We start from the raw sequence: 72,089 nt of genomic DNA on the forward strand, positions 1-72,089 counted from the left end.
CGATATGGTGCAGCACCGCCCTAGAGTGAAGCCTAGGTTGCCCGGAACGTAGAAATGACCATAACTTTTACACTGGTAGCAATTATTCGTTTTATACAATGGAAAATATGTTCTATTTATTTTGTATTTTATCCTTCGGGCGTTGACTTCTTTGGCCCTAACAATTCGATCTAGTGTAGCAACGCCCTAGAGTGAAGCCTAGGTTGCCCGGAACGTAGAAGTGACCATAACTTTCACACTGGTTGCTATCATTCGTTTTATATGATGGAAAAACTGTTGTATTTATATTGTATTTTATGGTTCTGGCGTTGACTTCATAGGCCGTAACTATTCGATCTGGTGGAGCAACGCCCTGGAGTGAAACCTAGGTTGCCCGGAACGTAGAAATGACCATAACTTTCACATAGGTAGCAATTATTCGTTTTATACGATGGAAAAACTGTTCTACTTATTTTGTACTTTATGCTTCGGGCGTTGACTTCTAAGGCCCTAACTATTCGATCTGGTGGAGCAACGCATTAGAGTGAAGCCTAGATTGTCCGGTACGTAGAAATGACCATCACTATCAAACTGGTTACAATTATTTGTTTTATACGATGGAAAAGCTGTTGTATTTATATCGTATTTTATGCTTCTGGCGTTGACTTCTTAGGCCCTAACTATTCCATCTGGTGGAACAACGCCCTAGGGTGAAGCCTAGGTTCCCCGGAACGTAGAAATGACCATAACTTTTACACTGGCAGCAATTATTCGTTTTATACAATGGAAAAACCGTTCTATTTATTTTGTATTTTATGCTTCGGGCGTTGACTTCTAAGGCGCTAACTGTTTGATCTGGTGGAGCATCGCCGTAGAGTGAAGCCTATGTTGCACGGAACGTAGAAATGACCATAACTTTCACACTGGTTGCTATTATTCGTTTTATACGATGGAAAAACTGTTCTATTTATTTTGTACTTTATGCTTCGGGCGTTGACTTCTAAGGCCCTAACTATTCGATCTGGTGGAGCAACGCCCTAGAGTGAAGCCTAGGTTGCTCGGAAAGTAGAAATGACCATTACTTTCACACTGTTTGCAATTATTCCTTTTATACGATGGAAAAGCTGTTGTATTTATATTGTATTTTATGCTTCTGGCGTTCACTTCTTAGGCCCTAACTATTCGATCTGGTTGAACAACGCCCTAGGGTGAAGCCAAGGTTGCCCGGAACGTAGAAATGACCATCACTTTCAAACTGGTTGCAATTAATCCTGTTATACGATGGAAAAACTGTTGTATTTTTATTGCATTTTATGCTTCGGGCGCTGACTTCTAAGGCCCTAACTATTCAATCTGTTGGAGCAACGCCCTAGAGTGAAGCCTAGGTTGCTCGGAATGTAGAAATGACCATAACTTTCTCAGTGGTTGCAATTATTCGTTTTATACGATGGAAAAACTGTTGTATTTATATTGTATTTTATGCTTCTGGCGTTCACTTCTTAGGCCCTAACTACTCAATCTGGTGGAACAACGGCCTAGGGTGAAGCCTAGGTTGCGCGGAACGTAGAAATGACCATAACCTTTACACTGGTAGCAATTATTCGTTTTATACAATGGAAAAGCTGTTGTATTTATATTGTATTTTATGCTTGTGGCGTACACTTCTTAGGCCCTAACTGTTTGATCTGGTGGAGCAACGCCCTAGAGTGAAGCCTAGGTTGCCCGGAACGTAGAAATGACCATTACTTTCACACTGTTTGCAATTATTCCTTTTATAGGATGGAAAAGCTGTTGTATTTATATTGTATTTCATGCTTCTGGCGTTCACTTCTTAGGCCCTAACTATTCGATCTGGTGGAACAACGCCCTAGGGTGAAGCCAAGGTTGCCCGGAACGTAGAAATGACCATCACTTTCAAACTGGTTGCAATTAATCCATTTATACGATGGAAAAACTATTGTATTTTTATTGCATTTTATGCTTCGGGCGCTGACTTCTAGGGCCCTAGCTATGCAATCTGTTGGAGCAACGCCCTAGGGGGAAGCCTAGGTTGCCCGGAACGTAGAAATGACCACTACTATCACACTGGTTGCAAATTATTCCTGCTATACGATGGAAAAACCGTTGTATTTTTATTGTATTTTATGCTTCCGGCGTGGACTTCTGAGGCCGTAGCTATTCGATGTGGTGGAAGAACGCCATACAGTGAAGCCTAGGTTGCCCGGAACGTAGAAATGACCACTACTTTCACACTGTTTGCAATTATTCATTTAATACGATGGAAATGCTGTTGTATTTATATCGTATTTTATGCTTCGGGCGTTGACTTCTTAGGCCCTAACATTTCGATCTGGTGGAGCAACGCCCGACAGTGAAGCCTAGGTTGCCCGGAACGTAGAAATGACCATTACTTTCACACTGTTTGCAATTATTCCTTTTATACGATGGAAAAGCTGTTGTAATTATATCGTATTTTATGCTTCTGCCGTTGACTTCTTCGGCCCTAACTATTCGATCTGGTAGAACAACGCCGTAGAATGAAGCCTAGGTTGCCCGGAACGTAGAAGTGACCATTACTTTCACACTGTTTGCAATTATTCCTTTTATACGATGGAAAAGCTGTTGTATTTATATCGTATTTTATGCTTCTGGCGTTGACTTCTAAGGCCCTAGCTATTCGATCTAGTGGAGCAACGCCCTAGAGTGAAGCCTAGGTTGCCCGGACCGTAGAAATGACCTTCACTATCAAACTGGTTGCAATTAATCCTGTTATACGATGGAAAAACTGTTGTATTTTTATTGTATTTAATGCTTCTGGCGTTCACTTCTTAGGCCCTAACTATGCGAGCTGGTGGAACAACGCCCTAGAGTGAAGCCTAGGTTGCTCGGAATGTAGAAATAACCATAACTTTCACACTGGTTGCAATTATTCGTTTTATACGATGGAAAAACTGTTGTATTTATATTGTATTTTATGCTCCTGGCGTTCACTTCTTAGGCCCTAACTATTCGATCTGGTGGAACAACGCCCAAGGGTGAAGCCTAGGTTGCCCGGAACGTAGAAATGACCATAACTTTTACACTGGTAGCAATTATTCGTTTTATACAATGGAAAAACTGTTCTATTTATTTTGTATTTTATGCTTCGGGCGTTGACTTCTAAGGCCCTAACTGTTTAATCTGGTGGAGCAACGCCCTAGGGTGAAGCCTAGGTTGCCCGGAACGTAGAAATGACCATTACTTTCACACTGTTTGCAATTATTCCTTTTATACGATTGAAAAGGTGTTGTATTTATATCGTATTTTATGCTTCTGGCGTTGACTTCTTAGGCCCTAACTATTCGATCTGGTGGAGCAATGCCTCAGAGTTAAGTCTAGGATGCCCGAAACGCCCAAATGATCATTACCGTCACGCTTGATGCAATTATTCCTGTTATACGATGAAAAGACCGTTGTATTCTTATTGTAATTTAATCTTCAGGCGTAGGCTTCTAAGGCCGTAGCTATTCGATATGGTGCAGCACCGCCCTAGAGTGAAGCCTAGGTTGCCCGGAACGTAGAAATGACCATAACTTTTACACTGGTAGCAATTATTCGTTTTATACAATGGAAAAAATGTTCTATTTATTTTGTATTTTATCCTTCGGGCGTTGACTTCTTTGGCCCTAACAATTCGATCTAGTGTAGCAACGCCCTAGAGTGAAGCCTAGGTTGCCCGGAACGTAGAAGTGACCATAACTTTCACACTGGTTGCTATCATTCGTTTTATATGATGGAAAAACTGTTGTATTTATATTGTATTTTATGGTTCTGGCGTTGACTTCATAGGCCGTAACTATTCGATCTGGTGGAGCAACGCCCTGGAGTGAAACCTAGGTTGCCCGGAACGTAGAAATGACCATAACTTTCACATAGGTAGCAATTATTCGTTTTATACGATGGAAAAACTGTTCTACTTATTTTGTACTTTATGCTTCGGGCGTTGACTTCTAAGGCCCTAACTATTCGATCTGGTGGAGCAACGCATTAGAGTGAAGCCTAGATTGTCCGGTACGTAGAAATGACCATCACTATCAAACTGGTTACAATTATTTGTTTTATACGATGGAAAAGCTGTTGTATTTATATCGTATTTTATGCTTCTGGCGTTGACTTCTTAGGCCCTAACTATTCCATCTGGTGGAACAACGCCCTAGGGTGAAGCCTAGGTTCCCCGGAACGTAGAAATGACCATAACTTTTACACTGGCAGCAATTATTCGTTTTATACAATGGAAAAACCGTTCTACTTATTTTGTATTTTATGCTTCGGGCGTTGACTTCTAAGGCGCTAACTGTTTGATCTGGTGGAGCATCGCCGTAGAGTGAAGCCTATGTTGCACGGAACGTACAAATGACCATAACTTTCACACTGGTTGCTATTATTCGTTTTATACGATGGAAAAACTGTTCTATTTATTTTGTACTTTATGCTTCGGGCGTTGACTTCTAAGGCCCTAACTATTCGATCTGGTGGAGCAACGCCCTAGAGTGAAGCCTAGGTTGCTCGGAAAGTAGAAATGACCATTACTTTCACACTGTTTGCAATTATTCCTTTTATACGATGGAAAAGCTGTTGTATTTATATTGTATTTTATGCTTCTGGCGTTCACTTCTTAGGCCCTAACTATTCGATCTGGTTGAACAACGCCCTAGGGTGAAGCCAAGGTTGCCCGGAACGTAGAAATGACCATCACTTTCAAACTGGTTGCAATTAATCCTGTTATACGATGGAAAAACTGTTGTATTTTTATTGCATTTTATGCTTCGGGCGCTGACTTCTAAGGCCCTAACTATTCAATCTGTTGGAGCAACGCCCTAGAGTGAAGCCTAGGTTGCTCGGAATGTAGAAATGACCATAACTTTCTCAGTGGTTGCAATTATTCGTTTTATACGATGGAAAAACTGTTGTATTTATATTGTATTTTATGCTTCTGGCGTTCACTTCTTAGGCCCTAACTACTCAATCTGGTGGAACAACGGCCTAGGGTGAAGCCTAGGTTGCGCGGAACGTAGAAATGACCATAACCTTTACACTGGTAGCAATTATTCGTTTTATACAATGGAAAAGCTGTTGTATTTATATTGTATTTTATGCTTGTGGCGTACACTTCTTAGGCCCTAACTGTTTGATCTGGTGGAGCAACGCCCTAGAGTGAAGCCTAGGTTGCCCGGAACGTAGAAATGACCATTACTTTCACACTGTTTGCAATTATTCCTTTTATAGGATGGAAAAGCTGTTGTATTTATATTGTATTTCATGCTTCTGGCGTTCACTTCTTAGGCCCTAACTATTCGATCTGGTGGAACAACGCCTTAGGGTGAAGCCAAGGTTGCCCGGAACGTAGAAATGACCATCACTTTCAAACTGGTTGCAATTAATCCTGTTATACGATGGAAAAACTATTGTATTTTTATTGCATTTTATGCTTCGGGCGCTGACTTCTAGGGCCCTAACTATTCAATCTGTTGGAGCAACGCCCCAGAGTGACGCCTAGGATACCCGGAACGTAGAAATGACCATCACTTTCAAACTGGTTGCAATTATTCGTTTTACACGATGGAAAAACTGTTGTATTTATATTGTATTTTATGCTTCTGGCGTTGACTTCTAAGGACCTAACTATTCGATCTGGTGGTGCAACGCCCTACAGTGATGCCTAGGCTGCCCGGAACGTAGAAATGACCATAACTTTCACACTGGTTGCAAATATTCGTTTTATACGATGGAAAAGCTGTTGTATTTATATCGTATTTTATGCTTCTGGCGTTGACTTCTTAGGCCCTAACTATTCCATCTGGTGGAACAACGCCCTAGGGTGAAGTCTAGGTTGCCCGGAAAGTAGAAATGACCATAACTTTCACACTGGTAGCAATTATTCGTTTTATACGATGGAAAAACTGTTCTATTTATTTTATACTTTATGCCTCGGGCGTTGACTTCTAAGGCCCTAACTATTCGATCTGGTGGAGCAACGCCCTAGAGTGATGCCTAGGTTGCGCGGTACGTAGAAATGACCATCACTATCAAACTGGTTGCAATTATTTGTTTTATACGATGGAAAAGCTGTTGTATTTATATTGTATTTTATGCTTCTGGCGTTCACCTCTTAGGCCCTAACTATTCGATCTGGTTGAACAACGCCCTAGGGTGAAGTCAAGGTTGCCCGGAACGTAGAAATGACCATCACTTTCAAACTGATTGCAATTAATCCTGTTATACGATGGAAAAACTGTTGTATTTTTATTGCATTTTATGCTTCGGGCGCTGACTTCTAAGGCCCTAACTATTCAATCTGTTGGAGCAACGCCCTAGAGTGAAGCCTAGGTTGCTCGGAATGTAGAAATGACCATAACTTTCTCAGTGGTTGCAATTATTCGTTTTATACGATGGAAAAACTGTTGTATTTATATTGTATTTTATGCTTCTGGCGTTCACTTCTTAGGCCCTAACTACTCAATCTGGTGTAACAACGGCCTAGGGTGAAGCCAAGGTTGCCCGGAACGTAGAAATGACCATAACCTATACACTGGTAGCAATTATTCGTTTTATACAATGGAAAAGCTGTTGTATTTATATTGTATTTTATGCTTCTGGCGTACACTTCTTAGGCCCTAACTGTTTGATCTGGTGGAGCAACGCCCTAGAGTGAAGCCTAGGTTACCCGGAACGTAGAAATGACCATTACTTTCACACTGTTTGCAATTATTCCTTTTATAGGATGGAAAAGCTGTTGTATTTATATTGTATTTCATGCTTCTGGCGTTCACTTCTTAGGCCCTAACTATTCGATCTGGTGGAACAACGCCCTAAGGTGAAGCCAAGGTTGCCCGGAACGTAGAAATGACCATCACCTTCAAACTGGTTGCAATTAATCCTGTTATACGATGGAAAAACTATTGTATATTTATTGCATTTTATGCTTCGGGCGCTGACTTCTAAGGCCTTAACTATTCAATCTGTTGGAGCAACGCCCCAGAGTGAAGCCTAGGTTACCCGGAACGTAGAAATGACCATCACTTTCAAACTGGTTGCAATTATTCGTTTTACACGATGGAAAAACTGTTGTATTTATATTGTATTTTATGCTTCTGGCGTTGACTTCTAAGGACCTAACTATTCGATCTGGTGGTGCAACGACCTACAGTGATGCCTAGGTTGCCCGGAACGTATATATGACCATAACCTTCACACTGGTTGCAAATTATTCCTGCTATACGATGGAAAAACTGTTGTATTTTTATTGCATTTTATGCTTCGGGCATTGACTTCTAAGGCCCTAGCTATGCAATCTGTTGAAGCAACGCCCTAGGGGGAAGCCTAGGTTGCCCGGAACGTAGAAATGACCATAACTTTCACACTGGTTGCAATTATTCGTTTTATAAGATGGAAAAGCTGTTGTATTTATATCGTATTTTATGCTCCTGGCGTTGACTTCTTAGGCCCTAACTATTCCATCTGGTGGAACAACGCCCTGGGGTGAAGTCTATGTTGCCCGGAAAGTAGAAATGACCGTAACTTTCACACTGGTAGCAATTATTCGTTTTATACGATGGAAAAACTGTTCTATTTATTTTATACTTTATGCCTCGGGCGTTGACTTCTAAGGCCCTAACTATTCGATCTGGTGGAGCAACGCCCTAGAGTGATGCCTAGGTTGCGCGGTACGTAGAAATGACCATCACTATCAAACTGGTTGCAATTATTTGTTTTATACGATGGAAAAGCTGTTGTATTTATACCGTATTTCATGCTTCTGGCGTTGACTTCTTAGGCCCTAACTACTCCATCTGGTGGAACAACGCCCTAGGGTGAAGCCTAGGTTGCCCGGAACGCAGAAATGACCATAACTTTCATACTGGTTGCAATTATTCGTTTTATATGGTGGAAAAACTGAAGCATTTATGTTGTATTTTATGCTTCTGGCGTTGACTTCTAAGGCCCTAACTATTCGATCAGGTGGAGCAACGCCCTAGAGTGAAGCCTAGGTTGCTCGAAATGTAGAAAGGACCATAACTTTCACACTGGTTGCAATTATCCGTTTTATAAGATGGAAAAGCTGTTGTATTTATATCGCATTTTATGCTTCTGGCGTTGACTTCTTAGGCCCTAACTATTCCATCTGGTGGAAAAACGCGCTCGGGTAAAGCCAAGATTGCGCGGAACGTAGAAATGACCGTAACTTTCACACTGGTTGCTATCATTCGTTTTATATGATGGAAAAACTGTTGTATTTATATTGTATTTTATGCTTCTGGCGTTGACTTCATAGGCCGTAACTATTCGCTCTGGTGGAGCAACGCCCTGGAGTGAAACCTAGGGTGCCCGGAGCGTAGAAATCACCATAACTTTCACACTGGTAGCAATTATTCGTTTTATACGATGGAAAAACTGTTCTATTTATTTTGTACTTTATGCTTCGGGCGTTGACTTCTAAGGCCCTAACTATTCGATCTGGTGGAGCAACGCCCTAGAGTGAAGCCTAGGTTGTCCGGTACGTAGAAATGACCATCACTATCAAACTGGTTGCAATTATTTGTTTTATACGATGGAAAAGCTGTTGTATTTATATCGTATTTTATGCTTCTGGCGTTGACTTCTTAGGCCCTAACTATTCCATCTGGTGGAACAACGCCCTAGGGTGAAGCCTAGGTTCCCCGGAACGTAGAAATGACCATAACTTTTACACTGGGAGCAATTTTTCGTTTTATACGATGGAAAAACTGTTTTATTCATTTTGTATTTAATGCTTCGGGCGTTGACTTCTAAGGCCCTAACTATTTGATCTGGTGGAGCAACGCCCTAGAGTGCAGCCTAGGTTGCCCGGAACGTAGAAATGACCATAACTTTCACACTGGTTGCTATCATTCGTTTTATATGATGGAAAAGCTGTTGTATTTATATCGTATTTTATGCTTCTGGCGTTGACTTCATAGGCCGTAACTATTCGATCTGGAGGAGCAACGCCCTGGAGTGAAACCTAGGTTGCCCGGAACGTAGAAATGACCATAACTTTCACACAGGTAGCAATTATTCGTTTCATACGATGGAAAAACTGTTCTATTTATTTTGTACTTTATGCTTCGGGCGTTGACATCTAAGGCCCTAACTATTCGATCTGGTGGAGCAACGCACTAGAGTGAAGCCTAGGTTGTCCGCTACGTAGAAGTGACCATCACTATCAAACTGGTTGCAATTATTTGTTTTATACGATGGAAAAGCTGTTGTATTTGTATCGTATTTTATGCCTCTGGCGTTGACTTCTTAGGCCCTAACTATTCCATCTGGTGGAACAACGCCCTACGGTGAATCCTAGGTTCCCCGGAACGTAGAAATGACCATAGCTTTCACACTGGTAGCAATTATTCGTTTTATACGATGGAAAAACTGTTGTATTTTTATTGCATTTTATGCTTCGGTCGCTGACTTCTAAGGCCCTAACTATTCAATCTGTTGGAGCAACGCCCAAGAGTGAAGCCTAGGTTGCTCGGAATGTAGAAATGACCATAACTTTCACAGTGGTTGCAATTATTCGTTTTATACGATGGAAAAACTGTTGTATTTATATTGTATTTTATGCTTCTGGCGTTCACTTCTTAGGCCCTAACTATTCAATCTGGTGGAACAACGCCCTATGGTGAAGCCTAGGTTGCCCGGAACGTAGAAATGACCATAACCTTTACACTGGTAGCAATTATTCGTTTTATAGAATGGAAAAGCTGTTGTATTTATATTGTATTTTATGCTTCTGGCGTTCACTTCTTAGGCCCTAACTGTTTGATCTGGTGGAGCAACGCCCTAGAGTGAAGCCTATGTTGCCCGGAACGTAGAAATGACCATAACTTTCACACTGGTTGCTATTATTCTTTTTATACGATGGAAAAACTGTTCTATTTATTTTGTACTTTATGCTTCGGGCGTTGACTTCTAAGGCCCTAACTATTCGATCTGGTGGAGCAACGCCCTAGAGTGAAGCCTAGGTTGCTCGGAAAGTAGAAATGACCATAACTTTCACACTGGTTGCTATTATTCGTTTTATACGATGGAAAAACTGTTCTATTTATTTTGTACTTTATGCTTCGGGCGTTGACTTCTAAGGCCCTAACTATTCCATCTGGTGGAACAACGCCCTAGGGTAAAGCCAAGATTGCGCGGAACGTAGAAATGACCATAACTTTCACACTGGTTGCTATCATTCGTTTTATATGATGGAAAAACTGTTGTATTTATATTGTATTTTATGGTTCTGGCGTTGACTTCATAGGCCGTAACTATTCGATCTGGAGGAGCAACGCCCTGGAGTGAAACCTAGGTTGCCCGGAACGTAGAAATGACCATAACTTTCACACAGGTAGCAATTATTCGTTTTATACGATGGAAAAACTGTTCTATTTATTTTGTACTTTATGCTTCGGGCGTTGACTTCTAAGGCCCTAACTATTCGATCTGGTGGAGCAACGCACTAGAGTGAAGCCTAGGTTGTCCGGTACGTAGAAGTGACCATCACTATCAAACTGATTGCAATTATTTGTTTTATACGATGGAAAAGCTGTTGTATTTGTATCGTATTTTATGCTTCTGGCGTTGACTTCTTAGGCCCTAACTATTCCATCTGGTGGAACAACGCCCTAGGGTGAATCCTAGGTTCCCCGGAACGTAGAAATGACCATAACTTTCACACTGGTAGCAATTATTCGTTTTATACGATGGAAAAACTGTTGTATTTTTATTGCATTTTATGTTTCGGTCGTTGACTTCTAAGGCCCTATCTATTCAATCTGTTGGAGCAACGCCCAAGAGTGAAGCCTAGGTTGCTCGGAATGTAGAAATGACCATAACTTTCACAGTGGTTGCAATTATTCGTTTTATACGATGGAAAGACTGTTGTATTTATATTGTATTTTATGCTTCTGGCGTTCACTTCTTAGGCCCTAACTATTCAATCTGGTGGAACAACGCCCTAGGGTGAAGCCTAGGTTGCCCGGAACGTAGAAATGACCATAACCTTTACACTGGTAGCAATTATTCGTTTTATAGAATGGAAAAGCTGTTGTATTTATATTGTATTTTATGCTTCTGGCGTTCACTTCTTAGGCCCTAACTGTTTGATCTGGTGGAGCAACGCACTAGAGTGAAGCCTAGGTTGTCCGCTACGTAGAAGTGACCATCACTATCAAACTGGTTGCAATTATTTGTTTTATACGATGGAAAAGCTGTTGTATTTGTATCGTATTTTATGCCTCTGGCGTTGACTTCTTAGGCCCTAACTATTCCATCTGGTGGAACAACGCCCTAGGGTGAATCCTAGGTTCCCCGGAACGTAGAAATGACCATAGCTTTCACACTGGTAGCAATTATTCGTTTTATACGATGGAAAAACTGTTGTATTTTTATTGCATTTTATGCTTCGGTCGCTGACTTCTAAGGCCCTAACTATTCAATCTGTTGGAGCAACGCCCAAGAGTGAAGCCTAGGTTGCTCGGAATGTAGAAATGACCATAACTTTCACAGTGGTTGCAATTATCCGTTTTATACGATGGAAAAACTGTTGTATTTATATTGTATTTTATGCTTCTGGCGTTCACTTCTTAGGCCCTAACTATTCAATCTGGTGGAACAACGCCCTAGGGTGAAGCCTAGGTTGCCCGGAACGTAGAAATGACCATAACCTTTACACTGGTAGCAATTATTCGTTTTATAGAATGGAAAAGCTGTTGTATTTATATTGTATTTTATGCTTCTGGCGTTCACTTCTTAGGCCCTAACTGTTTGATCTGGTGGAGCAACGCCCTAGAGTGAAGCATATGTTGCCCGGAACGTAGAAATGACCATAACTTTCACACTGGTTGCTATTATTCTTTTTATACGATGGAAAAACTGTTCTATTTATTTTGTACTTTATGCTTCGGGCGTTGACTTCTAAGGCCCTAACTATTCGATCTGGTGGAGCAACGCCCTAGAGTGAAGCCTAGGTTGCTCGGAAAGTAGAAATGACCATAACTTTCACACTGGTTGCTATTATTCGTTTTATACGATGGAAAAACTGTTCTATTTATTTTGTACTTTATGCTTCGGGCGTTGACTTCTAAGGCCCTAACTATTCCATCTGGTGGAACAACGCCCTAGGGTAAAGCCAAGATTGCGCGGAACGTAGAAATGACCATAACTTTCACACTGGTTGCTATCATTCGTTTTATATGATGGAAAAACTGTTGTATTTATATTGTATTTTATGGTTCTGGCGTTGACTTCATAGGCCGTAACTATTCGATCTGGAGGAGCAACGCCCTGGAGTGAAACCTAGGTTGCCCGGAACGTAGAAATGACCATAACTTTCACACAGGTAGCAATTATTCGTTTTATACGATGGAAAAACTGTTCTATTTATTTTGTACTTTATGCTTCGGGCGTTGACTTCTAAGGCCCTAACTATTCGATCTGGTGGAGCAACGCACTAGAGTGAAGCCTAGGTTGTCCGGTACGTAGAAGTGACCATCACTATCAAACTGATTGCAATTATTTGTTTTATACGATGGAAAAGCTGTTGTATTTGTATCGTATTTTATGCTTCTGGCGTTGACTTCTTAGGCCCTAACTATTCCATCTGGTGGAACAACGCCCTAGGGTGAATCCTAGGTTCCCCGGAACGTAGAAATGACCATAACTTTCACACTGGTAGCAATTATTCGTTTTATACGATGGAAAAACTGTTGTATTTTTATTGCATTTTATGTTTCGGTCGTTGACTTCTAAGGCCCTATCTATTCAATCTGTTGGAGCAACGCCCAAGAGTGAAGCCTAGGTTGCTCGGAATGTAGAAATGACCATAACTTTCACAGTGGTTGCAATTATTCGTTTTATACGATGGAAAGACTGTTGTATTTATATTGTATTTTATGCTTCTGGCGTTCACTTCTTAGGCCCTAACTATTCAATCTGGTGGAACAACGCCCTAGGGTGAAGCCTAGGTTGCCCGGAACGTAGAAATGACCATAACCTTTACACTGGTAGCAATTATTCGTTTTATAGAATGGAAAAGCTGTTGTATTTATATTGTATTTTATGCTTCTGGCGTTCACTTCTTAGGCCCTAACTGTTTGATCTCGTGGAGCAACGCCCTAGAGTGAAGCCTAGGTTGCCCGGAACGTAGAAAGGACCATAACTTTCACACTGGTTGCAATTATTCGTTTTATAAGATGGAAAAGCTGTTGTATTTATATCGCATTTTATGCTTCTGGCGTTGACTTCTTAGGCCCTAACTATTCCATCTGGTGGAAAAACGCGCTCGGGTAAAGCCAAGATTGCGCGGAACGTAGAAATGACCGTAACTTTCACACTGGTTGCTATCATTCGTTTTATATGATGGAAAAACTGTTGTATTTATATTGTATTTTATGCTTCTGGCGTTGACTTCATAGGCCGTAACTATTCGCTCTCGTGGAGCAACGCCCTGGAGTGAAACCTAGGGTGCCCGGAGCGTGGAAATGACCATAACTTTCACACTGGTAGCAATTATTCGTTTTATACGATGGAAAAACTGTTCTATTTATTTTGTACTTTATGCTTCGGGCGTTGACTTCTAAGGCCCTAACTATTCGATCTGGTGGAGCAACGCCCTAGAGTGTAGCCTAGGTTGTCCGGTACGTAGAAATGACCATCACTATCAAACTGGTTGCAATTATTTGTCTTATACGATGGAAAAGATGTTGTATTTATATCGTATTTTATGCTTCTGGCGTTGACTTCTTAGGCCCTAACTATTCCATCTGGTGGAACAACGCCCTAGGGTGAAGCCTAGGTTCCCCGGAACGTAGAAATGACCATAACTTTTACACTGGGAGCAATTATTCGTTTTATACAATGGAAAAACCGTTCTATTTATTGTGTATTTTATGCTTCGGGCGTCGACTTCTAAGGCGCTAACTGTTTGATCTGGTGGAGCATCGCCGTAGAGTGAAGCCTATGTTGCCCGGAACGTAGAAATGACCATATCTTTCACACTGGTTGCTATTATTCGTTTTATACGATGGAAAAACTGTTATATTTATATTGTATTTAAGCTTCTGGCGTTGACTTCTGAGGCCGTTGCTATTCGATGTGGTGGCAGAACGCCATAGAGTGAAGCCTAGGTAACCCGGATCGTAGAAATGTCCATATCTTTCACACTGTTTGCAATTTTTCGTTTTATACGATGGAAAAACTGTTTTATTCATTTTGTATTTAATGCTTCGGGCGTTGACTTCTAAGGCCCTAACTATTTGATCTGGTGGAGCAACCCCCTAGAGAGCAGCCTAGGTTGCCCGGAACGTAGAAATGACCATAACTTTCACACTGGTTGAAATCATTCGTTTTATATGATGGAAAAGCTGTTGTATTTATATCGTATTTTATGCTTCTGGCGTTGACTTCTTAGGCCCTAACTATTCCATCTTGTGGAACAACGCCCTGGGGTGAAGCCTAGGTTGCCCGGAAAGTAGAAATGACCATAACTTTCACACTGGTAGCAATTATTCGTTTTATACGATGGAAAAACTGTTGTATTTATATTGTATTTTATGCTTCTGGCGTTCACTTCTTAGGCCCTAACTATTCAATCTGGTGGAACAACGCCCTAGTGTGAAGCCTAGGTTGCCCGGAACTTAGAAATGACCATAACCTTTACACTGGTAGCAATTATTCGTTTTATAGAATGGAAAAGCTGTTGTATTTATATGGTATTTTATGCTTCTGGCGTTCACTTCTTAGGCCCTAACTGTTTGATCTCGTGGAGCAACGCCCTAGAGTGAAGCCTAGGTTGCCCGGAACGTAGAAATGACCATTACTTTCACACTGTTTGCAATTATTCGTTTTATACGATGGAAAAACTGTTGTATTTATATTGTATTTTATGCTTCTGGCGTTCACTTCTTAGGCCCTAACTGTTTGATCTGGTGGAGCAACGCCCTAGAGTGAAGCCTAGGTTGCCCGGAACGTAGAAATGACCATAACTTTCACACTGGTTGCAATTATTCGTTTTATACGATGGAAAAGCTGTTGTATTTATATCGTATTTTATGCTTCTGGCGTTGACTTCTTAGGCCCTAACTATTCCATCTGGTGGAACAACGCCCTAGGGTGAATCCTAGGTTCCCCGGAACGTAGAAATGACCATAACTTTCACACTGGTAGCAATTATTCGTTTTATACGATGGAAAAACTGTTGTATTTTTATTGCATTTTATGTTTCGGTCGTTGACTTCTAAGGCCCTATCTATTCAATCTGTTGGAGCAACGCCCAAGAGTGAAGCCTAGGTTGCTCGGAATGTAGAAATGACCATAACTTTCACAGTGGTTGCAATTATCCGTTTTATACGATGGAAAGACTGTTGTATTTATATTGTATTTTATGCTTCTGGCGTTCACTTCTTAGGCCCTAACTATTCAATCTGGTGGAACAACGCCCTAGGGTGAAGCCTAGGTTGCCCGGAACGTAGAAATGACCATAACCTTTACACTGGTAGCAATTATTCGTTTTATAGAATGGAAAAGCTGTTGTATTTATATTGTATTTTATGCTTCTGGCGTTCACTTCTTAGGCCCTAACTGTTTGATCTCGTGGAGCAACGCCCTAGAGTGAAGCCTAGGTTGCCCGGAACGTAGAAAGGACCATAACTTTCACACTGGTTGCAATTATTCGTTTTATAAGATGGAAAAGCTGTTGTATTTATATCGCATTTTATGCTTCTGGCGTTGACTTCTTAGGCCCTAACTATTCCATCTGGTGGAAAAACGCGCTCGGGTAAAGCCAAGATTGCGCGGAACGTAGAAATGACCGTAACTTTCACACTGGTTGCTATCATTCGTTTTATATGATGGAAAAACTGTTGTATTTATATTGTATTTTATGCTTCTGGCGTTGACTTCATAGGCCGTAACTATTCGCTCTGGTGGAGCAACGCCCTGGAGTGAAACCTAGGGTGCCCGGAGCGTGGAAATGACCATAACTTTCACACTGGTAGCAATTATTCGTTTTATACGATGGAAAAACTGTTCTATTTATTTTGTACTTTATGCTTCGGGCGTTGACTTTAAGGCCCTAACTATTCGATCTGGTGGAGCAACGCCCTAGAGTGTAGCCTAGGTTGTCCGGTACGTAGAAATGACCATCACTATCAAACTGGTTGCAATTATTTGTCTTATACGATGGAAAAGATGTTGTATTTATATCGTATTTTATGCTTCTGGCGTTGACTTCTTAGGCCCTAACTATTCCATCTGGTGGAACAACGCCCTAGGGTGAAGCCTAGGTTCCCCGGAACGTAGAAATGACCATAACTTTTACACTGGGAGCAATTATTCGTTTTATACAATGGAAAAACCGTTCTATTTATTGTGTATTTTATGCTTCGGGCGTCGACTTCTAAGGCGCTAACTGTTTGATCTGGTGGAGGATCGCCGTAGAGTGAAGCCTATGTTGCCCGGAACGTAGAAATGACCATATCTTTCACACTGGTTGCTATTATTCGTTTTATACGATGGAAAAACTGTTATATTTATATTGTATTTAAGCTTCTGGCGTTGACTTCTGAGGCCGTTGCTATTCGATGTGGTGGAAGAACGCCATAGAGTGAAGCCTAGGTAACCCGGATCGTAGAAATGTCCATATCTTTCACACTGTTTGCAATTTTTCGTTTTATACGATGGAAAAACTGTTTTATTCATTTTGTATTTAATGCTTCGGGCGTTGACTTCTAAGGCCCTAACTATTTGATCTGGTGGAGCAACCCCCTAGAGAGCAGCCTAGGTTGCCCGGAACGTAGAAATGACCATAACTTTCACACTGGTTGAAATCATTCGTTTTATATGATGGAAAAGCTGTTGTATTTATATCGTATTTTATGCTTCTGGCGTTGACTTCTTAGGCCCTAAATATTCCATCTTGTGGAACAACGCCCTGGGGTGAAGCCTAGGTTGCCCGGAAAGTAGAAATGACCATAACTTTCACACTGGTAGCAATTATTCGTTTTATACGATGGAAAAACTGTTGTATTTATATTGTATTTTATGCTTCTGGCGTTCACTTCTTAGGCCCTAACTATTCAATCTGGTGGAACAACGCCCTAGTGTGAAGCCTAGGTTGCCCGGAACTTAGAAATGACCATAACCTTTACACTGGTAGCAATTATTCGTTTTATAGAATGGAAAAGCTGTTGTATTTATATGGTATTTTATGCTTCTGGCGTTCACTTCTTAGGCCCTAACTGTTTGATCTCGTGGAGCAACGCCCTAGAGTGAAGCCTAGGTTGCCCGGAACGTAGAAATGACCATTACTTTCACACTGTTTGCAATTATTCGTTTTATACGATGGAAAAACTGTTGTATTTATATTGTATTTTATGCTTCTGGCGTTCACTTCTTAGGCCCTAACTGTTTGATCTGGTGGAGCAACGCCCTAGAGTGAAGCCTAGGTTGCCCGGAACGTAGAAATGACCATAACTTTCACACTGGTTGCAATTATTCGTTTTATACGATGGAAAAGCTGTTGTATTTATATCGTATTTTATGCTTCTGGCGTTGACTTCTTAGGCCCTAACTATTCCATCTTGTGGAACAACGCCCTAGGGTGAAGTCTAGGTTGCCCGGAAAGTAGAAATGACCATAACTTTCACACTGGTAGCAATTATTCGTTTTATAGAATGGAAAAGCTGTTGTATTTATATTGTATTTTATGCTTCTGGCGTTCACTTCTTAGGCCCTAACTGTTTGATCTCGTGGAGCAACGCCCTAGAGTGAAGCCTAGGTTGCCCGGAACGTAGAAAGGACCATAACTTTCACACTGGTTGCAATTATTCGTTTTATAAGATGGAAAAGCTGTTGTATTTATATCGCATTTTATGCTTCTGGCGTTGACTTCTTAGGCCCTAACTATTCCATCTGGTGGAAAAACGCGCTCGGGTAAAGCCAAGATTGCGCGGAACGTAGAAATGACCGTAACTTTCACACTGGTTGCTATCATTCGTTTTATATGATGGAAAAACTGTTGTATTTATATTGTATTTTATGCTTCTGGCGTTGACTTCATAGGCCGTAACTATTCGCTCTGGTGGAGCAACGCCCTGGAGTGAAACCTAGGGTGCCCGGAGCGTGGAAATGACCATAACTTTCACACTGGTAGCAATTATTCGTTTTATACGATGGAAAAACTGTTCTATTTATTTTGTACTTTATGCTTCGGGCGTTGACTTCTAAGGCCCCAACTATTCGATCTGGTGGAGCAACGCCCTAGAGTGTAGCCTAGGTTGTCCGGTACGTAGAAATGACCATCACTATCAAACTGGTTGCAATTATTTGTCTTATACGATGGAAAAGATGTTGTATTTATATCGTATTTTATGCTTCTGGCGTTGACTTCTTAGGCCCTAACTATTCCATCTGGTGGAACAACGCCCTAGGGTGAAGCCTAGGTTCCCCGGAACGTAGAAATGACCATAACTTTTACACTGGGAGCAATTATTCGTTTTATACAATGGAAAAACCGTTCTATTTATTGTGTATTTTATGCTTCGGGCGTCGACTTCTAAGGCGCTAACTGTTTGATCTGGTGGAGGATCGCCGTAGAGTGAAGCCTATGTTGCCCGGAACGTAGAAATGACCATATCTTTCACACTGGTTGCTATTATTCGTTTTATACGATGGAAAAACTGTTATATTTATATTGTATTTAAGCTTCTGGCGTTGACTTCTGAGGCCGTTGCTATTCGATGTGGTGGAAGAACGCCATAGAGTGAAGCCTAGGTAACCCGGATCGTAGAAATGTCCATATCTTTCACACTGTTTGCAATTTTTCGTTTTATACGATGGAAAAACTGTTTTATTCATTTTGTATTTAATGCTTCGGGCGTTGACTTCTAAGGCCCTAACTATTTGATCTGGTGGAGCAACCCCCTAGAGAGCAGCCTAGGTTGCCCGGAACGTAGAAATGACCATAACTTTCACACTGGTTGAAATCATTCGTTTTATATGATGGAAAAGCTGTTGTATTTATATCGTATTTTATGCTTCTGGCGTTGACTTCTTAGGCCCTAAATATTCCATCTTGTGGAACAACGCCCTGGGGTGAAGCCTAGGTTGCCCGGAAAGTAGAAATGACCATAACTTTCACACTGGTAGCAATTATTCGTTTTATACAATGGAAAAACTGTTGTATTTATATTGTATTTTATGCTTCTGGCGTTCACTTCTTAGGCCCTAGCTATTCAATCTGGTGGAACAACGCCCTAGTGTGAAGCCTAGGTTGCCCGGAACTTAGAAATGACCATAACCTTTACACTGGTAGCAATTATTCGTTTTATAGAATGGAAAAGCTGTTGTATTTATATGGTATTTTATGCTTCTGGCGTTCACTTCTTAGGCCCTAACTGTTTGATCTCGTGGAGCAACGCCCTAGAGTGAAGCCTAGGTTGCCCGGAACGTAGAAATGACCATTACTTTCACACTGTTTGCAATTATTCGTTTTATACGATGGAAAAACTGTTCTATTTATTTTATGCTTTATGCCTCGGGCGTTGACTTCTAAGGCCCTAACTATTCGATCTGGTGGAGTAACGCCCTAGAGTGATGCCTAGGTTGCCCGGTACGTAGAATTGACCATCACTATCAAACTGGTTGCAATTATTTGTTTTATACGATGGAAAACATGTTGTATTTATACCGTATTTTATGCTTCTGGCGTTGACTTCTTAGGCCCTAACTATTCCATCTGGTGGAACAACGCCCTAGGGTGAAGCCTAGGTTGCCCGGAAAGCAGAAATGACCATAACTTTCATACTGGTTGCAATTATTCGTTTTATATGGTGGAAAAACTGTAGTATTTATATTGTATTTTATGCTTCTGGCGTTGACTTCTAAGGCCCTAACTATTCGATCAGGTGGAGCAACGCCCTAGAGTGAAGCCTAGGTTGCTCGAAATGTAGAAAGGACCATAACTTTCACACTGGTTGCAATTATTCGTTTTATAAGATGGAAAAGCTGTTGTATTTATATCGCATTTTATGCTTCTGGCGTTGACTTCATAGGCCGTAACTATTCGCTCTGGTGGAGCAACGCCCTGGAGTGAAACCTAGGGTGCCCGGAGCGTAGAAATGACCATAACTTTTACACTGGTAGCAATTATTCGTTTTATACCATGGAAAAACTGTTCTATTTGTTTTGTATTTTATGCTTCGGGCGTTGACTTCTAAGGCCCTAACTGTTTGATCTGGTGGAGCAACGCCCTAGAGTGAAGCCTAGGTTGCCCGGAACGTAGAAATGACCATTACTTTCACACTGTGTGCAATTATTCCATTTATACGATGGAAAGGCTGTTGTATTTATATTGTATTTTATGCTTCTGGCGTTCACTTCTTAGGCCCTAACTATTCGATCTGGTGGAACAACGCCCTAGGGTGAAGCCTAGGTTGCCCGGAACGTAGAAATGATCATAACTTTTACACTGGTAGCAATTATCCGTTTTATACAATGGAAAAACTGTTGTATTTTTATTGCATTTTATGCTTCGGGCATTAACTTCTAAGGCCCTAACTATGCAATCTGTTGGAGCAACGCCCTAGGGGGAAGCCTAGGTTGCCCGGAACGTAGAAATGACCATAACTTTCACACTGGTTGCAATTATTCGTTTCATACGATGGAAAAGCTGTTGTATTTATATCGTATTTTATGCTTCTGGCGTTGACTTCTTAGGCCCTAACTGTTCCATCTGGTGGAACGACGTCCTAGGGTGAAATCTAGGTTGCCCGGAAAGTAGAAATGACCATAACTTTCACACTGGTAGCAATTATTCGTTTTATACGATGGAAAAACTGTTCTATTTATTTTGTATTTTATGCTTCGGGCGTTGACTTCTAAGGCCCTAACTGTTTCATCTGGTGGAGCAACGCCCTAGCGTGAAGCCTAGGTTGCCCGGAACGTAGAAATGACCATTACTTTCACACTGTTTGCAATTATTCCTATTATACGATGGAAAAACTGTTCTATTTATTTTGTATTTTATGCTTCGGTCGTTGACTTCTTTGGCCCTAACAATTCGATCTGGTGGAGCAACGCCCTAGAGGGAAGCCTAGGTTGCCTGGAACGTAGAAATGACCATCACTTTCACACGGGTTGCAATTATTCCTGTTATAGGATGGAAAGGCTGTTGTATCTTTATTGCATTTTATGCTTCTTGCGTTCACTTCTTAGGTCCTAACCATTCGATCTGGTGGAGCAACGCCCTACAGTGAAGCCTAGGTTGCCCGGAACGTAGATATGACCATAACCTTCACACAGGTTGCAATTATTCGTTTTATACGATGGAAAAACTGTTGTATTTATATTGTATTTTATGCTTCAGGCGTAGGCTTCTAAGGCCGTAGCTATTCGATATGGTGGAGCACCGCCCTAGAGTGAAGCCTAGGTTGCCTGGAACGTACAAATGACCATCACTTTCACACGAATTGCAATTATTACTGTTATAGGATGGAAAGACTGTTGTATTTTTATTGCATTTTATGCTTCTGGCGTTCACCTCTTAGGCCCTAACTATTCGATCTTGTGGAACAACGCCCTAGGGTGAAGCCTAGGTTGCCCGCAACGTAGGAATCACCATAACTTTCACACTGGTAGCAATTATTCGTTTTAAACAATGGAAAAACTGTTCTATTTATTTTGTATTTTATGCTTCGGGCGTTGACTTCTAAGGCCCTAACTATTCAATCTGTTGGAGCAACACCCTAGAGTGAAGCCTAGGTTGCCCGGAACGTAGAAATGACCATTACTTTCACACTGTTTGCAATTATTCCTTTTATAAGATGGAAAAGCTGTTGTATCTATATCGTATTTTATGCTTCTGGCGTTGACTTCTAAGGCCCTAGCTATTCGATCTAGTCGAGCAACGCCTTAGAGTGAATCCTAGGATGCCCGGAACGTATAAAAGACCATTACTTTCACACTGGTTGCAATTATTCGATTTATACGATGGAAAAACTGTTGTATTTGTATCGTATTTTATGCTTCTGGCGTTCACTTGTTAGTCCCTAACTATACGATCTGGTGGAACAACGCCCTAGGTGAAGCCTAGGTTGCCCGGAACGTAGAAATGACCATCACTCTCACACGGGTTGCAATTATTCCTGTTATAGGATGGAAAAGCTGTTGTATTTATATCGTATTTTGTGCTTCTGGCGTTGACTTCTAAGGCCCTAGCTATTCGATCTAGTGGAGCAACGACCTAGAGTGAAGCCTAGGTTGCCCGGAACGTAGAAATGACCACCACTTTCAAACTGGTTGCAATTAATCCTGTTATACGATGGAAAAACTGTTGTATTTTTATTGCATTTTATGCTTCGGGCATTGTCTTCTAAGGCCCTAAATATGCAATCTGTTGGTGCAACGCCTTAGGGGGAAGCCTAGGTTGCCCGGAACGTAGAAATGACCATAACTTTCACACTGGTTGCAATTATTCGTTTCATACGATGGAAAAGCTGTTGTATTTATATCGTATTTTATGCTTCTGGCGTTGACTTCTTAGGCCCTAACTATTCCATCTGGTGGAACAACGCCCTAGGGTGAAATCTAGGTTGCCCGGAAAGTAGAAATGACCATAACTTTCACACTGGTAGCAATTATTCGTTTTATACGATGGAAAAGCTGTTCTATTTATTTTATACTTTATGCTTCGGGCGTTGACTTCTAAGGCCATAACTATTCGATCTGGTGGAGCAACGCCCTAGAGTGAAGCCCAGGTTGCCCGGTACGTAGAAATGACCATCACTATCAAACTGGTTGCTATTATTTGTTTTATACGATGGAAAAGCTGTTGTAGTTATATCGTATTTTATGGTTCTGGCGTTGACTTCTTAGGCCCTAACTATTCCATCTGGTGGAACAACGCCCTAGGGTGAACCCTAGGTTGCCGGGAAAGCAGAAATGACCATAACTTTTACACTGGTAGCAATTATTCGTTTCATACAATGGAAAAACTGTTCTATTTATTTTGTATTTTATGCTTCGGGCGTTGTCTTCTAAGGCCCTACCTGTTTCATCTGGTGGAGCAACGCCCTAGAGTGAAGCCTAGGTTGCCCGGAACGTAGAAATGACCATTACTTTCACACTGTTTGCAATTATTCCTTTTATACGATGGAAAAACTGTTGTATTTATATTGTATTTTATGCTTCTGGCGTTCACTTCTTAGGCCCTAACTATTCGACCTGGTGGAACAACGCCCTAGAGTGAAGCCTAGGTTGCCCGGAACGTAGAAATGGCCATTACTTTAACACTGTTTGCATTTATTCCTTTTATACGATGGAAAAACTGTTCTATTTATTTTGTATTTTATGCTTCGGGCGTTGACTTCTTTGGCCCTAACAATTCGATCTCGTGGAGCAACGCCCTAGAGTGAAGCCTAGGTTGCCTGGAACGTACAAATGACCGTCACTTTCACACGGATTGCAATTATTCCTGTTATAGGATGGAAAGGCTGTTGTATTTTTATTGCATTTTATGCTTCTGGCGTTCACCTCTTAGGCCCGAACTATTCGATCTTGTGGAACAACGCCCTAAGGTGAAGCCTAGGTTGCCCGGAACGTAGGAATGACCATAACTTTTACACTGGTAGCAATTATTCGTTTTAAACAATGGAAAAACTGTTCTATTTATTTTGTATTTTATGCTTCTGGCGTTGACTTCTAAGGCCCTAGCTATTCGATCTAGTCAAGCAACGCCTTAGAGTGAATCCTAGGCTGCCCGGAACGTAGAAAAGACCATCACTTTCAAACTGGTTGCAATTAATCCTGTTATACGATGGAAAAACTGTTGTATTTTTATTGCATTTTATGCTTCGGGCATTGTCTTCTAAGGGCCTAACTATGCAATCTGTTGGTGCAACGCCTTAGGGGGAAGCCTAGGTTGCCCGGAACGTAGAAATGACCATAACTTTCACACTGGTTGCAATTATTCGTTTCATACGATGGAAAAGCTGTTGTATTTATATCGTATTTTATGCTTCTGGCGTTGACTTCTTAGGCCCTAACTATTCCATCTGGTGGAATAACGCCCTAGGGTGAAATCTAGGTTGCCCGGAAAGTAGAAATGACCATAACTTTCACACTGGTAGCAATTATTCGTTTTATACGATGGAAAAACTGTTCTATTTATTTTATACTTTATGCTTCGGGCGTTGACTTCTAAGGCCATAACTATTCGATCTGGTGGAGCAACGCCCTAGAGTGAAGCCCAGGTTGCCCGGTACGTAGAAATGACCATCACTATCAAACTGGTTGCTATTATTTGTTTTATACGATGGAAAAGCTGTTGTAGTTATATCGTATTTTATGGTTCTGGCGCTGACTTCTTAGGCCCTAACTATTCCATCTGGTGGAACAACGCCCTAGGGTGAACCCTAGGTTGCCCGGAAAGCAGAAATGACCATAACTTTTACACTGGTAGCAATTATTCGTTTTATACAATGGAAAAACTGTTCTATTTATTTTGTATTTTATGCTTCGGGCGTTGTCTTCTAAGGCCCTACCTGTTTCATCTGGTGGAGCAACGCCCTAGAGTGAAGCCTCGGTTGCCCGGAACGTAGAAATGACCATTACTTTCACACTGTTTGCAATTATTCCTTTTATACGATGGAAAAACTGTTCTATTTATTTTGTATTTTATGCTTCGGGCGTTGACTTCTTTGGCCCTAACAATTCGATCTCGTGGAGCAACGCCCTAGAGGGAAGCCTAGGTTGCCTGGAACGTAGAAATGATCATCACTTTCACACGGGTTGCAATTATTCCTGTTATAGGATGGAAAGGCTGTTGTATTTTTATTGCATTATATGCTTCTGGCGTTCACTTCTTAGGCCCTAACTATTCGATCTGGTGGAACAACGCCCTAGGGTGAAGCCTAGGTTGCCCGGAACGTAGAAATGACCATTACTTTAACACTGTTTGCAATTATTCCTTTTATACGATGGAAAAACTGTTCTATTTATTTTGTATTTTATGCTTCGGGCGTTGACTTCTTTGGCCCTAACAATTCGATCTCGTGGAGCAACGCCCTAGAGTGAAGCCTAGGTTGCCTGGAACGTACAAATGACCATCACTTTCACACGGATTGCAATTATTCCTGTTATAGGATGGAAAGACTGTTGTATTTTTATTGCATTTTATGCTTCTGGCGTTCACCTCTTAGGTCCTAACTATTCGATCTTGTGGAACAACGCCCTAGGGTGAAGCCTAGGTTGCCCGGAACGTAGGAATGACCATAACTTTTACACTGGTAGCAATTATTCGTTTTAAACAATGGAAAAACTGTTCTATATATTTTGTATTTTATGCTTCGGGCGTTGACTTCTAAGGCCCTATCTATTCAATCTGTTGGAGCAACACCCTAGAGTGAAGCCTATGTTGCTCGGAATGTAGAAATGACCATAACATTCACACTGGTTGCAATTATTCGTTTTATACGATGGAAAAACTGTTGTATTTATATTGTATTTTATGCTTCTGGCGTTCACTTCCTAGGCCCTAACTATTCGATCTGGTGAAACAACGCCCTAGGGTGAAGCCTAGGTTGCCCGGAACGAAGAAATGATCATAACTTTTACACTGGTAGCAATTATTCGTTTTATACAATGGAAAAACTGTTGTATTTATATTGTATTTTATGCTTCTGGCGTTGACTTCTTAGGCCCTAACTATTCGATCTGGTGGAGCAATGCCTCAGGGTTAAGTCTAGGATGCCCGAAACGCCGAAATGGTCATTACATTCACGCTTGTTGCAATTATTCCTGTTATACGTTGAAAAGACCGTTGTATTTTTATTGTATTTTATGCTTCAGGCGTAGGCTTCTAAGGCCGTAGCTATTCGATATGGTGGAGCACCGCCCTAGAGTGAAGCCTAGGTTGCACGGAACGTATAAATGACCATAACTTTTACACTGGTAGCAATTATTCGTTTTATACCATGGAAAAACTGTTCTATTTGTTTTGTATTTTATGCTTCGGGCGTTGACTTCTAAGGCCCTAACTGTTTGATCTGGTGGAGCAACGCCCTAGAGTGAAGCCTAGGTTGCCCGGAACGTAGAAATGACCATTACTTTCACACTGTGTGCAATTATTCCATTTATACGATGGAAAGGCTGTTGTATTTATATTGTATTTTATGCTTCTGGCGTTCACTTCTTAGGCCCTAACTATTCGATCTGGTGGAACAACGCCCTAGGGTGAAGCCTAGGTTGCCCGGAACGTAGAAATGATCATAACTTTTACACTGGTAGCAATTATCCGTTTTATACAATGGAAAAACTGTTGTATTTTTATTGCATTTTATGCTTCGGGCATTAACTTCTAAGGCCCAAACTATGCAATCTGTTGGAGCAACGCCCTAGGGGGAAGCCTAGGTTGCCCGGAACGTAGAAATGACCATAACTTTCACACTGGTTGCAATTATTCGTTTCATACGATGGAAAAGCTGTTGTATTTATATCGTATTTTATGCTTCTGGCGTTGACTTCTTAGGCCCTAACTGTTCCATCTGGTGGAACGATGTCCTAGGGTGAAATCTAGGTTGCCCGGAAAGTAGAAATGACCATAACTTTCACACTGGTAGCAATTATTCGTTTTATACGATGGAAAAACTGTTCTATTTATTTTATACTTTATGTTTCGGGCGTTGACTTCTAAGGCCCTAACTATTCGATCTGGTGGAGCAACGCCCTAGAGTGAAGCCTAGGTTGCCCGGTATGTAGAAATGACCATCACTATCAAACTGGTTGCAATTATTTGTTTTATACGATGGAAAAGCTGTTGTATTTATATCGTATTTTATGGTTCTGGCGTTGACTTCTTAGGCCCTAACTATTCCATCTGGTGGAACAACGCCCTAGGGTGAACCCTAGGTTGCCCGGAAAGCAGAAATGACCATAACATTTACACTGGTAGCAATTATTCGTTTTATACAATGGAAAAACTGTTCTATTTATTTTGTATTTTATGCTTCGGGCGTTGACTTCTAAGGCCCTAACTGTTTCATCTGGTGGAGCAACGCCCTAGCGTGAAGCCTAGGTTGCCCGGAACGTAGAAATGACCATTACTTTCACACTGTTTGCAATTATTCCTTTTATACGATGGAAAAACTGTTCTATTTATTTTGTATTTTATGCTTCGGGCGTTGACTTCTTTGGCCCTAACAATTCCATCTGGTGGAGCAACGCCCTAGAGGGAAGCCTAGGTTGCCTGGAACGTAGAAATGATCATCACTTTCACACGGGTTGCAATTATTCCTGTTATAGGATGGAAAGGCTGTTGTATTTTTATTGCATTTTATGCTTCTTGCGTTCACTTCTTAGGTCCTAACCATTCGATCTGGTGGAGCAACGCCCTACAGTGAAGCCTAGGTTGCCCCGAACGTAGAAATGACCATAACTTTTACACTGGTAGCAATTATTCGTTTTATACAATGGAAAAACTGTTGTATTTATAATACATTTTATGCTTGTGGCGTTGACTTCTTAGGCCCTAACTATTCGATCTGGTGGAGCAATGCCTCAGAGTTAAGTCTAGGATGCCCGAAACGCCGAAATGATCATTACTTTCACGCTTGTTGCAATTATTCCTGTTATACGATGAAAAGACCGTTGTATTTTTATTGTATTTTATGCTTCAGGCGTAGGCTTCTAAGGCCGTAGCTATTCGATATGGTGGAGCACCGCCCTAGAATGAAGCCTAGGTTGCCCGGAACGTAGAAATGACCATAACTTTTACACTGGTAGCAATTATTCGTTTTATACAATGGAAAAACTGTTCTATTTATTTTGTATTTTATGCTTCGGGCGTTGACTTCTAAGGCCCTAACTGTTTGATCTGGTGGAGCAACGCCCTAGGGTGAAGCCTAGGTTGCCCGGAACGTATAAATGACCATAACTTTCACACTGTTTGCAATTATTCCTTTTATACGATGGAAAAACTGTTCTATTTATTTTGTATTTTATGCTTCGGGCGTTGACTTCTTTGGCCCTAACAATTCGATCTGGTGGAGCAACGCCCTAGAGTGAAGCCTAGGTTGCCTGGAACGTACAAATGACCATCACTTTCACACGGATTGCAATTATTCCTGTTATAGGATGGAAAGACTGTTGTATTTTTATTGCATTTTATGCTTCTGGCGTTCACTTCTTAGGCCCTAACTATTCCATCTGGTGGAACAACGCCCTAGAGTAAACCCCAGGTTGCGCGGAACGTAGAACTGACCATAACTTTCACACTGGTAGCAATTATTCGTTTTATACAATGGAAAAACTGTTCCATTTATTTTGTATTTAATGCTTCAGGCGTGGACTTCTAATGCCCTAGCTATTCGATCTGGTGGAGCAACGCCCTAGAGTCAAACCTAGGTTACCCGGAACGTAGAAATGACAAGTACTTTCATACTGTTTGCAGTTATTCCTGTTATACGATGGAAAAGCTTTTGCATCTTTATTGTATTTTATGCTTCTGGCGCTGACTTCTAAGGCCCTAGCTACTCGATTTGCTGGAGCACCGCCCTAGAGTGAAGCCTAGGTTGCCCGGAACGTAGAAATGACCATAACTTCCACACTGGTTGCAATTATTCGTTTTATACGATGGAAAAGCTGTTGTATTTATATCGTTTTTTATGCTCCTGGCGTTGACTTCTTAGGCCCTAACTATTCCGTCTGGTGGAACAACGCCCTAGAGTGAATCCTAGGTTGCTCGGAATGTAGAAATGACCATTACCTTCACACTGTTTGCAATTATTCATTTTATACGATGGCGAAGCTGTTGTATTTATATTGTATTTTATGCTTCCGGCGTTAACTTCTAACGCCGTAGCTATCAGGTTAGGAGCAGCAACGCCCTAGAGTGACGCGTAGGTTGCCAGGCACGCTGAAATGACCATTACTTTCACAATGTTCGCAATCATTCATTTTATACGATGGAAAAACTGTTGTACTTATATCGTATTTTATTCTTCTGGCGTTGACTTCTTAGGCCCTAACTATTTGTTCTGGTGGAGCACCGCCCTAGAGTGAAGCCTAGGTTGCCCGGAACTTAGACCATACCATTACCTTCACACTGGTGGTAATTATTCCTGCTATGCGATGGAAAAACACTTGCATCTTTATTGCATTTTATGCTTCGGGCGTTGACTTCTAAGGCCCTTACTATTCAATCTGTTGGTGCAACGCCCTAGAGTGAAGCCTAGGTTGCTCGGAATGCAGAAATGACCATTACTTTCACACTGGTTGCAATTATTCGTTTTATACGATGGAAAAACTGTTGTATTTATATTGTATTTTATGCTTCTGGCGTTCACTTGTTAGGCCCTAACTATTCGATCTGGTGGAACAACGCCCTAGGGTGAAGTCTAGGCTGCCCGGAACGTAGAAATGACCATAACTTTCACACTGGTTGCTATTATTCGTTTTATACGATGGAAAAACTGTTATATTTATATTGTATTTTATGCTTCTGGCGTTGACTTCTCAGTCCCTAACTATTCGATCTGGTGGAACAACGCCCTAGAGTGAAGCCTAGGTTGCCCGGAACGTAGAAATGACCATCACTTTCAAACTGGTTGCAATTAATCCTGTTATACGATGGAAAAACTGTTGTACTTTTATTGCATTTTATGCTTCGTGCGTTGACTTCTAAGGCCCTAACTATTCAATCTATCGGAGCAACGCCCTAGAGAGAAGCCTAGGTTGCTCGGAATGTAGAAATGACCATAACTTTCACACTGGCTGCAATTATTCGTTTTATACGATGGAAAAACTGTTGTATTTATATTGTATTTTATGCTTCTGGCGTTCACATCTTAGGCCCTAACTATTCGATCTGGTGGAACAACGCCCTAGGGTGAAGCCTAGGTTGCCCGGAACGTAGAAATGACCATAACCTTCACACAGGTTGCAATTATTCGTTTTATACGGTGTAAAGGCTGTTGTATTTATTTCGTATTTTATTCTTCTGGTGTTGACTTCTTAGGCCCTAGCTATTCGATATAGTGGAGCAACGCCCTAGCGTGAAGTCTAGGTTGCCCGGAACGTAGAAATGACCATCACTTTCAAACTGGTTGCAATTAATCCTGTTATACGATGGAAAAACTGTTGTACTTTTATTGTATTTTATGCTTCAGGCGTAGGCTTCTAAGGCCGTAACTATTCGATATGGTGGAGCACCGCCCTAGAGTGAAGCCTAGGTTGCCCGGAACGTAGAAATGACCATAACTTTTACACTGGTAGCAATTATTCGTTTTATACGATGGAAAAGCTGTTGTATTTATATTGTATTTTGTGCTTCTGGCGTTCACTTGTTAGTCCCTAACTATTCGATCTGGTGGAACAACGCCCTAGGGTGAAGCCTAGGTTGCCCGGAACGTAGAAATGACCATCACTCTCACACGGGTTGCAATTATTCCTGTTATAGGATGGAAAAGCTGTTGTATTTATATCGTATTTTATGCTTCTGGCGTTGACTTCTAAGGCCCTAGCTATTCGATCTAGTGGAGCAACGCCCTAGAGTGAAGCCTATGTTGCCCGGAACGTAGAAATGACCATCACTTTCAAACTGGTTGCAATTAATCCTGTTATACGATGGAAAAACTGTTGTATCTTTATTGCATTTTATGCTTCGGGCGTTAACTTCTAAGGCCCTAACTATTCCGTCTGTTGGTGCAACGCCCTAGAGTGAAGCCTAGGTTGCTCGGAATGTAGAAATGACCATTACTTTCACACTGGTTGCAATTATTCGTTTTATACGATGGAAAAACTGTTGTATTTATATTGTATTTTATGCTTCTGGCGTTCACTTGTTAGGCCCTAACTATTCGATCTGGTGGAACAACGCCCTAGGGTGAAGACTAGGCTGCCCGGAACGTAGAAATGACCATCACTTTCACACGGGTTGCAATTATTCCTGTTATAGGATGGAAAGACTGTTGCATTTTTATTGTATTTTATGCTTCAGGCGTTGACTTCTGAGGCCGTAGCTATTCGAAGTGGTGGAAGAACGCCATAGAGTGAAGCGTAGGTTGCCCGGAACGTAGAAATGTCCATGTCTTTCTCACTGGTTGCAATTGTTCATTTTATACGATGGCAAAGCTGTTGTATTTATATTGTATTTTATGCTTCTGGCGTTGACTTCTTAGGCCCTAACTATTCGATCTGGTGGAGCAATTCCTCAGAGTTAAGTTTAGGATGCCCGAAACGCCGAAATGATCATTACTTTCACGCTTGATGCAATTATTCCTGTTATACGATGAAAAGACCGTTGTATTTTTATTGTATTTTATGCTTCAGGCGTAGGCTTCTAAGGCCCTAGCTATTCGATATGGTGGAGCACCGCCCTAGATTGAGGCCTAGGTTGCTCGGAACGTAGAAATGACCACTACCTTCACACTGTTTGCATTTATTCATTTTATACGATGGAAAAGCTGTTGTATTTATATCGTATTTTATGCTTCGGGCGTTGACTTCTACGGCCCTAACATTTCGATCTGGTGGAGCAACGCCCTACAGTGAAGCCTAGGTTGCCCGTAACGTAGATATGACCATAACCTTCACACAGGTTGCAATTATTCTTTTATACGGTGTAAAGGCTGTTGTACTTATTTTGTATTTTATTCTTCTGGTGTTGATTTCTGAGGCCCTAACTATTCGATATGGTTGAACAACGCCGTAGAGAGATGCCTACGTTGCCCGGAACGTAGGAATGACCATTACTTTCACACTGTTTGCAATTATTCCTTTTATACGATGGAAAAGCTGTTGTATTTATAACGTATTTTATGCTTCTGGCGTTGACTTCTAAGGACCTAACTATTCGATCTGGTGGAGCAACGCCCTACAGTGATGCCTAGGTGGCCCGGAACGTAGGTATGACCATAACCTTCACACTGGTTGCAAATTATTCCTGCTATACGATGGAAAAACTGTTGTATTTTTATTGCATTTTATGCTTCGGGCATTGACTCCTAAGGCCCTAACTATGCAATCTGTTGGAGCAACGCCCTAGGGGGAAGCCTAGGTTGCCCGGAACGTAGAAATGACCATAACTTTCACACTGGTTGCAATTATTCGTTTCATACGATGGAAAAGCTGTTGTATTTATATCGTATTTTATGCTTCTGGCGTTGACTTCTTAGGCCCTAACTATTCCATCTGGTGGAACAATGCCCTAGGGTGAAATCTAGGTTGCCCGGAAAGTAGAAATGACCATAACTTTCACACTGGTAGCAATTATTCGTTTTATACGATGGAAAAACTGTTCTATTTATTTTGTACTTTATGCTTCGGGCGTTGACTTCTAAGGCCCTAACTATTCGATCTGGTGGAGCAACGCCCTTGAGTGAAGCCTAGGTTGCCCGGTACGTAGAAATGACCATCACTATCAAACTGGTTGCAATTATTTGTCTTATACGATGGAAAAGCTGTTGTATTTATATCGTATTTTATGTTTCTGGCGTTGACTTCTTAGGCCCTAACTATTCCATCTGGTGGAACAACGCCCTAGGGTGAACCCTAGGTTCCCCGGAAAGCAGAAATGACCATAACTTTTACACTGGTAGCAATTATTCGTTTTATACGTGGAAAAACTGTTCTATTTATTTTGTATTTTGTGCTTCGGGCGTTGACTTCTAAGGCCCTAACTGTTTGATCTGGTGGAGCAACGCCCTAGAGTGAAGCCTAGGTTGCCCGGAACGTAGAAATGACCATTACATTCACACTGTTTGCAATTATTCCTTTTATACGATGGAAAAGCTGTTGTATTTATATCGTATTTTATGCTTCTGGCGTTGACTTCTATGGCCCTAGCTATTCGATCTAGTGGAGCAACGCCCTAGAGTGAAGCCTAGGTTGCCCGGAACGTAGAAATGACCATCACTTTCAAACTGGTTGCAATTAATCCTGTTATACGATGGAAAAACTGTTGTATTTTTATTGCATTTTATGCTTCGTGCGTTGACTTCTAAGGCCCTAACTATTCAATCTATTGGAGCAACGCCCTAGAGTGAAGCCTAGGTTGCTCGGAATGTAGAAATGACCATAACTTTCACACTGGCTGCAATTATTCGTTTTATACGATGGAAAAACTGTTGGATTTATATTGTATTTTATGCTTCTGGCGTTCACATCTTAGGCCCTAACTATTCGATCTGGTGGAACAACGCCCTAGGGTGAAGCCTAGGTTGCCCGGAACGTAGAAATGACCATAACTTTTACACTGGTAGCGTTTTATACAATGGAAAAACTGTTGTATTTATATTGTATTTTATGCTTCAGGCGTAGGCTTCTAAGGCCGTAGCTATTCGATATGGTGGAGCACCGCCCTAGTGTGAAGCCTAGGTTGCTCGGAATATTCAAATGACCATAACTTTCACACTGGTTGCAATTATTCGTTTTCTACGATGGAAAAACTGTTGTATTTATATTGTATTTTATGCTTCTGGCGTTCACTTCTTAGGGCCTAACTATTCCATCTGGTGAAACAACGCCCTATGGTGAAGCCTAGGTTGCCCGGGAAGTAGAAATGACCATAACTTATACACTGGCAGCAATTATTCGTTTTATACAATGGAAAAACCGTTCTATTTATTTTGTATTTTATGCTTCGGGCGTTGACTTCTAAGGCGCTAACTGTTTGATCTGGTGGAGCATCGCCGTAGAGCGAAGCCTATGTTGCCCGGAACGTAGAAATGACCATAACTTTCACACTGGTTGCTATTATTCGTTTTATACGATGGAAAACCTGTTCTATTTATTTTGTACTTTATGCTTCGGGCGTTGACTTCTAAGGCCCTAACTATTCGATCTGGTGGAGCAACGCCCTAGAGTGAAGCCTAGGTTGCTCGGAAAGTAGAAATGACCATAACTTTCACACTGGTAGCAATTATTCGTTTTATACAATGGAAAAACTGTTGTATTTATTTTGTATTTTATGTTTCGGGCGTTGACTTCTAAGGCCCTAACTGTTCGATCTGTTGGAGCAACGCCCTAGAGTGAAGCCTAGGTTGCTCGGAATGTAGAAATGACCATAACTTTCACACTGGTAGCAATTAATCGTTTTATACGATGGAAAAGCTGTTGTATTTTTATTGCATTTTATGCTTCTGGCGATCACTTCTTAGGCCCTAACTATTCAATCTGGTGGAACAACGCCCTAGGGTGAAGCCTAGGTTGACCGGAACGTAGAAATGACCATAACTTTTACACTGGTAGCAATTATTCGTTTGATACAATGGAAAAACTGTTGTATTTATATTGTATTATATGCCTCTGGCGTTGACTTCTAAGGCCCTAGCTATTCGATCTAGTGGAGCGACGCCCTAGAGTGTAGCCTAGGTGACCCGGAACGTAGAAATGACCATCACTTTCAAACTGTTTGCAATTAATCCTGTTATACGCTGGAAAAACTGTTGTATTTTTATTGCATTTTATGCTCCGGGCGTTGACATCTAAGGCCCTAACTATTCAATCTTTTGGAGCAACGCCCTAGAGTGAAGCCTAGGTTGCTCGGAACGTAGAAATGACCATAACTTTTACACTGGTAGCAATTATTCCTTTTATACGATGGAAAAGCTGTTGTATTTATATCGTATTTTATGCTTCTGGCGTTGACTTCTAAGGCCCTAGCTATTCGATCTAGTGGAGCAACGCCCTAGAGTGAAGCCTAGGTTGCCTGGAACGTACAAATGACCGTCACTTTCACACGGATTGCAATTATTCCTGTTATAGGATGGAAAGGCTGTTGTATTTTTATTGCATTTTATGCTTCTGGCGTTCACCTCTTAGGCCCGAACTATTCGATCTTGTGGAACAACGCCCTAGGGTGAAGCCTAGGTTGCCCGGAACGTAGGAATGACCATAACTTTTACACTGGTAGCAATTATTCGTTTTAAACAATGGAAAAACTGTTCTATTTATTTTGTATTTTATGCTTCTGGCGTTGACTTCTAAGGCCCTAGCTATTCGATCTAGTCAAGCAACGCCTTAGAGTGAATCCTAGGCTGCCCGGAACGTAGAAAAGACCATCACTTTCAAACTGGTTGCAATTAATCCTGTTATACGATGGAAAAACTGTTGTATTTTTATTGCATTTTATGCTTCGGGCATTGTCTTCTAAGGGCCTAACTATGCAATCTGTTGGTGCAACGCCTTAGGGGGAAGCCTAGGTTGCCCGGAACGTAGAAATGACCATAACTTTCACACTGGTTGCAATTATTCGTTTCATACGATGGAAAAGCTGTTGTATTTATATCGTATTTTATGCTTCTGGCGTTGACTTCTTAGGCCCTAACTATTCCATCTGGTGGAATAACGCCCTAGGGTGAAATCTAGGTTGCCCGGAAAGTAGAAATGACCATAACTTTCACACTGGTAGCAATTATTCGTTTTATACGATGGAAAAACTGTTCTATTTATTTTATACTTTATGCTTCGGGCGTTGACTTCTAAGGCCATAACTATTCGATCTGGTGGAGCAACGCCCTAGAGTGAAGCCCAGGTTGCCCGGTACGTAGAAATGACCATCACTATCAAACTGGTTGCTATTATTTGTTTTATACGATGGAAAAGCTGTTGTAGTTATATCGTATTTTATGGTTCTGGCGCTGACTTCTTAGGCCCTAACTATTCCATCTGGTGGAACAACGCCCTAGGGTGAACCCTAGGTTGCCCGGAAAGCAGAAATGACCATAACTTTTACACTGGTAGCAATTATTCGTTTTATACAATGGAAAAACTGTTCTATTTATTTTGTATTTTATGCTTCGGGCGTTGTCTTCTAAGGCCCTACCTGTTTCATCTGGTGGAGCAACGCCCTAGAGTGAAGCCTCGGTTGCCCGGAACGTAGAAATGACCATTACTTTCACACTGTTTGCAATTATTCCTTTTATACGATGGAAAAACTGTTCTATTTATTTTGTATTTTATGCTTCGGGCGTTGACTTCTTTGGCCCTAACAATTCGATCTCGTGGAGCAACGCCCTAGAGGGAAGCCTAGGTTGCCTGGAACGTAGAAATGATCATCACTTTCACACGGGTTGCAATTATTCCTGTTATAGGATGGAAAGGCTGTTGTATTTTTATTGCATTATATGCTTCTGGCGTTCACTTCTTAGGCCCTAACTATTCGATCTGGTGGAACAACGCCCTAGGGTGAAGCCTAGGTTGCCCGGAACGTAGAAATGACCATTACTTTAACACTGTTTGCAATTATTCCTTTTATACGATGGAAAAACTGTTCTATTTATTTTGTATTTTATGCTTCGGGCGTTGACTTCTTTGGCCCTAACAATTCGATCTCGTGGAGCAACGCCCTAGAGTGAAGCCTAGGTTGCCTGGAACGTACAAATGACCATCACTTTCACACGGATTGCAATTATTCCTGTTATAGGATGGAAAGACTGTTGTATTTTTATTGCATTTTATGCTTCTGGCGTTCACCTCTTAGGTCCTAACTATTCGATCTTGTGGAACAACGCCCTAGGGTGAAGCCTAGGTTGCCCGGAACGTAGGAATGACCATAACTTTTACACTGGTAGCAATTATTCGTTTTAAACAATGGAAAAACTGTTCTATATATTTTGTATTTTATGCTTCGGGCGTTGACTTCTAAGGCCCTATCTATTCAATCTGTTGGAGCAACACCCTAGAGTGAAGCCTATGTTGCTCGGAATGTAGAAATGACCATAACATTCACACTGGTTGCAATTATTCGTTTTATACGATGGAAAAACTGTTGTATTTATATTGTATTTTATGCTTCTGGCGTTCACTTCCTAGGCCCTAACTATTCGATCTGGTGAAACAACGCCCTAGGGTGAAGCCTAGGTTGCCCGGAACGAAGAAATGATCATAACTTTTACACTGGTAGCAATTATTCGTTTTATACAATGGAAAAACTGTTGTATTTATATTGTATTTTATGCTTCTGGCGTTGACTTCTTAGGCCCTAACTATTCGATCTGGTGGAGCAATGCCTCAGGGTTAAGTCTAGGATGCCCGAAACGCCGAAATGGTCATTACATTCACGCTTGTTGCAATTATTCCTGTTATACGTTGAAAAGACCGTTGTATTTTTATTGTATTTTATGCTTCAGGCGTAGGCTTCTAAGGCCGTAGCTATTCGATATGGTGGAGCACCGCCCTAGAGTGAAGCCTAGGTTGCACGGAACGTAGAAATGACCATAACTTTTACACTGGTAGCAATTATTCGTTTTATACCATGGAAAAACTGTTCTATTTGTTTTGTATTTTATGCTTCGGGCGTTGACTTCTAAGGCCCTAACTGTTTGATCTGGTGGAGCAACGCCCTAGAGTGAAGCCTAGGTTGCCCGGAACGTAGAAATGACCATTACTTTCACACTGTGTGCAATTATTCCATTTATACGATGGAAAGGCTGTTGTATTTATATTGTATTTTATGCTTCTGGCGTTCACTTCTTAGGCCCTAACTATTCGATCTGGTGGAACAACGCCCTAGGGTGAAGCCTAGGTTGCCCGGAACGTAGAAATGATCATAACTTTTACACTGGTAGCAATTATCCGTTTTATACAATGGAAAAACTGTTGTATTTTTATTGCATTTTATGCTTCGGGCATTAACTTCTAAGGCCCTAACTATGCAATCTGTTGGAGCAACGCCCTAGGGGGAAGCCTAGGTTGCCCGGAACGTAGAAATGACCATAACTTTCACACTGGTTGCAATTATTCGTTTCATACGATGGAAAAGCTGTTGTATTTATATCGTATTTTATGCTTCTGGCGTTGACTTCTTAGGCCCTAACTGTTCCATTTGGTGGAACGATGTCCTAGGGTGAAATCTAGGTTGCCCGGAAAGTAGAAATGACCATAACTTTCACACTGGTAGCAATTATTCGTTTTATACGATGGAAAAACTGTTCTATTTATTTTATACTTTATGTTTCGGGCGTTGACTTCTAAGGCCCTAACTATTCGATCTGGTGGAGCAACGCCCTAGAGTGAAGCCTAGGTTGCCCGGTATGTAGAAATGACCATCACTATCAAACTGGTTGCAATTATTTGTTTTATACGATGGAAAAGCTGTTGTATTTATATCGTATTTTATGGTTCTGGCGTTGACTTCTTAGGCCCTAACTATTCCATCTGGTGGAACAACGCCCTAGGGTGAACCCTAGGTTGCCCGGAAAGCAGAAATGACCATAACATTTACACTGGTAGCAATTATTCGTTTTATACAATGGAAAAACTGTTCTATTTATTTTGTATTTTATGCTTCGGGCGTTGACTTCTAAGGCCCTAACTGTTTCATCTGGTGGAGCAACGCCCTAGCGTGAAGCCTAGGTTGCCCGGAACGTAGAAATGACCATTACTTTCACACTGTTTGCAATTATTCCTTTTATACGATGGAAAAACTGTTCTATTTATTTTGTATTTTATGCTTCGGGCGTTGACTTCTTTGGCCCTAACAATTCCATCTGGTGGAGCAACGCCCTAGAGGGAAGCCTAGGTTGCCTGGAACGTAGAAATGATCATCACTTTCACACGGGTTGCAATTATTCCTGTTATAGGATGGAAAGGCTGTTGTATTTTTATTGCATTTTATGCTTCTTGCGTTCACTTCTTAGGTCCTAACCATTCGATCTGGTGGAGCAACGCCCTACAGTGAAGCCTAGGTTGCCCCGAACGTAGAAATGACCATAACTTTTACACTGGTAGCAATTATTCGTTTTATACAATGGAAAAACTGTTGTATTTATAATACATTTTATGCTTGTGGCGTTGACTTCTTAGGCCCTAACTATTCGATCTGGTGGAGCAATGCCTCAGAGTTAAGTCTAGGATGCCCGAAACGCCGAAATGATCATTACTTTCACGCTTGTTGCAATTATTCCTGTTATACGATGAAAAGACCGTTGTATTTTTATTGTATTTTATGCTTCAGGCGTAGGCTTCTAAGGCCGTAGCTATTCGATATGGTGGAGCACCGCCCTAGAATGAAGCCTAGGTTGCCCGGAACGTAGAAATGACCATAACTTTTACACTGGTAGCAATTATTCGTTTTATACAATGGAAAAACTGTTCTATTTATTTTGTATTTTATGCTTCGGGCGTTGACTTCTAAGGCCCTAACTGTTTGATCTGGTGGAGCAACGCCCTAGGGTGAAGCCTAGGTTGCCCGGAACGTATAAATGACCATAACTTTCACACTGTTTGCAATTATTCCTTTTATACGATGGAAAAACTGTTCTATTTATTTTGTATTTTATGCTTCGGGCGTTGACTTCTTTGGCCCTAACAATTCGATCTGGTGGAGCAACGCCCTAGAGTGAAGCCTAGGTTGCCTGGAACGTACAAATGACCATCACTTTCACACGGATTGCAATTATTCCTGTTATAGGATGGAAAGACTGTTGTATTTTTATTGCATTTTATGCTTCTGGCGTTCACTTCTTAGGCCCTAACTATTCCATCTGGTGGAACAACGCCCTAGAGTAAACCCCAGGTTGCGCGGAACGTAGAACTGACCATAACTTTCACACTGGTAGCAATTATTCGTTTTATACAATGGAAAAACTGTTCCATTTATTTTGTATTTAATGCTTCAGGCGTGGACTTCTAATGCCCTAGCTATTCGATCTGGTGGAGCAACGCCCTAGAGTCAAACCTAGGTTACCCGGAACGTAGAAATGACAAGTACTTTCATACTGTTTGCAGTTATTCCTGTTATACGATGGAAAAGCTTTTGCATCTTTATTGTATTTTATGCTTCTGGCGCTGACTTCTAAGGCCCTAGCTACTCGATTTGCTGGAGCACCGCCCTAGAGTGAAGCCTAGGTTGCCCGGAACGTAGAAATGACCATAACTTCCACACTGGTTGCAATTATTCGTTTTATACGATGGAAAAGCTGTTGTATTTATATCGTTTTTTATGCTCCTGGCGTTGACTTCTTAGGCCCTAACTATTCCGTCTGGTGGAACAACGCCCTAGAGTGAATCCTAGGTTGCTCGGAATGTAGAAATGACCATTACCTTCACACTGTTTGCAATTATTCATTTTATACGATGGCGAAGCTGTTGTATTTATATTGTATTTTATGCTTCCGGCGTTAACTTCTAACGCCGTAGCTATCAGGTTAGGAGCAGCAACGCCCTAGAGTGACGCGTAGGTTGCCAGGCACGCTGAAATGACCATTACTTTCACAATGTTCGCAATCATTCATTTTATACGATGGAAAAACTGTTGTACTTATATCGTATTTTATTCTTCTGGCGTTGACTTCTTAGGCCCTAACTATTTGTTCTGGTGGATCACCGCCCTAGAGTGAAGCCTAGGTTGCCCGGAACTTAGACCATACCATTACCTTCACACTGGTGGTAATTATTCCTGCTATGCGATGGAAAAACACTTGCATCTTTATTGCATTTTATGCTTCGGGCGTTGACTTCTAAGGCCCTTACTATTCAATCTGTTGGTGCAACGCCCTAGAGTGAAGCCTAGGTTGCTCGGAATGCAGAAATGACCATTACTTTCACACTGGTTGCAATTATTCGTTTTATACGATGGAAAAACTGTTGTATTTATATTGTATTTTATGCTTCTGGCGTTCACTTGTTAGGCCCTAACTATTCGATCTGGTGGAACAACGCCCTAGGGTGAAGTCTAGGCTGCCCGGAACGTAGAAATGACCATAACTTTCACACTGGTTGCTATTATTCGTTTTATACGATGGAAAAACTGTTATATTTATATTGTATTTTATGCTTCTGGCGTTGACTTCTCAGTCCCTAACTATTCGATCTGGTGGAACAACGCCCTAGAGTGAAGCCTAGGTTGCCCGGAACGTAGAAATGACCATCACTTTCAAACTGGTTGCAATTAATCCTGTTATACGATGGAAAAACTGTTGTACTTTTATTGCATTTTATGCTTCGTGCGTTGACTTCTAAGGCCCTAACTATTCAATCTATCGGAGCAACGCCCTAGAGAGAAGCCTAGGTTGCTCGGAATGTAGAAATGACCATAACTTTCACACTGGCTGCAATTATTCGTTTTATACGATGGAAAAACTGTTGTATTTATATTGTATTTTATGCTTCTGGCGTTCACATCTTAGGCCCTAACTATTCGATCTGGTGGAACAACGCCCTAGGGTGAAGCCTAGGTTGCCCGGAACGTAGAAATGACCATAACCTTCACACAGGTTGCAATTATTCGTTTTATACGGTGTAAAGGCTGTTGTATTTATTTCGTATTTTATTCTTCTGGTGTTGACTTCTTAGGCCCTAGCTATTCGATATAGTGGAGCAACGCCCTAGCGTGAAGTCTAGGTTGCCCGGAACGTAGAAATGACCATCACTTTCAAACTGGTTGCAATTAATCCTGTTATACGATGGAAAAACTGTTGTACTTTTATTGTATTTTATGCTTCAGGCGTAGGCTTCTAAGGCCGTAACTATTCGATATGGTGGAGCACCGCCCTAGAGTGAAGCCTAGGTTGCCCGGAACGTAGAAATGACCATAACTTTTACACTGGTAGCAATTATTCGTTTTATACGATGGAAAAGCTGTTGTATTTATATTGTATTTTGTGCTTCTGGCGTTCACTTGTTAGTCCCTAACTATTCGATCTGGTGGAACAACGCCCTAGGGTGAAGCCTAGGTTGCCCGGAACGTAGAAATGACCATCACTCTCACACGGGTTGCAATTATTCCTGTTATAGGATGGAAAAGCTGTTGTATTTATATCGTATTTTATGCTTCTGGCGTTGACTTCTAAGGCCCTAGCTATTCGATCTAGTGGAGCAACGCCCTAGAGTGAAGCCTATGTTGCCCGGAACGTAGAAATGACCATCACTTTCAAACTGGTTGCAATTAATCCTGTTATACGATGGAAAAACTGTTGTATCTTTATTGCATTTTATGCTTCGGGCGTTAACTTCTAAGGCCCTAACTATTCCGTCTGTTGGTGCAACGCCCTAGAGTGAAGCCTAGGTTGCTCGGAATGTAGAAATGACCATTACTTTCACACTGGTTGCAATTATTCGTTTTATACGATGGAAAAACTGTTGTATTTATATTGTATTTTATGCTTCTGGCGTTCACTTGTTAGGCCCTAACTATTCGATCTGGTGGAACAACGCCCTAGGGTGAAGACTAGGCTGCCCGGAACGTAGAAATGACCATCACTTTCACACGGGTTGCAATTATTCCTGTTATAGGATGGAAAGACTGTTGCATTTTTATTGTATTTTATGCTTCAGGCGTTGACTTCTGAGGCCGTAGCTATTCGAAGTGGTGGAAGAACGCCATAGAGTGAAGCGTAGGTTGCCCGGAACGTAGAAATGTCCATGTCTTTCTCACTGGTTGCAATTGTTCATTTTATACGATGGCAAAGCTGTTGTATTTATATTGTATTTTATGCTTCTGGCGTTGACTTCTTAGGCCCTAACTATTCGATCTGGTGGAGCAATTCCTCAGAGTTAAGTTTAGGATGCCCGAAACGCCGAAATGATCATTACTTTCACGCTTGATGCAATTATTCCTGTTATACGATGAAAAGACCGTTGTATTTTTATTGTATTTTATGCTTCAGGCGTAGGCTTCTAAGGCCCTAGCTATTCGATATGGTGGAGCACCGCCCTAGATTGAGGCCTAGGTTGCTCGGAACGTAGAAATGACCACTACCTTCACACTGTTTGCATTTATTCATTTTATACGATGGAAAAGCTGTTGTATTTATATCGTATTTTATGCTTCGGGCGTTGACTTCTACGGCCCTAACATTTCGATCTGCTGGAGCAACGCCCTACAGTGAAGCCTAGGTTGCCCGTAACGTAGATATGACCATAACCTTCACACAGGTTGCAATTATTCTTTTATACGGTGTAAAGGCTGTTGTACTTATTTTGTATTTTATTCTTCTGGTGTTGATTTCTGAGGCCCTAACTATTCGATATGGTTGAACAACGCCGTAGAGAGATGCCTACGTTGCCCGGAACGTAGGAATGACCATTACTTTCACACTGTTTGCAATTATTCCTTTTATACGATGGAAAAGCTGTTGTATTTATAACGTATTTTATGCTTCTGGCGTTGACTTCTAAGGACCTAACTATTCGATCTGGTGGAGCAACGCCCTACAGTGATGCCTAGGTGGCCCGGAACGTAGGTATGACCATAACCTTCACACTGGTTGCAAATTATTCCTGCTATACGATGGAAAAACTGTTGTATTTTTATTGCATTTTATGCTTCGGGCATTGACTCCTAAGGCCCTAACTATGCAATCTGTTGGAGCAACGCCCTAGGGGGAAGCCTAGGTTGCCCGGAACGTAGAAATGACCATAACTTTCACACTGGTTGCAATTATTCGTTTCATACGATGGAAAAGCTGTTGTATTTATATCGTATTTTATGCTTCTGGCGTTGACTTCTTAGGCCCTAACTATTCCATCTGGTGGAACAATGCCCTAGGGTGAAATCTAGGTTGCCCGGAAAGTAGAAATGACCATAACTTTCACACTGGTAGCAATTATTCGTTTTATACGATGGAAAAACTGTTCTATTTATTTTGTACTTTATGCTTCGGGCGTTGACTTCTAAGGCCCTAACTATTCGATCTGGTGGAGCAACGCCCTTGAGTGAAGCCTAGGTTGCCCGGTACGTAGAAATGACCATCACTATCAAACTGGTTGCAATTATTTGTCTTATACGATGGAAAAGCTGTTGTATTTATATCGTATTTTATGTTTCTGGCGTTGACTTCTTAGGCCCTAACTATTCCATCTGGTGGAACAACGCCCTAGGGTGAACCCTAGGTTCCCCGGAAAGCAGAAATGACCATAACTTTTACACTGGTAGCAATTATTCGTTTTATACGTGGAAAAACTGTTCTATTTATTTTGTATTTTGTGCTTCGGGCGTTGACTTCTAAGGCCCTAACTGTTTGATCTGGTGGAGCAACGCCCTAGAGTGAAGCCTAGGTTGCCCGGAACGTAGAAATGACCATTACATTCACACTGTTTGCAATTATTCCTTTTATACGATGGAAAAGCTGTTGTATTTATATCGTATTTTATGCTTCTGGCGTTGACTTCTATGGCCCTAGCTATTCGATCTAGTGGAGCAACGCCCTAGAGTGAAGCCTAGGTTGCCCGGAACGTAGAAATGACCATCACTTTCAAACTGGTTGCAATTAATCCTGTTATACGATGGAAAAACTGTTGTATTTTTATTGCATTTTATGCTTCGTGCGTTGACTTCTAAGGCCCTAACTATTCAATCTATTGGAGCAACGCCCTAGAGTGAAGCCTAGGTTGCTCGGAATGTAGAAATGACCATAACTTTCACACTGGCTGCAATTATTCGTTTTATACGATGGAAAAACTGTTGGATTTATATTGTATTTTATGCTTCTGGCGTTCACATCTTAGGCCCTAACTATTCGATCTGGTGGAACAACGCCCTAGGGTGAAGCCTAGGTTGCCCGGAACGTAGAAATGACCATAACTTTTACACTGGTAGCGTTTTATACAATGGAAAAACTGTTGTATTTATATTGTATTTTATGCTTCAGGCGTAGGCTTCTAAGGCCGTAGCTATTCGATATGGTGGAGCACCGCCCTAGTGTGAAGCCTAGGTTGCTCGGAATATTCAAATGACCATAACTTTCACACTGGTTGCAATTATTCGTTTTCTACGATGGAAAAACTGTTGTATTTATATTGTATTTTATGCTTCTGGCGTTCACTTCTTAGGGCCTAACTATTCCATCTGGTGAAACAACGCCCTATGGTGAAGCCTAGGTTGCCCGGGAAGTAGAAATGACCATAACTTATACACTGGCAGCAATTATTCGTTTTATACAATGGAAAAACCGTTCTATTTATTTTGTATTTTATGCTTCGGGCGTTGACTTCTAAGGCGCTAACTGTTTGATCTGGTGGAGCATCGCCGTAGAGCGAAGCCTATGTTGCCCGGAACGTAGAAATGACCATAACTTTCACACTGGTTGCTATTATTCGTTTTATACGATGGAAAACCTGTTCTATTTATTTTGTACTTTATGCTTCGGGCGTTGACTTCTAAGGCCCTAACTATTCGATCTGGTGGAGCAACGCCCTAGAGTGAAGCCTAGGTTGCTCGGAAAGTAGAAATGACCATAACTTTCACACTGGTAGCAATTATTCGTTTTATACAATGGAAAAACTGTTGTATTTATTTTGTATTTTATGTTTCGGGCGTTGACTTCTAAGGCCCTAACTGTTCGATCTGTTGGAGCAACGCCCTAGAGTGAAGCCTAGGTTGCTCGGAATGTAGAAATGACCATAACTTTCACACTGGTAGCAATTAATCGTTTTATACGATGGAAAAGCTGTTGTATTTTTATTGCATTTTATGCTTCTGGCGATCACTTCTTAGGCCCTAACTATTCAATCTGGTGGAACAACGCCCTAGGGTGAAGCCTAGGTTGACCGGAACGTAGAAATGACCATAACTTTTACACTGGTAGCAATTATTCGTTTGATACAATGGAAAAACTGTTGTATTTATATTGTATTATATGCCTCTGGCGTTGACTTCTAAGGCCCTAGCTATTCGATCTAGTCGAGCGACGCCCTAGAGTGTAGCCTAGGTGACCCGGAACGTAGAAATGACCATCACTTTCAAACTGTTTGCAATTAATCCTGTTATACGCTGGAAAAACTGTTGTATTTTTATTGCATTTTATGCTCCGGGCGTTGACATCTAAGGCCCTAACTATTCAATCTTTTGGAGCAACGCCCTAGAGTGAAGCCTAGGTTGCTCGGAACGTAGAAATGACCATAACTTTTACACTGGTAGCAATTATTCCTTTTATACGATGGAAAAGCTGTTGTATTTATATCGTATTTTATGCTTCTGGCGTTGACTTCTAAGGCCCTAGCTATTCGATCTAGTGGAGCAACGCCCTAGAGTGAAGCCTAGGTTGCCCGGACCGTAGAAATGACCTTCACTATCAAACTGGTTACAATTAATCCTGTTATACGGTGGAAAAACTGTTGTATTTTTATTGTATTTAATGCTTCTGGCGTTCACTTCTTAGGCCCTAACTATTCGAGCTGGTGCAACAACGCCCTAGTGTGAAGCCTAGGTTGCTCGGAATGTAGAAATAACCATAACTTTCACACTGGTTCCAATTATTCGTTTTATACGATGGAAAAACTGTTGTATGTATATTGTATTTTATGCTTCTGGCGTTCACTTCTTAGGCCCTAACTATTCGATCTGGTGGAACAACGCCCAAGGGTGAAGCCTAGGTTGCCCGGAACGTAGAAATGACCATAACTTTTACACTGGTAGCAATTATTCGTTTTATACAATGGAGAAACTGTTCTATTTATTTTGTATTTTATGCTTCGGGCGTTGACTTCTAAGGCCCTAACTGTTTAATCTGGTGGAGCAACGCCCTAGGGTGAAGCCTAGGTTGCCCGGAACGTAGAAATGACCATTACTTTCACACTGTTTGCAATTATTCCTTTTATACGATTGAAAAGCTGTTGTATTTATATCGTATTTTATGCTTCTGGCGTTGACTTCTTAGGCCCCAACTATTCGATCTGGTGGAGCAATGCCTCAGAGTTAAGTCTAGGATGCCCGAAACGCCCAAATGATCATTACTTTCACGCTTGATGCAATTATTCCTGTTATACGATGAAAAGACCGTTGTATTTTTATTGTATTTTATGCTTCAGGCGTAGGCTTCTAAGGCCGTAGCTATTCGATATGGTGCAGCACCGCCCTAGAGTGAAGCCTAGGTTGCCCGGAACGTAGAAATGACCATAACTTTTACACTGGTAGCAATTATTCGTTTTATACAATGGAAAAAATGTTCTATTTATTTTGTATTTTATCCTTCGGGCGTTGACTTCTTTGGCCCTAACAATTCGATCTGGTGGAACAACGCCCAAGGGTGAAGCCTAGGTTGCCCGGAACGTAGAAATGACCATAACTTTTACACTGGTAGCAATTATTCGTTTTATACAATGGAAAAACTGTTCTATTTATTTTGTATTTTATGCTTCGGGCGTTGACTTCTAAGGCCCTAACTGTTTAATCTGGTGGAACAACGCCCTAGGGTGAAGCCTAGGTTGCCCGGAACGTAGAAATGACCATTACTTTCACACTGTTTGCCATTATTCCTTTTATACGATTGAAAAGCTGTTGTATTTATATTGTATATTATGCTTCTGGCGTTGACTTCTTAGGCCCTAACGATTCGATCTGGTGGAGCAATGCCTCAGAGTTAAGTCTAGGATGCCCGAAACGCCGAAATGATCATTACTTTCACGCTTGTTGCAATTATTCCTGTTATACGATGAAAAGACCGTTGTATTTTTATTGTATTTTATGCTTCAGACGTAGGCTTCTAAGGCCGTAGCTATTCGATATGGTGGAGCACCGCCCTAGAGTGAAGCCTAGGTTGCACGGAACGTAGAAATGAAAATAACATTTACAATGGTAGCAATTATACGTTCTTTACGATGGAAAAGCTGTTGCATTTATATTGTATTTTATGACTCTGGCGTTGACTTCTAAGGCCCTAGCTATTCGATCTAGTGTAGCAACGCCCTAGAGTGAAGCCTAGGTTGCCCGGAACGTAGAAGTGGCCATCACTTTCAAACTGTTTGCAATTAATCCTGTTATACGATGGTAAAACTGTTGTATTTTTATTGTATTTAATGCTTCTGGCGTTCACTTCTTAGGCCCTAAGTATTCGAGCTGGTGGAACAACGCCCTAGAGTGAAGCCTAGGTCGCTCGGAATGTACAAATAACCATAACTTTCACACGGGTTGCAATTATTCCTGTTATAGGATGGAAAGACTGTTGTATTTTTATTGCATTTTATGCTTCTGGCGTTCACTTCTTAGGCCCTAACTATTCGATCTGGTGGAACAACGCCCTAGGGTGAAGCCTAGGTTGCCCGGAACGTAGAAATGAACATAACTTTTACACTGGTAGCAATTATTCGTTTTATACAATGGAAAAACTGTTCTATTTATTTTGTATTTTATGCTTCGGGCGTTGACTTCTAAGGACCTAACTGTTTGATCTGGTGGAACAACGCCCAAGGGTGAAGCCTAGATTGCCCGGAACGTAGAAATAACCATAACTTTTACACTGCTAGCAATTATTCGTTTTATACAATGGAAAAACTGTTCTATTTAATTTGTATTTTATGCTTCGGGCGTTGACTTCTAAGGCCCTAACTGTGTAATCTGGTGGAGCAACGCCCTAGGGTGAAGCCTAGGTTGCCCGGAACGTACAAGTGACCATCACTTTCAAACTGGTTGCAATTAATCCTGTTATAGGATGGAAAAACTGTTGTATTTTTATTGTATTTAATGCTTCTGGCGTTCACTTCTTAGGCCCTAACTATTCGAGCTGGTGGAACAACGCCCTAGAGTGAAGCCTAGGTTGCTCGGAATGTAGAAATAACCATAACTTTCACACTGGTTGCAATTATTCGTTTTATACGATGGAAAAACTGTTGTATTTATATTGTATTTTATGCTTCTGGCGTTCACTTCTTAGGCCCTAACCATTCGATCTGGTGGAACAACGCCCAAGGGTGAAGCCTAGGTTGCCCGGAACGTAGAAATGACCATAACTTTTACACTGGTAGCAATTATTCGTTTTATACAATGGAAAAACTGTTCTATTTATTTTGTATTTTATGCTTCGGGCGTTGACTTCTAAGGCCCTAACTGTTTAATCTGGTGGAACAACGCCCTAGGGTGAAGCCTAGGTTGCCCGGAACGTAGAAATGACCATTACTTTCACACTGTTTGCAATTATTCCTTTTATACGATTGAAAAGCTGTTGTATTTATATTGTATATTATGCTTCTGGCGTTGACTTCTTAGGCCCTAACTATTCGATCTGGTGGTGCAATGCCTCAGAGTTAAGTCTAGGATGCCCGAAACGCCGAAATGATCATTACTTTCACGCTTGTTGCAATTATTCCTGTTATACGATGAAAAGACCGTTGTATTTTTATTGTATTTTATGCTTCAGACGTAGGCTTCTAAGGCCGTAGCTATTCGATATGGTGGAGCACCGCCCTAGAGTGAAGCCTAGGTTGCACGGAACGTAGAAATGAACATAACATTTACAATGGTAGCAATTATACGTTCTTTACGATGGAAAAGCTGTTGCATTTATATTGTATTTTATGACTCTGGCGTTGACTTCTAAGGCCCTAGCTATTCGATCTAGTGGAGCAACGCCCTAGAGTGAAGCCTAGGTTGCCCGGACCGTAGAAATGACCTTCACTATCAAACTGGTTGCAATTAATCCTGTTATACGGTGGAAAAACTGTTGTATTTTTATTGTATTTAATGCTTCTGGCGTTCACTTCTTAGGCCCTAACTACTCAATCTGGTGGAACAACGGCCTGGGGTGAAGCCTAGGTTGCCCGGAACGTAGAAATGACCATAACTTTTACACTGCTAGCAATTATTCGTTTTATACAATGGAAAAGCTGTTGTATTTATATTGTATTTTATGTTTCTGGCGTACACTTCTTAGGCCCTAACTGTTTGATCTGGTGGAGCAACGCCCTAGAGTGAAGCCTAGGTTGCCCGGAACGTAGAAATGACCATTACTTTCACACTGTTTGCAATTATTCCTTTTATAGGATGGAAAAGCTGTTGTATTTATATTGTATTTCATTCTTCTGGCGTTCACTTCTTAGGCCCTAACTATTCGATCTGGTGGAACAACGCCCTAGGGTGAAGCCAAGGTTGCCCGGAACGTAGAAATGACCATCACTTTCAAACTGGTTGCAATTAATCCTGTTATACGATGGAAAAACTATTGTATTTTTATTGCACTTTATGCTTCGGGCGCTGACTTCTAAGGCCCTAACTATTCAATCTGTTGGAGCAACGCCCCAGAGTGAAGCCTAGGTTACCCGGAACGTAGAAATGACCATCACTTTCAAACTGGTTGCAATTATTCGTTTTACACGATGGAAAAACTGTTGTATTTATATTGTATTTTTTGCTTCTGGCGTTGACTTCTAAGGACCTAACTATTCGATCTGGTGGTGCAACGCCCTACAGTGATGCCTAGGTTGCCCGGAACGTATATATGACCATAACCTTCACACTGGTTGCAAATTATTCCTGCTATACGATGGAAAAACTGTTGTATTTTTATTGCATTTTATGCTTCGGGCATTGACTTCTAAGGCCCTAGCTATGCAACCTGTTGAAGCAACGCCCTAGGGGGAAGCCTAGGTTGCCCGGAACGTAGAAATGGCCATAACTTTCACACTGGTTGCAATTATTCGTTTTATACAATGGAAAAGCTGTTGTATTTATATCGTATTTTATGCTTCTGGCGTTGACTTCTTAGGCCCTAACTATTCCATCTGGTGGAACAACGCCCTAGGGTGAAGTCTAGGTTGGCCGGAAAGTAGAAATGACCATAACTTTCACACTGGTAGCAATTATTCGTTTATACGATGGAAAAACTGTTCTATTTATTTTATACTTTATGCTTCGGGCGTTGACTTCTAAGGCCCTAACTATTCGATCTGGTGGAGCAACGCCCTAGAGTGATGCCTAGGTTGCGCGGTACGTAGAAATGACAATCACTATCAAACTGGTTGCAATTATTTGTTTTATACGATGGAAAAGCTGTTGTATTTATACCGTATTTTATGCTTCTGGCGTTGACTTCTTAGGCCCTAACTATTCCATCTGGTGGAACAACGCCCTAGGGTGAAGCCTAGGTTGCCCGGAACGCTGAAATGACCATAACTTTCATACTGGTTGCAATTATTCGTTTTATATGGTGGAAAAACTGTAGTATTAGTGTTGTATTTTATGCTTCTGGCGTTGACTTCTAAGGCCCTAACTATTCGATCAGGTGGAGCAACGCCCTAGAGTGAAGCCTAGGTTGCTCGAAATGTAGAAAGGACCATAACTTTCACACTGGTTGCAATTATTCGTTTTATAACATGGAAATGCTGTTGTATTTATATCGCATTTTATGCTTCTGGCGTTGACTTCTTAGGCCCTAACTATTCCATCTGGTGGAAAAACGCGCTCGGGTATAGCCAAGATTGCGCGGAACGTAGAAATGACCGTAACTTTCACACTGGTTGCTATCATTCGTTTTATATGATGGAAAAACTGTTGTATTTATATTGTATTTTATGCTTCTGGCGTTGACTTCATAGGCCGTAACTATTCGCTCTGGTGGAGCAACGCCCTGGAGTGAAACCTAGGGTGCCTGGAGCGTAGAAATGACCATAACTTTCACACTGGTAGCAATTATTCGTTTTACACGATGGAAAAACTGTTCTATTTATTTTGTACTTTATGCTTCGGGCGTTGACTTCTAAGGCCCTAACTGTTTGATCTGGTGGAGCAACGCCCTAGAGTGTAGCCTGGGTTGCCCGGCACGTAGAAATGACAATTACTTTCACACTGTTTGCAATTATTCCTTTTATACGATGCAAAAGCTGTTGTATTTATATCGTATTTTATGCTTCTCGCGTTGACTTCTAAGGACCTAACTATTCGATCTGGTGGAGCAACGCCGTAGAGTGAAGCCTAGGTTGCTCGGAATGTAGAAATAACCATAGCTTTCACACTGGTTGCAATTATACGTTCTTTACGATGGAAAAGCTGTTGTATTTATATTGTATATTATGACTCTGGCGTTGACTTCTAAGGCCCTAGCTATTCGATCTAGTGTAGCAACGCCCTAGTGTGAAGCCTAGGTTGCCCGGAACGTAGAAGTGACCATCACTTTCAAACTGGTTGCAATTAATCCTTTTATACGATTGAAAAGCTGTTGGATTTATATTGTATATTGTGCTTCTGGCGTTGACTTCTTAGGCCCTAACTATTCGATCTGCTGGAGCAATACCTCAGAGTTAAGTCTAGGATGCCCGAAACGCCGAAATGACCATTACTTTCACGCTTGTTGCAATTATTCCTGTTATACGATGAAAAGACCGTTGTATTTTTATTGTATTTTATGCTTCAGGCGGAGGCTTCTAAGGCCGTAGCTATTCGATATGGTGGAGCACCGCCCTAGAGTGAAGCCTAGGTTGCACGGAACGTAGAAATGACCATAACATTTACAATGGTAGCAATTATACGTTCTTTACGATGGAAAAGCTGTTGTATTTATATTGTATTTTATGACTCTGGCGTTGACTTCTAAGGCCCTAGCTATTCGATCTAGTGTAGCAACGCCCTAGAGTGAAGCCTAGGTTGCCCGGAACGTAGAAGTGACCATCACTTTCAAACTGGTTGCAATTAATCCTGTTATACGATGGTAAAACTGTTGTATTTTTATTGTATTTAATGCTTCTGGCGTTCACTTCTTAGGCCCTAACTATTCGAGCTGGTGGAACAACGCCCTAGAGTGAAGCCTAGGTCGCTCGGAATGTAGAAATAACCATAACTTTCACACGGGTTGCAATTATTCCTGTTACAGGATGGAAAGACTGTTGTATTTTTATTGCATTTTATGCTTCTGGCGTTCACTTCTTAGGCCCTAACTATTCGATCTGGTGGAACAACGCCCTAGGGTGAAGCCTAGGTTGCCCGGAACGTAGAAATGAACATAACTTTTACACTGGTAGCAATTATTCGTTTTATACAATGGAAAAACTGTCCTATTTATTTTGTATTTTATGCTTCGGGCGTTGACTTCTAAGGACCTAACTGTTTGATCTGGTGGACCAACGCCCTAGAGTGAAGCCTAGGTTGCCCGGAACGTAGAAATGACCATAACTTTTACACTGGTAGCAATTATTCCTTTTATACGATGGAAAAGCTGTTGTATTTATATCGTATTTTATGCTTCTGGCGTTGACTTCTAAGGCCCTAGCTATTCGATCTAGTGGAGCAACGCCCTAGAGTGAAGGCTAGGTTGCCCGGACCGTAGAAATGACCTTCACTATCAAACTGGTTGCAATTAATCCTGTTATACGATGGAAAAACTGTTGTATTTTTATTGTATTTAATGCTTCTGGCGTTCACTTCTTAGGCCCTAACTATTCGAGCTGGTGGAACAACGCCCTAGAGTGAAGCCTAGGTTTCTCGGAATGTAGAAATAACCATAACTTTCACACTGGTTGCAATTATTCGTTTTATACGATGGAAAAACTGTTGTATTTATATTGTAATTTATGCTTCTGGCGTTCACTTCTTAGGCCCTAACTATTCGATCTGGTGGAACAACGCCCAAGGGTGAAGCCTAGGTTGCCCGGAACGTAGAAATGACCATAACTTTTACACTGGTAGCAATTATTCGTTTTATACAATGGAAAAACTGTTGTATTTATTTTGTATTTTATGCTTCGGGCGTTGACTTCTAAGGCCCTAACTGTTTAATCTGGTGGAGCAACGCCCTAGTGTGAAGCCTAGGTTGCCCGGAACGTAGAAATGACCATTACTTTCACACTGTTTGCAATTATTCCTTTTATACGATTGAAAAGCTGTTGTATTTATATCGTATTTTATGCTTCTGGCGTTGACTTCTTAGGCCCTAACTATTCGATCTGGTGGAGCAATGCCTCAGAGTTATGTCTAGGATGCCCGAAACGCCCAAATGATCATTACTTTCACGCTTGATGCAATTATTCCTGTTATACGATGAAAAGACCGTTGTATTTTTATTGTATTTTATGCTTCAGGCGTAGGCTTCTAAGGCCGTAGCTATTCGATATGGTGCAGCACCGCCCTAGAGTGAAGCCTAGGTTGCCCGGAACGTAGAAATGACCATAACTTTTACACTGGTAGCAATTATTCGTTTTATACAATGGAAAAAATGTTCTATTTATTTTGTATTTTATCCTTCGGGCGTTGACTTCTTTGGCCCTAACAATTCGATCTAGTGCAGCAACGCCCTAGAGTGAAGCCTAGGTTGCCCGGAACGTAGAAGTGACCATCAATTTCAAACTGGTTGCAATTAATCCTGTTATACGATGGAAAAACTGTTGTATTTATATTGTATTTTATGCTTCTGGCGTTCACTTCTTAGGCCCTAACTATTCGATCTGGTGGAACAACGCCCAAGGGTGAAGCCTAGATTGCCCGGAACGTAGAAATGACCATAACTTTTAGACTGGTAGCAATTATTCGTTTTATACAATGGAAAAACTGTTCTATTTATTTTGTATTTTATGCTTCGGGCGTTGACTTCTAAGGCCCTAACTGTTTAATCTGGTGGAGCAACGCCCTAGGGTGAAGCCTAGGTTGCTCGAAATGTAGAAAGGACCATAACTTTCACACTGGTTGCAATTATTCGTTTTATAAGATGGAAAAGCTGTTGTATTTATATCGCATTTTATGCTTCTGGCGTTGACTTCTTAGGCCCTAACTATTCCATCTGGTGGAAAAACTCGCTCGGGTAATGCCAAGATTGCGCGGAACGTAGAAATGACCGTAACTTTCACACTGGTTGCTATCATTCGTTTTATATGATGGAAAAACTGTTGTATTTATATTGTATTTTATGCTTCTGGCGTTGACTTCATAGGCCGTAACTATTCGCTCTGGTGGAGCAACGCCCTGGAGTGAAACCTAGGGTGCCCGGAGCGTAGAAATGACCATAACTTTCACACTGGTAGCAATTATTCGTTTTATACGATGGAAAAACTGTTCTATTTATTTTGTACTTTATGCTTCGGGCGTTGACTTATAAGGCCCTAACTATTCGATCTGGTGGAGCAACGCCCTAGAGTGAAGCCTAGGCTGCTCGGAAAGTAGAAATGACCATAACTTTCACACTGGTAGCAATTATTCGTTTTATAGAATGGAAAAACTGTTGTATTTATTTTGTATTTTATGCTTCGGGCGTTGACTTCTAAGGCCCTAACTGTTCGATCTGGTGGAGCAACGCCCTAGAGTGAAGCCTAGGTTGCCCGGAACGTAGAAATGACCATAACTTTCACACTGGTTGCTATTATTCGTTTTATACGATGGAAAAACTGTTATATTTATATTGTATTTTATGCTTCTGGCGTTGACTTCTCAGGCCCTAACTATTCGATCTGGTGGAACAACGCCCTAGAGTGAAGCCTAGGTTGCCTGGATCGTAGAAATGACCATCACTTTCATACGGGTTGCAATTATTCCTGTTATAGGATGGAAAGACTGTTGCATTTTTATTGTATTTTATGCTTCAGGCGTTGACTTCTAAGGACCTAACTATTCGATCTGGTGGAGCAACGCCGTAGAGTGAAGCCTAGGTTGCTCGGAATGTAGAAATAACCATAGCTTTCACACTGGTTGCAATTATACGTTCTTTACGATGGAGAAGCTGTTGTATTTATATTGTATTTTATGACTCTGGCGTTGACTTCTAAGGCCCTAGCTATTCGATCTAGTGTAGCAACGCCCTAGTGTGAAGCCTAGGTTGCCCGGAACGTAGAAGTGACCATCACTTTCAAACTGGTTGCAATTAATCCTGTTATAGGATGGAAAAACTGTTGTATTTTTATTGTATTTAATGCTTCTGGCGTTCACTTCTTAGGCCCTAACTATTCGAGCTGGTGGAACAACGCCCTAGAGTGAAGCCTAGGTTGCTCGGAATGTAGAAATAACCATAACTTTCACACTGGTTGCAATTATTCGTTTTATACGATGGAAAAACTGTTGTATTTATATTGTATTTTATGCTTCTGGCGTTCACTTCTTAGGCCCTAACCATTCGATCTGGTGGAACAACGCCCAAGGGTGAAGCCTAGGTTGCCCGGAACGTAGAAATGACCATAACTTTTACACTGGTAGCAATTATTCGTTTTATACAATGGAAAAACTGTTCTATTTATTTTGTATTTTATGCTTCGGGCGTTGACTTCTAAGGCCCTAACTGTTTAATCTGGTGGAACAACGCCCTAGGGTGAAGCCTAGGTTGCCCGGAACGTAGAAATGACCATTACTTTCACACTGTTTGCAATTATTCCTTTTATACGATTGAAAAGCTGTTGTATTTGTATTGTATATTATGCTTCTGGCGTTGACTTCTTAGGCCCTAACTATTCGATCTGGTGGAGCAATGCCTCAGAGTTAAGTCTAGGATGCCCGAAACGCCGAAATGATCATTACTTTCACGCTTGTTGCAATTATTCCTGTTATACGATGAAAAGACCGTTGTATTTTTATTGTATTTTATGCTTCAGGCGTAGGCTTCTAAGGCCGTAGCTATTCGATATGGTGGAGCACCGCCGTAGAGTGAAGCCTAGGTTGCACGGAACGTAGAAATGAACATAACATTTACAATGGTAGCAATTATACGTTCTTTACGATGGAAAAGCTGTTGCATTTATATTGTATTTTATGGCTCTGGCGTTGACTTCTAAGGCCCTAGCTATTCGATCTAGTGTAGCAACGCCCTAGAGTGAAGCCTAGGTTGCCCGGAACGTAGAAGTGACCATCACTTTCAAACTGGTTGCAATTAATCCTGTTATACGGTGGAAAAACTGTTGTATTTTTATTGTATTTAATATTTCTGGCGTTCACTTCTTAGGCCCTAACTATTCGAGCTGGTGGAACAACGCCCTAGAGTGAAGCTTGGTTGCTCGGAATGTAGAAATAACCATAACTTTCACACTGGTTGCAATTAATCCTGTTATACGATGGAAAAACTGTTGTATTTATATTGTATTTTATGCTTCTGGCGTTCACTTCTTAGGCCCTAACTATTCGATCTGGTGGAACAACGCCCAAGGGTGAAGCCTAGATTGCCCGGAACGTAGAAATGACCATAACTTTTACACTAGTAGCAATTATTCGTTTTATACAATGGAAAAACTGTTCTATTTATTTTGTATTTTATGCTTCGGGCGTTGACTTCTAAGGCCCTAACTGTTTAATCTGGTGGAGCAACGCCCTAGGGTGAAGCCTAGGTAGCTCGAAATGTAGAAAGGACCATAACTTTCACACTGGTTGCAATTATTCGTTTTATACGATGGAAAAGCTGTTGTATTTATATCGTATTTTATGCTTCTGGCGTTGACTTCTTAGGCCCTAACTATTCCATCTGGTGGAACAACGCCCTAGGGTAAAGCCAAGATTGCGCGGAACGTAGAAATGACCATAACTTTCACACTGGCTGCTATCATTCGCTTTATATGATGGAAAAACTGTTGTATTTATATTGTATTTTATGGTTCTGGCGTTGACTTCATAGGCCGTAACTATTCGATCTGGTGGAGCAACGCCCTGGAGTGAAACCCAGGTTGCCCGGAACGTAGAAATGACCATAACTTTCACACAGGTAGCAATTATTCGTTTTATACGATGGAAAAACTGTTCTATTTATTTTGTACTTTATGCTTCGGGCGTTGACTTCTAAGGCCCTAACTATTCGATCTGGTGGAGCAACGCACTAGAGTGAAGCCTAGGTTGTCCGGTACGTAGAAATGACCATCACTATCAAACTGGTTACAATTATTTGTTTTATACGATGGAAAAGCTGTTGTATTTATATCGTATTTTATGCTTCTGGCGTTGACTTCTTAGGCCCTAACTATTCCATCTGGTGGAACAACGCCCTAGCGTGAAGCCTAGGTTCCCCGGAACGTAGAAATGACCATAACTTTTACACTGGCAGCAATTATTCGTTTTATACAATGGAAAAACCGTTCTATTTATTTTGTATTTTATGCTTCGGGCGTTGACTTCTAAGGCGCTAACTGTTTGATCTAGTGGAGCATCGCCGTAGAGTGAAGCCTATGCTGCCCGGAACGTAGAAATGACCATAACTTTCACACTGGTTGCTATTATTCGTTTTATACGATGGAAAAACTGTTCTATTTATTTTGTACTTTATGCTTCGGGCGTTGACTTCTAAGGCCCTAACTATTCGATCTGGTGGAGCAACGCCCTAGAGTGAAGCCTAGGTTGCTCGGAAAGTAGAAATGACCATAACTTTCACACTGGTTGCTATTATTCGTGTTATACGATGGAAAAACTGTTCTATTTATTTTGTACTTTATGCTTCGGGCGTTGACTTCCAAGGCCCTAACTATTCCATCTGGTGGAACAACGCCCTAGGGTAAAGCCAAGATTGCGCGGAACGTAGAAATGACCATAACTTTCACACTGGTTGCTATCATTCGTTTTATATGATGGAAAAACTGTTGTATTTATATTGTATTTTATGGTTCTGGCGTTGACTTCATAGGCCGTAACTATTCGATCTGGAGGAGCAACGCCCTGGAGTGAAACCTAGGTTGCCCGGAACGTAGAAATGCCCATAACTTTCACACAGGTAGCAATTATTCGTTTTATACGATGGAAAAACTGTTCTATTTATTTTGTACTTTATGCTTCGGGCGTTGACTTCTAAGGCCCTAACTATTCGATCTGGTGGAGCAACGCACTAGAGTGAAGCCTAGGTTGTCCGGTACGTAGAAATGACCATCACTATCAAACTGGTTGCAATTATTTGTTTTATACGATGGAAAAGCTGTTGTATTTGTATCGTATTTTATGCTTCTGGCGTTGACTTCTTAGGCCCTAACTATTCCATCTGGTGGAACAACGCCCTAGGGTGAATCCTAGGTTCCCCGGAACGTAGAAATGACCATAACTTTCACACTGGTAGCAATTATTCGTTTTATACGATGGAAAAGCTGTTGTATTTTTATTGCATTTTATGCTTCGGTCGTTGACTTCTAAGGCCCTAACTATTCAATCTGTTGGAGCAACGCCCAAGAGTGAAGCCTAGGTTGCTCGGAATGTAGAAATGACCATAACTTTCACAGTGGTTGCAATTATTCGTTTTATACGATGGAAAAACTGTTGTATTTATATCGTATTTTATGCTTCTGGCGTTGACTTCTTAGGCCCTAACTATTCCATCTGGTGGAACAACGCCCTAGGGTGAAGTCTAGGTTGCCCGGAAAGTAGAAATGACCATAACTTTCACACTGGTAGCAATTATTCGTTTTATACGATGGAAAAACTGTTCTATTTATTTTATACTTTATGCCTCGGGCGTTGACTTCCAAGGCCCTAACTATTCGATCTGGTGGAGTAACGCCCTAGAGTGATGCCTAGGTTGCCCGGTACGTAGAAATGACCATCACTATCAAACTGGTTGCAATTATTTGTTTTATACGATGGAAAAGCTGTTGTATTTATACCGTATTTTATGCTTCTGGCGTTGACTTCTTAGGCCCTAACTATTCCATCTGGTGGAACAACGCCCTAGGGTGAAGCCTAGGTTGCCCGGAAAGCAGAAATGACCATAACTTTCATACTGGTTGCAATTATTCGTTTTATATGGTGGAAAAACTGTTGTATTTATATTGTATTTTATGCTTCTGGCGTTCACTTCTTAGGCCCTAACTATACGATCTGGTGGAACAACGGTGTAGCGGCTAGCTGTATTCGGAGAAATGTTTTCTTGCCGTACAAAGGTTTAGAAAGTTTTATGACGCCCGCGCCAGAGAAGTTATTTTTGAGTAAGCTGTCTGCATCGGTTTTAGCCGTTTGGGTCGAACAATTAAGTGTTCTTTAGGAATTTTCTACGACAGCCTCAATAGCGTTCGTAAGTGTCATAAATCTTGGGTCTCGGGAAAACCGAAGCCTGGATTGCCGAGGGCCTGCGAAGCATCACGTGGTGACACGTAACTTCCAGGGCCTGACGGGTTGTTTAGGTTTGACCCTGATGAGACCCCGCTGCATCACCAATATTTACGTTAGGAAATTGGCCTTCGACAGTTCGCCCCACTCTGATGAAGCGCGCTAAGGGCGCAAAGAGTGGGCGGATTGTCAGAGGACATTTTCATTGGGCAAAAGATGATTTGTCTTGACCAATGAGAATTAGTTGGACAGCTCCTCCAAGGAACCGAGCCTAGGAGGACGAATAACGTAGAGTTGGAAAACAGAGAGTCTCGCACCACCGAGAGTAAAAAGCAACTCGCGAATAAAACCTGGAACAGTCACATATAGTGGAAATATTATTATTATTTCACCTAACACCCATACCTTCAATTGGTGACCCCGACGCGATCCAGTGCAATAAGTTTTGTCGCGAGTGTTTTGGGATTGCTTGGAAAATAAAGACAATAATGACATCCGAGCAAGGACCGGCTGGACCTTCGTCCGCGAGTGTGGAAGTGATCGCAGGTGCGGAAGTGAACCGAGTGGGCATTCGCGTACCTCCTTTTTGGCCTGAGCAACCATCGCTCTGGTTTAACCACATCGAGGCCCAATTTATTCTAAATGGGGTTACTGCGGATAGCACAAAATTTTATTATGTAATGTCGCAGTTAGAGGCCAAGTTCGCGGTCGAGGTGCAGGACATTTTTATGAACCCACCGGAAACCGAGAAGTACGAGACTCTTAAGGGCAAGTTGATTCAGCGATTAACCGCGTCGCAAGGGAAACGTATTCGGCAGCTACTCGAGCAAGAAGAGATCGGCGATCGTACACCTTCTCAGTTCCTGTGACATATGCGGAGCCTAGCAGGTACTACGGTGTCAGATGAATTCTTGAGGACTCTATGGGCGAGTAGACTTCCGAACATGACTCGTGCCATTGTGACTGCACAAGCTGACCTGCCGCTCGATAAGCTGGCAGAAATTGCGGACCAGATCCATGCGGAAGGTGGCGGACACTCTCAAGTAGCTAGCGTTTCAACAGATAGGGTCACGGAAATGCTATTACAGCGTTTAGAAGGGCTCGAACTGAAAATCGCCGAGCTATCCCGTTCGCGGCCACAGGAACGAAAGAAGCCTTGGTTCCGCCGTCGCTCCCGTTCAAAAAGTGGTCACCGTGAAGGTTCGTCGAGAGCATCATCACCGAGGAGAGTTTGCTGGTACCATCATGTGTATGGTGAGAAGTCAACGAAATGCCGAGGACGCTGCAGTTACACGGCGTCGGGAAACGGAGGAGTCCGACACTGAATGCGGCTAGCAGTGACGGTATGAAGACCAGCCGCCTCTTCGTTACGGACAATGTGACGAAGATCGAATATCTAGTCGACACCGGCTCGGACCTTTGCGTATTTCCACGTACGCGCGTCAAAGGTCGAGTTGAAAAAACTGGGTACGAAATGTTTGCGGCAAATGGTTACACCATAAACACGTATGGTGTGCGAGTTTTGAACATCAATTTGGGATTTCGACGAGCGTTCCGCTGGAGATTCGTCATCGCTGATGTGGAAAAACCCATCATTGGCGCTGATTTTCTCAGTTATTTTGGACTCCTCGTGGATTTGAGGAATCGACGGGTACTGGACCAGACAACGTCGCTGTTTTCGACTGGACGAGTCGCCGTGGGAAACATGGGGTCAATCAAGACCATCGCAGGAAATTCACCGTATCACCAGTTACTGGCACAGTTTCCTGACATCACACGGCCGACAACGATTCAGCGTGAGGTAAAACACGATGTTGTCCATCATATTACCACAACCCAAGGGGTACCGATATTTTGTAAAACGCGTAGGCTATCCCCTGATATGTACAAAGTCGCGCGGATGGAATTTGAAGATTTGTTATCGCGCGGTCATATCCGGCCTTCTAAGAGCCAATGGGCTTCGGCCATTCACATGGTTCCTAAGAAGGAAAACGGCTGGCGGCCCTGCGGGGACTATCGCGCATTAAATGCGAGAACTATTCCGGATCGTTATCCGATTCCGCATATTGAGGACTTCTCTCGTATGCTCTCGGGAAAAACAATCTTTTCCACGTTAGATCTCGTGCGTGCGTATCACCAGATTCCGGTAAATCCCAAGGATATTCCAAAAACGGCAATTACAACGCCTTTTGGTTTGTTTGAATATACCGTCATGCCATTTGGGCTGAGGAATGCTGCTCAAACATTCCAGCGTTTCATTGATATGGTTTTGAGGGGACTTGATTTTTGTTACGCCTATCTGGATGACATTTTCATAGCATCCAAGACCGAGACCGAACATATCAATCACTTGCAGCAGCTTTTCTCACGCCTGGATCAGTACGGTGTTCTATTAAACCCGAGCAAGTGCGTTTTCGCGTCCAAAGAGGTAAAATTTTTGGGGTATACGGTAAACAAAGACGGCATAAAACCATTATCGGATAAAGTAAAAGCCATAGTAGAGTTTCCGAAACCAGACACGGTTAAACAGCTTCGCAGGTTCCTTGGTATGATCAACTTTTACCGTAGGTTCATACCTAACGCTGCAGCTGTACAGGCCCCGCTAAATCACCTGCTTAAGGGTCCGAGGGTGAAAGGTAATGCCCCGGTCCAATGGTCGATTGAAGCGGAAACAGCATTTCAAATGTCAAAAGAAGCGTTAGCTAATGCTGCATTATTAACGCATCCATCGAGTCGCTCGCATCTCGCGATTATGGTGGATGCCTCGGATTTTGCAGTAGGCGCGGCGTTGCAGCAACGTGAGAAAGATTCGTGGAAGCCTTTAGCCTTCCATACGAAGTCTTTGTCACCTGCGCAACGTAAGTATAGCGCGTATGATCGCGAATTATTAGCTATTTATACAGCAGTGAAGAAATTTAGATATTTTGTAGAAGGCCGAGTTTTTACCGTATACACTGATCATAAACCCCTCATTTTTGCATTTCGGCAGAAGCCCGAAAAGTGTACGCCCAGACAATTTCGCTATTTAGATTTCATAGCGCAGTTCACTACCGATATTAGACATGTAAGTGGTAAGGATAATGAAGTAGCAGATACCTTATCGAGGATAGAATCAGTAACCGCGGCGCTAAATTATGAGCATTTGGCACAGTCGCAGGAAGTAGACGAAGAATTGAAAAACCTCTTATCCGGGTCTGGTACTTCATTAGAACTTAAGCGTGTTAAATTATTCAATAGTGATATTACACTTGTCTGTGATCTATCAACGAACTCCGCAAGACCATTCGTTACAGCACCGTTCCGTAGACAAGCGTTCGCGTCTATTCACGGTTATGCTCATCCAGGTATTAAAGCCACGGTTAGACTGGTTAAAGAAAAATTCGTTTGGCCATCGATAGATCGTGATTGTCGCGAATGGGCACGAAGTTGTGTTGAATGTCAGCGAGCAAAGGTTAATAGACACGTATCGAGTCCAATATTAAGTTTTTCCCTGCCGACTGCTAGATTTGAACACATACATATAGATCTAGTAGGTCCGTTACCGATTTCGGACGGAAATAGATACTGTCTAACGTGCGTGGACCGTTTCACACGCTGGCCGGAAGCTTACCCCATCGAGAACATAGAAGCGGAAACTGTTGCGAAGACTTTTGTAGCCGGGTGGATAGCAAGATTCGGTACTCCTTTAAGAGTGACTACGGATCAAGGCCGGCAGTTTACCAGAGTAACAGTTATTCAAACAACTGAACGAATTGTTAGGCACGAAACACTTGAGGACCACAGCATACCACCCGGCCGCAAACGGCATGGTCGAACGGTTTCATCGACAGTTTAAAGCCGCAATAAAGTGCCACGGTGGGCCGCGTTGGACCGATGCGTTACCTATAGTGTTATTAGGAATTAGGGCGGCGTATCGGGATGATTTGAAAGCTTCAGTAGCCGATTTAGTATACGGGGAAAATATACGGCTACCTGCTGAGTTTTTCGTTAGGACTGAGGGAAATAAGGCCGAACCGTTAGAGTTAATTAAGCAGCTACGAACCCATTTCCGCGATTTACGTCCAAGTCCAGGATCGCGTCACGGAAAACAGAAAATTTTCATTTTCAAAGATTTGGCGTCAGTGTCACATGCCTTTGTGCGCACTGATGGAGTCAAGAGTTCGTCACAGAATCCATACGAAGGGCCATTCCCAGTCATTTCGCGCACTGAGAAAAACTTTACCGTGCGAATTAGAGGTAGCGATGTTGTCATAACAATAGATCGCCTTAAGCCCGCGTATATTCTCACTAGCGACGAGTCAAACCAACAAACAGGTGAGCGTAATACCCTGCCAGAGACTGTTTCGAGTGCGCCAAACCCTGCGCAGACACCTGTGCGGACGCGTTCAGGTAGATGCGTACGGATTCCGGAGCGCTTACAAGCAGGAATATAGTGCAAATGTATAGTGTACATAGCTAAGTTTTGTAACTAGTCGATAGGTTAAGGTAGTTTAATTAGCTTAAGTTAGATAATATTAGTTTGTAAGATAGCGTTTGCACTGGTAAGGGGGTGATGTAGCGGCTAGCTGTATTCGAAGAAATGTTTTCTTGCCGTACAAAGGTTTAGAAAGTTTTATGACGCCCGCGCCAGAGAAGCTATTTTTGAGTAAGCTGTCTGCATCGGTTTTAGCCGTTTGGGTCGAACAATTAAGTGTTCTTTAGGAATTTTCTACGACAGCCTCAATAGCGTTCGTAAGTGTCATAAATCTTGGGTCTCGGGAAAACCGAAGCCTGGATTGACGAGGGCCTGCGAAGCATCACGTGGTGACACGTAACTTCCAGGGCCTGACTGGTTGTTTAGGTTTGACCCTGATGAGACCCCGCTGCATCACCAATATTTACGTTAGGAAATTGGCCTTCGACAGTTCGCCCCACTCTGATGAAGCGCGCTAAGGGCGCAAAGAGTGGGCGGATTGTCAGAGGACATTTTCATTGGGCAAAAGATGATTTGTCTTGACCAATGAGAATTAGTTGGACAGCTCCTCCAAGGAACCGAGCCTAGGAGGACGAATAACGTAGAGTTGGAAAACAGAGAGTCTCGCACCACCGAGAGTAAAAAGCAACTCGCGAATAAAACCTGGAACAGTCACGCATAGTGGAAATATTATTATTATTTCACCTAACACCCATACCTTCAACAGCCTAGGGTGAAGCCTAGGTTGCCCGGAACGTAGAAATGACCATAACTTTTACGCTGGAAGCAATTATTCGTTTTATACAATGGAAAAACTGTTCTATTTATTTTGTATTTAATACTTCGGGCGTTGACTTCTAAGGCCCTAACTGTTTGATCTGGCGGAGTAACGCCCCAGAGTGAAGCCTAGGTTGCCTGGAACGTAGAAATGACCATCACTTTCACACGGGTTGCAATTATTCCTGTTATAGGATGGAAAGACAGTTGTATTTTTATTGTATTTTAAACTTCAGGCGTCGACTTCTAAGGCCGTAACTATCCGATGTGGTGGAAGAATGCCATACAGTGAAGCCTAGGTTGCCCGAAACGTAGAAATGACCATAACTTTCACACTGGTTGCAATTATTTGTTTTATACGATGGAAAAGCTGTTGTATTTATATCGTATTTTATGCTTCTGGCGTTGACTTCATAGGCCCTAACTATTCCATCTTGTGGAACAACGCCCTGGGGTGAAGCCTAGGTTGCCCGGAAAGTAGAAATGACCATAACTTACACACTGGTAGCAATTATTCGTTTTATACGATGGATAAACTGTTCTATTTATTTTGTATTTTATGCCTCGGGCGTTGACTTCTAAGGCCCTAACTATTCGATCTGGTAGAGCAACGCCCTAGAGTGCAGCCTAGGTTGCCCGGAACGTAGAAATTACCATAGCTTTCACACTGGTTGCTATCATTCGTTTTATAGGATGGAAAAGCTGTTGTATTTATATCGTATTTTATGCTTCTGGCGTTGACTTCTTAGGCCCTAACTATTCGATCTGGTGGAGCAACGCCCTAGAGTGAAACCTAGGTTATCCGGAACGTAGAAATGACAAGTACTTTCATACTGTTTGCAGATATTCCTGTTATACGATGAAAAAACTTTTGCATCTTTATTGTATTTTATGCTTCTGGCGTTGACTTCTAAGGTCCTAGCTATTCGATTTGGTGGAGCACCGCCCTAGAGTGAAGCCTAGGTTGCCCGGAAAGTAGAAATGACCATAACTTCCACACTGGTTGCAATTATTCGTTTTATACGATGGAAAAGCTGTTGTATTTATATCGTTTTTTATGCTCCTGGCGTTGACTTCTTAGGCCCTAACTATTCCATCTGGTGGAACAACTCCCTAGAGTGAAACCTAGGTTACCCGGAACGTAGAAATGACAAGTACTTTCATATTGTTTGCAGATACTCCTGTTATACGATGAAAAAACTTTTGCATCTTTATTGTATGTTATGCTTCTGGCGTTGACTTCTAAGGTCCTAGCTATTCGATTTGGTGGAGCACCGCCCTGGAGTGAAGCCTAGGTTGCCCGGAAAGTTGAAATGACCATAACTTCCACACTGGTTGCAATTATTCGTTTTATACGATGGAAAAGCTGTAGTATTTATATCGTTTTTTATGCTCCTGGCGTTGACTTCTTAGGCCCTAACTATTCCATCTGGTGGAACAACGCCGTAGAGTGAAGCCTAGGTTGCCCGAACGTAGAAATGACCATTACTTTCACACTGTTTGCAATTATTCCTTTTATACGATGGAAAAGCTGTTGCATTTATATCGTATTTTATGCTTCTGGCGTTGACTTCTAAGGACCTAACTATTCGATCTGTTGGAGCAACGCCCTAGAGTGAAGCCTAGGTTTCTCGGAATGTAGAAATGACCATAACTTTCACACTGATTGCAATTATTCTTTTTATACGATGGAAAAACTGTTGCATCTTCATCGTATTTTATGCTTCTGGCGTTGACTTCTTAGGCCGTAACTATTCGATCTGGTGGAGCAACGCCCTGGAGTGAAACCTGGTTTGCCCGGAACGTAGAAATGACCACTACTATCACACTGGTTGCAATTATTCATTTTACACGATGGATCAGCTGATGTATTTATTTTGTATTTTATGCTTCTGGAGTTGACTTCTAAGGCCCTAGCTATTCAACCTGTTGGAGCAAAGCCCTAGGGTGAAGCCTAGGTTGCTCGGAAAGTAGAAATGACCACTACTTTCACACTTTTTGCAATTATTCATTTAATACGATGGAAATGCTGTTGTATTGATATCGTATTTTATGCTTCGGGCGTTGACTTCTTAGGCCCTAACATTTCGATCTGGTGGAGCAACGCCGTAGAGTGAAGCCTAGGTTGCCCGGAACGTAGAAATGACCATAAGTTTCATACTGGTTGCAATTATTCCGTTTATACGATGGAAAAACTGTTGTATTTATATTGTATTTTATGCTTCTTGCGTTCACATCCTAGGCCCTAACTATTCGATCTGGTGGAACAACGCCCTAGGGTAAAGCCCAGATTGCGCGGGACGTAGAAATGACCATAACTTTCACACTGGTAGCAATTTTTCGTTTTAAACGATGGAAAAACTGTTCCATTTATTTTATATTTTATGCTTCGGGCGTTGACTTCTAAGGCCCTAATTATTCGATCTGGTGGAGCAACGCCCTAGAGTGAAGCCTAGGTTGCCCGGTACGTAGAAATGACCATCACTATCAAACTGGTTACAATTATTTGTTTTATACGATGGAAAAGCTGTTGCATTTATATCGTATTTTATGCTTCTGGCGTTGACCTCTTAGGCCCTAACTATTCCATCTGGTGGAACAACGCCCTAGGGTGAAGCCTAGGTTGCCCGGAACGTAGAAATGACCATAGCTTTTACACTCGTAGCAATTATTCGTTTTATACAATGTAAAAACCGTTCTATTTATTTTGTATGTTATGCTTCGGGCGTTGACTTCAAAGGCCCTTACTATTCGATCTGTTGGAGCAAAGCCCTAGGGTGAAGCCTAGGCTGCTCGGAAAGTAGAAATGACCATAGGTTTCATACTGGTTGCAATTATTCGTTTTATAGGATGGAAAAGCTGTTGTATTTATATCGTATTTTATGCTTCTGGCGTTGACTTCTTAGGCCCTAACTATTCGATCTGGTGGAGCAACTCCCTAGAGTGAAACCTAGGTTACCCGGAACGTAGAAATGACAAGTACTTTCATATTGTTTGCAGATACTCCTGTTATACGATGAAAAAACTTTTGCATCTTTATTGTATGTTATGCTTCTGGCGTTGACTTCTAAGGTCCTAGCTATTCGATTTGGTGGAGCACCGCCCTGGAGTGAAGCCTAGGTTGCCCGGAAAGTTGAAATGACCATAACTTCCACACTGGTTGCAATTATTCGTTTTATACGATGGAAAAGCTGTAGTATTTATATCGTTTTTTATGCTCCTGGCGTTGACTTCTTAGGCCCTAACTATTCCATCTGGTGGAACAACGCCGTAGAGTGAAGCCTAGGTTGCCCGAACGTAGAAATGACCATTACTTTCACACTGTTTGCAATTATTCCTTTTATACGATGGAAAAGCTGTTGCATTTATATCGTATTTTATGCTTCTGGCGTTGACTTCTAAGGACCTAACTATTCGATCTGTTGGAGCAACGCCCTAGAGTGAAGCCTAGGTTTCTCGGAATGTAGAAATGACCATAACTTTCACACTGATTGCAATTATTCTTTTTATACGATGGAAAAACTGTTGCATCTTCATCGTATTTTATGCTTCTGGCGTTGACTTCTTAGGCCGTAACTATTCGATCTGGTGGAGCAACGCCCTGGAGTGAAACCTGGTTTGCCCGGAACGTAGAAATGACCACTACTATCACACTGGTTGCAATTATTCATTTTACACGATGGATCAGCTGATGTATTTATTTTGTATTTTATGCTTCTGGAGTTGACTTCTAAGGCCCTAGCTATTCAACCTGTTGGAGCAAAGCCCTAGGGTGAAGCCTAGGTTGCTCGGAAAGTAGAAATGACCACTACTTTCACACTTTTTGCAATTATTCATTTAATACGATGGAAATGCTGTTGTATTGATATCGTATTTTATGCTTCGGGCGTTGACTTCTTAGGCCCTAACATTTCGATCTGGTGGAGCAACGCCGTAGAGTGAAGCCTAGGTTGCCCGGAACGTAGAAATGACCATTACTTTCACACTGTTGCCAATTATTCCTTTTATACGATGGAAAAGCTGTTGTATTTATATCGTATTTTATGCTTCTGGCGTTGACTTCTTAGGCCCTAACTATTCGATTTGGTGGAACAACGCCGCAGAGTGTAGCCTAGGTTGGCCGGAACGTAGAAATGACAATAAGTTTCATACTGGTTGCAATTATTCCGTTTATACGATGGAAAAACTGTTGTATTTATATTGTATTTTATGCTTCTTGCGTTCACATCCTAGGCCCTAACTATTCGATCTGGTGGAACAACGCCCTAGGGTGAAGCCTAGGTTGCCCGGAACGTAGAAATGACCATAACTTTCACACTGGTAGAAATTTTTCGTTTTATACGATGGAAAAACTGTTTTATTTATTTTGTATTTTATGCTTTGAGCGTTGACTTCTAAGGCCCTAACTATTCGATCTGGTGGAGCAACGCCCTAGAGTGAAGCCTAGGTTGCCCGGAACGTAGAAATGACCATAACTTTCACACTGGTTGCTATCATTCGATTTATACGACGGAAAAACTGTTATATTTACATTGTATTTTATACTTCTGGCGTTGACTTCTTAGGCCCTAACTGTTCGATCTGGTGGAACAACGCCCTAGAGTGAAGCCTAGGTTATCCGGAACGTAGAAATGACCAGTACATTCACACTGGTTGCAGTTACTCCTGTAAAACGCTGGAAAAACTGTTGCATCTTTATTGTATCTTAAGCTTCTGGCGTTGACTTCTAAGGCCCTAACTATTCGATCTTGTGGAGCAACGCCCTAGGGTGAAGCCTAGGTTGGCCGGAATGTAGAAATGACCATAACTTTCACACTGGTTGCAAGTATTCATTTTATACGATGGAAAAACTGTTGTACTTATATTGTATTTTATTCCTATGGCGTTGAATTCTAAGTCCCTAGCTATTCGATCTGGTGGAGCAACGTCCTAGAGTGAAGCCTAGGTTGCCCGGAACGTGGAAATGACAATAACTTTCACACTGGTAGCAATTATTCGTTTTATACATGGAAAAACTGTTCTATTTATTTTGTATTTTATGCTTCTGGCGTTGACTTCTAAGGCCCTACCTATTCGATCTGGCGGAGCAACACCCTACAGTGAAGCCTAGGTTGCTCGGAACGTAGAAATGACCATTACCTTCACACTGTTTGCAATAATTCATTTTATACGATGGCAAAGCTGTTGTATTTATATTGTATTTTATGCCTCTGGCGTTGACTTCTAAGGCCCTATCTCTTCGATTTGGTGGAGCAACGCCTCAGAGTTGAGCCTAGGATGCCCGGAACGTCGAAATGGTCATTACTTTCGCACTGGTTGCAATTAGTCATGCTATACGATGGAAAATCAGTTGCATTTTTATTGTATTTTATGCTTCGGGCGTTAGGTTCTAAGGCTGTAGATTTTAGCTGTGGTGGAGCAATGCCGTAGAGTGACGCCTAGGTTGCCCGGCACGTAGAAATGACCATTACTTTCACAATGTTTGCAGTTATTCATTTTATACGATGGTAATCTGTTGTACTTATATTGCATTTTATTCTTCTGGCGTTGACTTCTTAGGCCCTAACTATTCGATCTGGTGGAGCAACGGCCTAGAGTGAAGCCGCGGTTGCCCGGAACGTAGAAATGACCATAATTTTCACACTGGAAACCATTATTCATTTTATACGTGGAACAGCTGTTCTATTTATTTTGTATTTTATGCATCGGGCGTTGACTTCTATGGCCCCACCCATTCGATCTGGTGGAGCAACACCCTACAGTGAAGCCTAGGCTGCTCGGAACGTAGAAATGACCATTACCTTCACACTGTTTGCAATAATTCATTTTATACGATGGCAAAGCTGTTGTATTTATATTGTACTTTATGCTTCTGGCGTTGACTTATAAGGCCCTAACTATTCCATCTGGTGGAACAACGCCCTGGAGTGAAGCCTAGGTTGCCCGGAACGTAGAAATGACCATTACTTTCACAATGTATGCAATTATTCATTTTATACGATGGAAAAACTGTTCTACTTATATTGCATTTTATTCTTCTGCCGTTGACTTCTAAGGCCCTAACTATTCGATCTGGTGGAGCAACGGCCTAGAGTGAAGCCTCGGTTGCCTGGAACGTAGAAATGACCATAACTTTCACACTGGAAACAATTATTCATTTTATACATGGAACAGCTGTTCTATTTATTTTGTATTTTATGCATCGGGCGTTGACTTCTATGGCCCTACCTATTCGATCTGGTGGAGCAACACCCTACAGTGAAGCCTAGTTTGTCCGGAACGTAGATATGACCATAACCTTCACACAGGTTGCAATTATTCGTTTTATACGATTGAAAGACTGTTGTATTTATTTTGTAGTTTATGCTGCTGGCGTTGAATTCCAAGGCCCTAACACTTCGACCTGGTAGAGCAATGCCTCAGAGTTAAGTCTAGGATGCCCGAAACGTCGAAATGATCGTTACTTTCACACGGGTTGCAATTATTCATGCTATACGATGGAAGACCTGTTGTATTTTTATTGTATTTTATGCTTCTGGCGCTGACTTCTAAGGTCCGAGCTACTCGATCTCGTGGGGCAACGTCCAAGAGTGAAGCCTATGTTGCCCGGAACGCAGAAATGACCATAACTTTCACACTTGTTGCTATTATTCGTTTTATACGATGGAAAAGCTATTGTATTTATATCGTATTTTATGCTGCTGGCGTTGACTTCTTAGGCCCTAACTATTCCATCTGGTGGAGCAACGCCCTAGGGTGAAGCCTAGGTTGCCCGGAACGTAGAAATGACCATTACCTTCACGCTGGTTGCAATTATTCCTGTTAAACGATGGAAAAACTGTTGCATCTTTATTGTATTTTATGCTTCTGGCGTTGAATTCTTAGGCCCCAACTATTCGATCTGGTGGAGCAACGTCCTAGAGCGAAGCCTAGGTTGCCCGGAACGTACAAATGATCATAACATTCACACTGGTTACCATTATTCGTTTTATACGATGGAAAAGCTGTTGTATTTATATCGTATTTTATGCTTCTGGCGCTGACTTCTTAGACCCTAACTATTCCATCTGGTGGAACAACGCCCTAGGGTGAAGCCTAGGTTGCCGGGAACGTAGAAATGACCATAACTTTCACACTGGTTGCAATTATTCGTTTTATACGATGGAAAATCTGTAGTATTTATATCGTATTTTATGCTTCTGGCGCTGACTTCTTAGACCC

Source organism: Calliopsis andreniformis, unplaced genomic scaffold, assembly GCF_051401765.1.
Source record: "Calliopsis andreniformis isolate RMS-2024a unplaced genomic scaffold, iyCalAndr_principal scaffold0025, whole genome shotgun sequence".
Classification (NCBI taxonomy): Eukaryota; Metazoa; Arthropoda; class Insecta; order Hymenoptera; family Andrenidae; genus Calliopsis; species Calliopsis andreniformis.